Source organism: Xiphias gladius, chromosome 4 (genome assembly GCF_016859285.1).
Source record: "Xiphias gladius isolate SHS-SW01 ecotype Sanya breed wild chromosome 4, ASM1685928v1, whole genome shotgun sequence".
In the NCBI taxonomy this organism is placed as follows: Eukaryota; Metazoa; Chordata; class Actinopteri; order Istiophoriformes; family Xiphiidae; genus Xiphias; species Xiphias gladius.
The window spans coordinates 9,016,228-9,082,842 of record NC_053403.1 but is presented as its reverse complement, the minus strand read 5'-3'; the positions used below and the strand labels follow the sequence as shown (position 1 = coordinate 9,082,842).

At 39.9% G+C, this 66,615-nt stretch overlaps 1 protein-coding gene across 1 annotated transcript; it reads left to right on the top strand.

Annotated features, from left to right (window-relative positions):
• Positions 1-14,328: 14,328 nt before the first annotated feature.
• On the top strand, positions 14,329-45,290 carry kcnk3a (potassium channel, subfamily K, member 3a). Its single transcript, XM_040124612.1, has 2 exons — positions 14,329-14,676; positions 42,711-45,290. The coding sequence occupies exons 1-2, from the start codon at positions 14,394-14,396 to the stop codon at positions 43,628-43,630; spliced, it is 1,203 nt and encodes a 400-aa protein (XP_039980546.1). The 5' UTR covers positions 14,329-14,393; the 3' UTR covers positions 43,631-45,290.
• The last annotated feature ends 21,325 nt before the right edge of the window (positions 45,291-66,615 follow it).

Here is a 66,615-nt window from a genome sequence, read left to right as displayed (position 1 = left end):
ATGTGTCTAAACTTGATTTTGTGTTGTCATTTTTAACTACGAGGCTGTCGTCCAAGTCTGTGTGTGTGGTTTCTTTTTCGCGTCTAATTGTCGAGGGTACAGTGTGAGAGAGAGGGAGCGAGAGAGTGTGTTTGTGTGTATGTGTCTGTGTGCGTGTGCGTGTGCGTGTGTGTGTGTGTGTGTGTGTGTGTGTGTGTGTGTGTGTGTGTGCGCGTGTGTGTGTCCTGCACAGCGGACTGCATGTCTCTCAGGAGAGTGTCTGCCTACAGCTGTCCCCGACCCAGCTGCACATTACTATAAATGACCATTAATGTTGACCTACACATGTAGCACTTGCTGTCCTCGCGTTCCGGCCTGTTTTCCTTTGCTCATTTCAAGGCAACATTTTACACGATGCTCCTGACGCTCAGACTGGCAAAAATCATCCCAATGCACCTGTTTCTGTGGCTTGTGGTTACAACAAAAGCATATTGAGGCTCGACTTTCACAAAAATATTTCATTCCAATCTTCGTAGATTTGAGTATTTAACCCATTATACAGTAAATAAGAATATGCTATGTTTGCGACTTTGTCATGCAGTGTAGAGGGAAAAAAAATGTTTCATCAAAGTTTAAAGCTCCTGAATTTAAAATAGTAACCCATTGATCTCCGTATGCCCCGATTCAGTTTCCTCCAAGAAAAAAAAACAAATTATTTTTTCCCCCACAGTATTATGACAGCGCCACATTTACTGGATATTCTGCTCCTGTTTGTTCCAACACTTCACTGACAATAGTATATCATGCTAATATCCAGGGGAAATATTGAAATATGCAGTTATTATGGTTGTACGTCTGCATTAAATGGAGACGTGTTAATGGTGGTTCCAAACAATAAATCCCTTGGTGAATCTGTGGGGGTTGAAAAGTTAAAGGAGACATTTGCTGGAATAATTGAGAACATTGAAGGTTAAGAAGTTAAATTGTGTAAAAGCATGTTTTAACAGAATGGCCTTTGCATGTGTTTGTTACTGTGTTCCCATAATGTAGTGCATGTTTAATTTAGTGGCTCTTTTATTATTCCTGAGACATCTGCATTTTTTGCATTTGCATTATTTATTTACTGAAAGGACCAGAATGCGTCCACTGTTGATAATATGACCCGTAACAAACATAAACGGTTAGGTTTTTCATTTCATCTGCAACAAGTGACAGCAACTAGTGATGCAGTTACCCTCAGATTCTGCCGTCTGAATCCGGTGCTCTAAAATCAATTGGACATTACTGTTGGTAAAAAAAAATTCAAAGCCCCCCCCCCTGCAACACTTGAAGCGAAATGGAGTGGCCTGGACCCGGGCCGAGCCGTGACTTATGTATAATACATCGAGGAAGAGCAGCAGTAGGTGTGCTTAAAGAATTCATCAGCTGACAGTAATGGGCACATCTTCACCATGAGATTTACTGCAGGCACTTGTAAATCCGCCATGAATTATTCATTCGACATGACACAATCCTCGGCACATTATACTGAAAGCCTCTGTCTTCCTAGACATATCTGTCACCGACTACCTGTCAGCCCGGATTTAACAGCAGAGCTGAATGTCTTTGGTCTGCTGTTTGCTTTGTTGTTGTCCTGAAATAATGAGCACCTTTCAAAACCTTTTGATACCCCCCCACAACTGGAACATAAAATAGTACTGCAAAGCCACTGAATTTGTGTAAATATAGCACATATGTTGAAATTTTACATCAGCCTGCACAAGAACATAATGGGGGAGTGAATGCTGGCGCTCACAGGTTACAGCCCTGCGTTGACGCTACCGCGAGCTTCATCCCTCCTAACGACGCCGTGAATATGCTGAGACGGCACGACGCTTAGTGAAAGACAAAGCCGTGGAGATGCTGTCAAAGCTGCACTTTTTCTTGACCACGAGAGCTTACCCCAGGCTTGCTCGCTTTGATGTTTCCTCAGAATAAGACCGAGTGATGTCATGCCAAAATAGCCGTAGTTAATCTTACCATGCTAGCAGCCTGGCTCCATGGCAGTGTCGGCCCACTTTATTTTTAACATCTTATTTGTGTTTGTATTTAGAATTTGGAGCTGACTTTATTTTAGATAAAAGAGTGGTGAAAGCACAGCTCGAAACTAACAGTGATGAAACAGAAAGCAAGTGCTCCAGATATACGGGTAGGCTCAATTAGAGAATAGTTCCCTCACTAAAATTCAAGGCACAAAAACACATCATCTGCACACTGCTCCTCCCTACGGATAAACAATCATGCAATCATGCGATATGTTTTTGCAGTGAGTAACGTGCGTGTTTTTGCAGGTATGTTACGTATATACTGTTTTATGACAGGAGAAAATCAAACTAAACCATCCTCCACTCAGTAAAATCTTTCGATGTGAAGGTGGCCAGAGTTCCGCTTGTCAGCGCACAAGATATATTCTTGGAAATGTTCCCCAGTGCAGAGGGAACAGCTGGACACCGCATCCGCACAGTGCAAAGCGACAGTGTGGGACACCTCGCCTGCTAACAGGCAGAGGTGTGCCAACATTCCTCCATACATAAATGTTTCTGTGGAGGAGTTCCGGTCAGTGTCTGCAGCTGCAAACGTTTTCAGCCCAGGATTGAACTTTTTCATACGGCCTGCCAACCCTGCTCTGGAGTAACACGTTTCTTTTTATTACACTTTATACCAGTCATCCTCAGTGTTCTCTTTCTTTGCGCAGCTCCTTCAGTCCTCTGTCTCCTGAACCTCAAGGCGATTTCCTCCATCCCAACAGTGATCATCGGAGAAGTGCAGCTGCAGTATTCTTGTTGAAACACACAGGTTTTTTTTAAAATATATATATATATAAGCAATATTTCTACAATACAACCTCTGAACATTTAGTGATGCCATAGGAAAAAAGTGATGCATTGGACTTGTGCGCCACGAGGGGGAATATGACAGCAGTGCTATCAATTGCAGCCAGCAAGTGTGACTCACTTACACAGTCCCTTATGACCAGTGCATGAGCAACTTTATAAAATACAGAACATGCAATACGACTGATCCAGACAGTGGGAATGGAGGTCAGGGCAGCCTGCCACTAAACACAAAAGCAGTAAGGCAAGGAGAGATGACTGAACATCAAGATTTGTTGATTATAAATTGACTATGAATCATACTGTTGAGTTTGCTATTATGTGCATGTTCGTACATGGGGCTGACAGCTGAATGGTCACGATGATCCTGCTTATTGTCATTGGAAATGATTTAATTGATGTTTGGATAGTGGGCTAGTTAGTGAGATAACACGCGGGGCTAGTAGGGAAAAAAAACAGGCGTAAGTAGTTTAGAGAAAGTCTGCGAAGCTAAGGGTTGATTAAAAAAAAGGTTTTGGGCTGCATAAAGTATAACGTGTAACAAGAACGAGACGCAAAGGTTAGATACTGTATTTCCAAATGTTCCATTTTATGAGAGAACTCAGTGGGACTAACCTTGTGAATGGAAATATAAAAAATGACTGGATATGGAAAATGTTAATAAACCTTCAAAACCAGATGTGGGATCGCCACCTTTCTCTGGAGTTGTGTTTAACAAATGAACAAGAGCATTGCTGAACATCGGAATATGAGTCAAAATTTTCCGCCAACGGGGTTGTGCGATTTAAGTTTGATTTCACCTCAGATCTTAGGTGTTAGTGCACTTATTCTTTCTTAAATTTCCTTGGGAAGAAGTACAGAGATGTAAGTACAGAGACCGTTTTTAAGAGAAGGATGGGTCAATGACCTTATTCAAAGGTCGACAAAGTAAAATGGGGAGATCATAACTGCCAGTGACAGTTAATTCTCTAATTCAGCACAATGTTGGAAATAGTGACAAAATGAACATATGCTGTAAGACCAGCGTTCAACTATTAGATCCCTGCTTTCACTTTAACTCAGTTGATCGTGGAGGTTGTGTCCCAGTACCTGTGGAAATCAAGTCAGTTCTATTTATTTGTGAAAAATCACGAGAATCTTTTGGTGGGATTTACAATGACAATTATTGAATTACAAAATTAAATTACTAAAAGGCTAGATATTAAGTGTAATAACTTTATTATTTTCCAGGATTTTAACTGGGAAAAACTGGCCTCTATACTTTATTGGGAGTGTGGAACAACAGCTGTAAATGCTGTCATGACTTGAAACAAATAAATAAATAAATCAGGTGGCTAAAACTGTAAACGATAACTGTAACTATGATGCCCCCTCTTGAAAATATGTCACTCTGTGCTTTGCTCCGTGTACAAAATACAGACGTATTACACTTTGACATTATTCATTTAAATCAGTGTTCTCAACCTTTTCTCAATCTTGGCACCGTTGCGCAAGTTAGGATCAAACAAGTGTGTTCAATGAAGATAAAAAAAAAGTGATAAAGAGCAATTTTTATTATGGGCTCTGTTCCTGTTAAATGAACCAATAAATAAAACGATGCATAATTCAAGTGGTTTTCCTGGTCAACGTGATGTATTTGAGGCAGTTGCAGCCCTTTTCTGTTCTTGTCAGATAACCTCTTTTCTGGACCTGTAGCTAACACCGTGTGGACCATCAGTGTGTCCCAGTCACTGAGAATCACTGATCTAAATCTTTTATATGAGGGAAAAAATTACTTCTCTGGTGGAAAGTTTTGCAAACACTGACGAAAAACAGACTTGCAATTTGAGTCAGCAGCAGCTGGACAGAAGAGAAACTCTTTAAGTGAAGCCATCCATCAAGAACAATGGTTTGGTATCACCTTAATTAATCTGAAGTCCTATTCTGACATTTATATATGTAAATGTAAATTGTAAACTGAAGATTGTGGTAATAACCTCTTGACAAAAAAATGTCTGAGCAAGCTCAGCCGGATAAGTGAAGGATAATGACCTCAGAGACAGGGAGCCAGACAACAGGCAGACAGTCTCATGTTCAGTCCACGGGAAGCCCAGCTGGAAATCTAAGGAGCTGTTAAGTGTCTCATTACCATGTGTCAGATGTGTCACTCTGCGGGACGCTGAGCTGCAGCAAGAACCCCTCAATCATTCTCTCTCAATCATTAGCATCCATCAATATTACAGGATCGTACGCTGTTACCTCAGAGCACCTTCTGAGATGGTGAAAAGGTAACCGCTTGTTGGTCTGCGCTTCTATTTCTGTCTTTGATTAAATTGAGCTACATTAGCCTTGGATTGGGAATGTAGAAAATATTAAGATCCTTGTTTTGAAACTGAGATCCAGACCTCAACTGTCAAAAAGTTCCCAGTCCCCTGTTATTTTGAGTGCCGTCGAGCCACTTCGATTTTACAGTAAATCAATAACTCCGCGCCAATACGTGACCTTTCTCGCTTTGGGTTTAACGAGGGGCCATGCTGTCAGTGTTTATCGTGGATCCATGAGAAGAGAAGCTGGTGACAGGGCGGGTAATCGCGGCTGAAAGATTCATATAAAGAGACAAGTGTTATGTAATCATACAACGGACATGTGACAGAGTTCATTAGAGTGGATGGTGGTAGTGCAGGCAGCAGGGATGACTTGTTAGGAAAGACAGAGCCTGAGACAGACTGTGGGATGACAGGTCAGTGTTTACGTAAAAGTAGATGTGTTCTTATAATTCTGTGTAAAAAAAAAAAAAAAAAAGTGTATCCTTAGAGCAGCAGAGGAATTCTGGGTGTTGACAGAAAATTGATCAGCAACTATTATGATAACTGATTAATAGCCTAGGTGATTTTTTTTTAGCAAATACCTTATAGCTTTTCTAATTGTGGGGATTTAGTGCTTGTATTTGTCTGTCGTGATTCTAAATGGAATATATTGTAGGTGTGATGTAGGTTGATTGAATTATGTAGCCAAATGGATTGAATTTTTTTTTTCAGGCACTGTCATGAATAGTAAAGAAGACATACATATGGTATGGAACTGGGGCATAGTGGTACTTTGCTGTCTAGCATCCATATTTTGACGAGTCAATAAATTACCCAACTAGACAGAAAAGTACTTGTAACCTCTGAGACAATGCAATCAATTCTGAAATTTGGTCAATTCATACATGATAATAATAGGTTTGACTCAGAGTCACAGGGTCCAGAGGTACAACTCAACCATAACAAAATATGCAAAGGCAAATGAACAGACTCATGTCTAGTCGGAGGGATGTTTTTGGAATAATAATCAAATGGCAGCAGGAGCAGAGGCAGAGTCACGGACGCGGAGCATTTGATGGGAAAATGAAAGGCTTTAATTGAATGTCAGCAGGTAGCTGCGGGCCACACTGAACCTCGTGTAATGAGCTGTAGGCAGCTGACGGGCACCCCTCCCAGGATGCTTTGCTGGTAGGGAGGAAGGGTGGGGAGCAGCATTGGGGTGGTGGGGGGCATCGCCTTAATGATGTGCTCATATCATGACATTATGTAATGTGCTCTCCAGTAATGTTAGTCAGCCTTACACACTCCGAGCCCTGCCAACAAATGAAACTTAATATCGAGCTGTGCGTGTCCGTGTAAATGTACACGCAGGTTGCTAAGTTGGAGTTGGATTTTTGCCTGGATGGCCTCAAAATCAATGTGCATTATTTCTCCAGCAGGTATGGATTTTCTTTTACCTCTGAGTTTATCAGTTTGCCAATAAAATACTAAAGAAAGTGAACTGGGAATTTGTGAACGGGAAAGAACAAAAAGACTCACCACACACGCACACACACACACACACACACACACACACACACACACACACACACACACACACACACACACACACACACACACACACACACACACGCACACAAACAAACACAAAACACTGAGAATCCTCAGGAAGAGCGGCAGTCTAAGGATCCCTCATGACAGACAGAAGACAGACAGACATGCAATAGGTTTCACATAAACAACAAACAATCATCAGACCATCAGGGGCCATGAAAGCCTTCACTGCCTGTCAGTTGTTTTGTTGTAATGTGATGAACTAAAATTTTGAGAATGTGCACCACTAAATAAGAATATCAACTGAAACGGTAAGACCTGTATTTGGGCCTCACTTACACTGTGATCTAACTTTGAGGTTGCACCGTGGAATCATTTGGACACACTTGTCCTGTGTCAGAATCTAGTTTTACATATTACTACAGTTTCAGCTAATGACTGTTTTCACTATCCATTAATCTGTTAATAGAGCAGTTAACAGTTTATCTATAAATTGCTCAAGAAGAGTGAAGCCCGAGGGGACATCTTTGGATTCCTTTTTTTTTTTTTTTTGTATGACCTACAGTCCAAAATTCAAATGCATTATATTTGCAATGATATAAAACTAAAAAAAAAAAAATTAAATCTCGACATTTTCAAAGTTGAAACCGTTGTCTGTGGCATTTTAGCTCGACTTAAACGATTATCAAAGGAAACGTCAGTTAAAATGCTGTTGATCGACTGGTCAGTTAGGCAGAAAATCAGTTCAGAATCCCATATCACTACATGAATTTGTGTTAAATATGTCTACTTGCCAGGCACCTTGGTGCCCTAGGGGTTGAAGTGCTAACCATGATCCCCAGGATCCCTGCTTCTTGTACAGCAGGGACCCTTTGTTGCATGTCGGTCCTCATCCTGTCTACTCTCAGCTACATAATGAAGGAATAAAATGCATAAGTGGTCGTGGCTCACAAGGGGCCCAGAGCTCATTTTTTTGTCCTGAGGCCACAAAGCAGGTTAATCCAGCTGTGTTTTGCTCCATCGTGCAGACACTGCAACATATGCAGATTCTGTGAGTCTCTTTTAGACACACGCATTTAAAGGATCTCATCGGGTCTCTGTCAAAAAAACAAGGAGGGACGTGTCGTGTAAAGTGGAGATGAGGTTTGCTAGCTTTGCTGCAAGGTCACGCTTCCTCTTACAGCCCAGTTGGAGTCACACGCGGTGCCTGGTGACCCGCCTGTGTCTATTGTTTGCTCCCTCTAAACTTTCCGCTGAGCGCCTTGAGATGATGCGGGGTGTCTTTGCATATCACAGAGGACACATTTCAGAGAGTATGTTATCAAACCGAAGGCCTGTTCATGTGAGCGGGGATGAATCACAGCTAAATCACAGTTTAGAGATGCACAGCAAATACAATGTGACACTTCCTTCATAGTCTTAGATTAAAGTGGCAATAACTTTAGAAGAGATTAAATAAATATTGCAAAGGGTTTTATGTTTGCAATTAGTAAATGTAACTTTGCATTATCACAGCACATTGACAGTGTGCAGTCTGGAGATTCCCTCTACTGTTGAGTCATTAAAAATTGATTTTCAGTTTTCAGACACCTACTTTAAAGCACCAGAGCATAAATAAAACAACGATAAAATCAACATCTACCTTACTTATTCATTATTTTTTCTCAGTGAATCCTTGCCACCGGGAACTTTGGTTATGCAGCAGTGTACTTTTTTTTTGGAGGTTTCCATTCTGAGCACCCATGAGGTTTAAAGTGCATCAAAGCTCCGACTTCAGTGTGGACTTTGCAGCCTCTCCACAATTGCAGTAATGATGGTTCAGGCTCCATCCCCTCTACAAGCAGCCCAGGGACAGAACCTGCCACCGGAAAATTTTGTCTGATGGGTAAGTGGCCACAGGAAGTGCTCTGTCTCATGACGCTGTGTTGGTGATTACGCAGCAGAGGAGACGCAGAGACCTGACCAGCCTGCAGCTGAAACCCCGCAGGTCTCTAAGGACTCTACAGCTGAGACTGATTCTCTTATGTCAGACTGGGACCCAGGGCCAACCTGAGAAATAAATAACACACACACACACACACACGCACACGCGCACACGCACACGCACACACACACACACACACACACACACACACACACACACACACACACACACACACACACACACACAACACAGCACCATATTAAACACATTTTTTTGTTCCGGCAGATTTCGAAGTGGTTTCTCATTTCTTTTTGATCAACTTGGTGGTGCAGGAAGCATTGATTGTCCTGACATTAATACCTTTGGGTGTTACTACTGTTAAAATAATGTAATGGTAACAATTAAAAGATGAGTCTGATGATATACTAGATTTTTCTAAGAGTCATCAGATACCACGAAAAAACACGAGCCAACAATGAGTTGGTCCTACTAAAAAGTTTTGTCTGTGCAGCCAAAGCCTGATATGTCTTATTCTTCGGTGTCATAGAGCTCCATTGTAGTCCAAAAACTATTAAAGGTATATCAACATCTTTGCACTGCGGAACATTTTTGTTTATTACAATGAACATGGGCACTGTGCTTAATGTTTCAGGCAGCTGAAAGTAATCCTTAATAAATGCAATATTTACCCGTTTGTGTCACTTTTGAGAAAAAAACCCAACTTTTTTATGATATAATTGAAGCTTTTGTAAAAATAAAAGTATTCATTCATATTCATGACCTGAGAGCAACACAAAAGGTTGAAGAGTTGGAAAGTCTAGAGAGACTGACTAATGCATTGTAGGTGTTAGTCAGGGAATGTGCTGACAGAAACAAAAATATGGAATATAACTCTTTTCCTTTAACAGTGAATGTATAATTGCTACTTCGATTCATTCTTTATCAGATTTTATTATTGACCTCTATAGCTCCATTATTCAATAATACAGATACACTTTCTATATTGAGCCAATAGTTGTTTATAATTTTTGTCATATTTTCTCTCTTAAGATGTGATTTTTTTTTTTTTAAATATAGAGCATTAATGGAAAAGTCTTTGTAGATCTGAGAAGGGGTATAGATGCTTTATTTATTATTGTATTTTGTTTTATTATATTTTTGCATTATACACACAAAGTACCCAACCCTAGTGGGTTTACAAGACACCAAAAGTACAGTTGCAGTGGTCAATCATTTCATTACATTACAAAATTACAGGTTATTTGACAGCTCGGTCTTAGACAAAATATTTGGCCTTCTCTTACAAGCTTGACAAATAAAAATCCGCCGCAAAAAAGTTTCTCTCCTGAAGCACAACTCTTTCATAAAGATCCAGCCAGAAGAAAGTTACATAAACCTTATGTCCCTTATGTCCTCATAGACAGGACAGCAAAACAAAAAAAAAACCTTATTCTTAATTTCCCCAAATCTTACACAACAAAGTATGTCCTTGTCTGGAGTGGCACTAAACCTGCTGGTCCCTAGGGCTAATGGGCTCTAGGGCTTCTACACTGTAGCTATTCTTTATGAGACAACAAGTTTGTAATTTTTGTTTATGCCGTATATCAACAGACCCTTTTTCTCTATACATGAGAAACGTTTGGCTCCTAATCTCCTTAATATCACAAAGTAACCTGTTCTGGAAAGTAAATGACAAATCGTTCAGATAACATAAGGATTTTCAACTCATTAGCCTGGGAATGGCCATGTGAAGTGTCCCAATTAAATATCTTTTTAGTGGGTCTTTGATCAGACGTTTACCCAAGTATATTCAAAAGCCGCAGCATTTGACATGTATATCTGGTGTTTGGAGGTTCCCATCCCATATCTCCACTAATGGCCAGAACTTAAGTAAATTTATGACCTCCCAGAAAAGATCAAATAGCTCTATGATGTACAGTGTTACAACTTGTATGATCACGGAAACCCAAAATGCCAGAAGCAGAGTCAGACACAGGACACACTCATGAATTAAAGGAGCTGTGTGTAACCAGTCTCCATTTCCAGCACTATTCCACAACAATGTTCAGCATAATCTGCAGATCTTTTTCATGTTCAGCGAGTAAAACTACATCATCTGCATATAATAATATGCCTGCAATCTGATCATCTCCCAAAGATAGAAGCCATAATTTGAAGAGCTAAGTCATTAATATAAATGGAAAATATTGTTGGAGACAAAACGTCTCCTTGCCTCACACCAAATTGTTGTGAAAACCATCCGGCTGTGTATTCATAAACCTAAACACAGGGATCAGGTGCTTGATGAAGATACTCAAACGCCTTCTTAAAATGTAGGCGTAATCTCCTTAATTCTTGCACGTATAATTGAAATAACTGCATATTTACGATCACTACATGCTCTGGGTTTTCTAAATCCATTTGGCTCATCCACTAAGCAAACCTGTCCTCTCAAAGTGGTCTACAAGCCTTCAATTTAAAAGTGAGGAACACAGTTTATACACACAACTTACAACCCTGTAGCTGAGTGGTAGACTGAAACAGTTCATATAACATATTAAACAACCTTGGCGGCTTCAAGACTTTAGTTTATGTTTTACATTTTTAACTTACCTATACAAATATTTACATTCAAAAACATACAGATTCCATTACCTCTTTTAAAGTAGTTATTTCCTTCAAAAAGACAAAATGAATTTTTGCTCCATTAAAAAAAATCTGCAAAGTCCTCTTCCCCACTTCTGTAATACAACCTCTACAACAGAGCTACATTCACCATTCTCTAGTTTGACCTCCATGGGTATTTCCCTGGACTTTCTGGGACCCAATCTATTAATTTGATTCCAAAGATGATGGGGATTATGAGTCTATAAGTACTCAATATGCAGGGAAAGACTTATATTAAAATTGCATTTCACAGTGTGTAATCTCTTGTCAAATTTGATTTTCCTTTTCTTAAATTCTATCTTCAGCCCTTCTCTCAGGTTTTTGTTCTTACATCTTAGACAGTTTTTCGCTGCTGTCTCTGCCATAAAGTCTGCAAATCCCGATTCCAGTAGTGTTTGTTAGATTTTCTAAAACCTTAATGGCTATTAAATTTCCACTTACCACGTTTATTCAGTCCTGTATAGACACAACCACATGATCTATCATTCCAATTACCCAAATCCCTTTGTCTATTTTCTGTCTTTTTCTCTTCCAAGGAGCAATTTTTGAAAAGGCCACGTTTTTGATGAAAGTATCGTGGATTAATTGACCTATTGATTGGGCCGAGGCCTGCAGCACTTCAGTTTGTGGAGGCAGGATTTATGCGGGCTCAGTCACGGTTGACTTGACTGACCTGGTTATTGAAGCCAGAGCTATTTTTGGCATGGCTCACAGTGTGGATCTTAAGACTGGCCAGGATCTATCAGTCAATGATAGAGCCAGTGAGGTGCAGTACAGACGTCATCGCCTCTCACAGGCTGGCAGAAGTACGGTCACAGATACATTTTAGGTAGCGAGTGATGCTGTGGATGCTGCGTGTAATAACTAAGCTCCTCCTTTTCATTGCTCAAAATTAGAAAAATAAAATAATTTTATTAGCAATGAAAAAGAGCTACTGAGCAACAAAAAAACTTAAAAAGAAAGCATGTGTTTATGAAAATATAGCAATACTGACGATATTAAGAGCAATGAAACCTTATCGGGATTGCCTTGACCTCGCACAGTATCCTCCCCAGACAGTGTCTCCATCTCCCACTGACGTACAACATTTCAGGGAACCACTGAATGGAAACCACTGACACTGGAGGTCATCAAATTTGGCCCCAGTTAGACTTTCACTTGACATTTTGTTTCTTTGAGTCACATCATCATCATCATCATGTGTTTCTTGTTCAGCTTAAACACACTTCAGATTCTCCCTCACACGGGTCTTGCTGCTAAACTGCAAGAGTCAGTGCAAAAAAGAAATATTTTAACAAGGTTGGAAACCTTCATATGAGGTTTGTTTATTCTCAAGTTTGAAACATTGCTGCTGGTATTGCTTAGCTGTACTAAGGTCAAAGAGTGGACCCTGGAGTTTTTCTTGGAGCCAAAGTAACAGCTGGATTCTTTTAAATTTTGTGGTGATTCATGTTAATTCAGTCATAGATGGAGATGGTTTCTTTCAGTTGAAAAAAAAAAAAACTTCCATAGCAGTGAATGAGAATGAATAATGGCACTTTTTTTTACCCCCATCTGCTCTGCTGAAGTAGCTCAGTGGTCACCAAGACAAGGCTGTTGTAATCCACATAGTCACATAGGAATTTATATAATTTTTATAATTTATATCCACTGTAAAGTGATCACCCTACTATATGATATATATTTTTTTTCGGTTTTCAGGATTTACAGTTTGTTAAAAGTCAGCTTAGTCAGTGGTTTTAGTCAGAAAATAGTAACCACCACAAATCCCTAAAGTGGCTGCTTTTGGTAGACAGATATTCAGTTTACAATTATAGAAAAAAAAAAAGAAACAGAGGAAAGGAACCAATTCTCACAAAGAAACTGGGACAGGAAAATGTTGGGCATGAAAAATGGCTTTAATGATTAATTTATGATCAAAATAATTGCCTATAGTTGCCCACGAAAATAAGATGGTTGTCAAGCGCTGTTAAAAATGAGTTTGTGTTCTTTTATTCAAAACTGCAAGTGGAGCTCCAAATGTACAGAAAAGTGTTAAACATGTTGTAAAAACACAACGTAGACCTCATATATGTGTAAAAATTGTTGAGTAAAATTTAATTGATTAATAATTTCCAGCATGATAAACTATCTTTAAATTATTATCTAAATGACATATGATACTTAATAATAGTTTACATTAATTTCCAACCAAACCCGCCTCTGAGATTAAGAATGAATTTAGAAAGAACTAAATAAACAAAAATAAGTTAAAAAAAAACTGCTCTATACTCCTCTCCTCCCTCCTCTGAACCCAGTTCGTGCTTCTGTCCTGCACCTGCAGCTCCAGCTCACCTCAGCTCATATTAGCCTCCGCATCTCGCGTTTTCTTGAACCTCACCTGTCCACTAGTTGCCACTGCTGAGTTGCACTGTTGCTGCCTGGTTTTGCCCAGCAAGAAAACTCGTCAGGTCCCTCTGCACTCGTGGATATATAATCAAAATTTAACAGCCAAAAAAACAAAAAAACAAAAACAAACTGAGATTCAGTATGATGGGCTGCTTTTTAAGTTTAAAGTTGTTATGATGTGATTTTTACATCATGGTGAAATGGGGATACCAGTTTTAGCCTGGCAGATGGTGAAAAGTACAGCGTTGAATAACGATCAGTTATCAAACACACATGTGGTTTGTAGTCGAAGGGATAAAAGATGCAAAAATCTGGCCTGTATGATTCTTTACTGTATGTAAAATGTTGTATGCGTGACTTACTGCTACCTTTGTGCATAATGTCCCCACTGCCGCAGCTAAAACGTAGGGTTCACACGGAGTCCACACAGTATTTTGCAAAGAGGGTGAAACTGGGACACGCACACACACACACAATACGGTTCCTCCGCAGACACCTTAAATTGCCAGAAAAGAGAGGGAGACATGGGGAGGGATGGGTGGATGGAGGGGGAGGGAGGGAGGGAGGGAGGGGTGGTGCTGAATGAACAGCTCCTCTGCTCATAAAGTAATCAGAGAGCTCCTCTGCACCGTCAGAGCAGCACAGCCATGAGCCAGCCGAGCTCCCCGTCCTCCAGACCCGCGCCGACACTCCGCCAGTCCCCCTGACACACGCCACGCCACCATGAAGCGGCAAAACGTGAGGACCCTCACCCTCATCATCTCCACCTTCACCTACCTGATCGTCGGCGCCGCACTCTTCGACGTGCTGGAATCCCAGGAGGAGACGACCCAGCGGCGGGACCTGGACCTGAAGAAAGCGGAGCTGCTCCAGACGTTCAACTTGTCCGCGGAGGACTTTGACAAGCTGGAGCAGGTGGTGCTGCAGCTGAAGCCGCATAAAGCCGGGGTGCAGTGGAAATTCGCCGGCTCGTTTTACTTCGCCATCACTGTGATCACGACCATAGGTAAGAGAGCATCACTGGCAGCATCTGTGGGAACTTTGTCTTTTACTCCGGCAAAAAAAAAAAAAAAGTTGATGTGATGGGTTGTACGTCAGTTTTCCTGTTCCACGTGTCCCTGTAAACCTCTGTGAAATTCACCGGTAAAGCTAAGAATGCATTACAGCAAAAAAAAAAAAACATCAACCCTAGAGGCAGTATTGACACAGGCAAGAGCCGGACTCCATAAAGCCCAAATTTGAAAAAACAAATACAATGTTGCGTATAGGAACATTATATGAGACCTACAGTGGTAACACAGGTGGAGGAAATACCATAAAACGCCATAAAAGATCATTCAGGTGTACCATAAATCCCCAGCAAATATTAAGAATGTGCAGCGGTGAAGGAAGTGTTCAGATCCTGCTATATACTTCATTATGAAGTATTTAACACCTTCCTCAACTTCATACATAGACTACTTCAACACTATTATATCACTATTATGATACTAAAAAGGTGTTAAAAAATACTACTATAAACGATATAAGCTTACATAAGATCAATATTGAACACTGCAGACATACAGTCCCTATAGCAACATGTTTTTTACATGGCAGCATGAGGTGTTGGTGGCAGGTTGATTCTCCATCGCTGCAGCGCAAGCACGGCGGGTTGCTTCGAACAGACTGATCAGAGAGCATGGATAACGAAATAACTCATAACTAGGGGTTGGTCAGCAGGGAAGGGGTTCCAGGAAAGTTAGATTGTGAGACGGCCCCTTTGCCTCTTGTCCTGTGCTCCTCATTATTCATGGTTCCCGCTCCAAAAGGCCCTAGAAGCACCACATGGCCCCTAGTCCTTTACCCGTTTCAGTACACAACCTTCAGAATCAACCTGTTCGGTTTAGCGGCCCCAGCTTCACTCGGCTCTTTGCACGACCCTCCGCTTGCAACTCCAAATCCAAGAGTAACTTTGTCTGATGTTTTATAAATTGAAAAAAAGAAAAGACCGCATTGTTTACCTTTGTCTCATGATGGGTCACTTTTACGGCTGTTGTTTTCTGGTTCAAACAAATGAATCTTCACCCTGTTTTCTTGGCCAGGTATAAAAGAGTCAGAAAGTCGGTGAATGTACTCATGGATGTCATGTTACTCAGCATCTATCTACGGTTTGCTAGCATTAGCCGCCATGAGCGACTGGTCATACCAGACCGAGTAACTCCTGAAATGGTGCGTTTTATCATTTACGAATGTAACTTTTCATTTTGCAAGAGGGAGATTGTGTCATTTCTTCTCGCGGAAATGACATGGTCTCGCTTTAACATTTTCTTTTCGTCTCTTTAGAAGCAGTCTTTATCACCATCTCCTATCTGAGCCCTCCTCCTGCATTTAGTGACCGGGGCCGTTGTCAGTAGTGACCTGTGACCTGTAACCCTATCAGATGCAGACCACTAATTGCACACTAACCCAGCCCCGGGTGCCTGTAACCGCATTCTGTAATTGTGAGCCCCGAGGCTGCTACAAACACACTGATTGGTGTTTCAGCCTGCCATTAAGTATTAATGACAACACCAGACCCTCGCTGTTCCTTGGCCTTCTGGCACACAACATTAATACTGTAGATACTGTACTGTATACTCAATATCACGCTGCCATGACTCATAGCATCATCCACATACTGAGCCACAACGATGGGGCAAAACCTCTAATTTATTAAGTTCTTACATGGAGCAGAATCTGAGATTATAGCTGTGATTTTTTGTCATAAAACAGAGGCGAAAACTATTTCTGTCACCAACCGAAGTATAAAAATAGTCATCAGCCTCTTATTTCCTGTCATATTCTTTGAAATTATAATTAAAGTCATTTTAGAAATGAGGCCTCAGGACATTCTGATCCAACACAGGATGCCCCCAAGGACCAGAGTGCTCGAGTTGATGTGAAAACAGTGTTCTTCCTATGAGTTTTGTATCATGGGTAAAAGGGGAAATTGGTCAATCTCAACATGCCTATTTTGAAATTCATATTGTATATAAGACATAGGCTGTCAATTCAATGAAACAAATAATATTCCTGGAAAGCTATGAATAAATATACACTTCAATTCACATTTCTAAACTACACAACCAACAGTGAAAAACCGCTAACACATGAGAAGATCTGGACCCCGGCATGCTCTACTAATAATTTAACATAAGTGTGGAAGGGAGGAGAAGCCGCAATCAGTAATCATTCATCACTTTCTGCAGAAAAAAGGAAAGGGGGAGGCGGAGGGTAGGGTGTCCATTTACCCATCAACTGCTTTGGGAAAGACTAATGCGATGTGAGGAAGACCACGAGGGCGGAAAAAAGATCAGCTTTGAGCAAGAAAGTGCTGTCAAGATGGCAGGATATTGGGGGATCTCCTCAGCACGGTCGGGAAGCGGGTGTGATAAAAGTCTGGGGCTCCTGTTGGGTGCAAACAAAAGTCATCCCCTCTCCGCCCTCACCCACTTCCAGGGGCGAACATCTTGTCATTGCCACGTCAGTGTCTGCGACCACCGAACTCACTGTACACGCTGCAGTTCAAGGTCATCCGGAACCATGTCGAGGATAGACACACGACATGAAAACGCCGTCTCTCAAATAAGACACGTCTCATGTCCTCTGTGTGTTTGCTGATGTGCTGTATGATGTCTGATAAGGGCTGGAACATGTTATTCCGGGACATGCGAAGCAGTGGTGCCTTGCAACAGATGGCTTGTCTTCTTTAAGGCATGTTGACATACAGTACGGTAGTCTTTGTGTAACATGCCATATCATATCACAGAATGTTTACACAAGCTAAATTAAAGGACTAGCTCACCCAAATACACGCACACACACACACACACACACACACACGCACACACACACACAAACGCACACACACACACACACACACACACACACAAACCCTCCTTTTGTCACTTACTTCTGGTGATATTGAGCCACCCAGAAAGATTTGCTTTGATTTGACCAAGTTTTGAGACTTTGTTCTCCCACATTTCTTGTCCCAATTCAGCGGAGGTGAATCGAATTTCATTCGTGGTGCTCACAACATTGAAAAATCACATTTAAAATTTCGACATTTAACATCTCTTTCCAGAAACAATGTCTCTGTTTCTGTAGATTAACCCCAAACCTTGTTATCAACAGTTTTGACTGGAACTACCTCCTAGCAAAGAAAGAGTCCCTGTAGAAACTGCTGCAGCCCAGTAATTCAAAGAATTATTTCCATATTGGACAATTAAACACCTCACAATCTGAGTTAAGTGCCAGTGCAGGAGGTGGTGTGGCCTTTATGTAGCAAGGGAGAAAGCAAGGTTGTAGAGCTGATTGAACCGAACCTTTAATTAAATTAATCTTCCAAAAAAATGCATTTTGACTTCTAACCTTTTGTCTAATATCTAATCTCTGAAGTCATTAACCTTCCTCTTAGGCTCATAAACGAAACTTTTCTTTTGAATAGGACCCTTTAAAGTCACCATATGGTTGTACTTAGAAAAACATTCCTTCAAAATCACATGCTTTGCTTGGATTTTTATTATTGTGAATCACCTCTTGTTAAATAGTTTTTCTTCAAAGATCATTTGGCTGTTTGCCTCCTGTTGATTCAGCAGACGTGAGCTCAGTGTTTCGATAGAGGAGATCATCATCTGTAGTCTATAAACCTATAATCTATTGTAGAGACGAAATTAATATAAATGTGTCTGTATGAGTCACTATAATCCCAAAAGATAGCATCCACTCGGGATTAAAGCCTTGGACTGGTGAGGAAAACCTGCTGGTTGGTTTGCAACACCCGCATCACATTGAAAGTGGCTTAGATCAGAGAGTTGAAGCCCTTCCAGCTCTGCCTTAGTTGTTCTGTCATCACCAGTACATCAGTTGTTGATGTACTGGGCAGCTACCAAGTGTGGAAGCACATTAGTTTTTTAATGCGAAGCAGGCTGTTGCTGAAAAAGAGCAGACGTACTCAGTAAATCCTCCCTGGGTTGGTGAATCTAATGTTTCTTTATGTGGTCTGATAATGAATAAAATATAAGATAATTTTTCTATTTTCATCGCTGACACAGACTTTGATTTGGCACCAGACGTGAATCCATTTCCAGCAGTTACATGATTAGAGGGCACATCCTGAATTATTAATGGTAATTACTTACATTAATATCATCATTATCATCATCATCATGATTATTATTCAGCTTAAGAGGTTAGTGCAGTAAGTGATTGAGTGCACAAAGAACATTACTCTCACCAGATATTTCACATGGGCACCTACATCATCATCAGACAGAGGGAGATGGATACTTCACCGCTCCTCGGGGGAGAGGCTCGGGGAGTGGCGGCACTAAAAAAGATGAAAAGGTGTGACAACTCAAATAAATACACAGCTACAATAAGACCAATTAGGCTATGGAAAGACCACTGGCTGTGACATATTCACACCAACAGGAAGTGGACAGAGATGCTTTTATTGGGTTTTTTCTGTATGGTGGAAGTGCTTTTGGTTGCAGGGTCATTGCTTACTGTTGAAGGAAGGAATAGTAAATGGTAAAATAAGTTTTTTGGGCAAGTAGCTTTTATTCCAACATATACATAATGTAGACATTAACCTCAGCCTTAGAAATTATAGCTATCTACCACCACGTCGCTTTGCCACTAAAGTTTTGTAAGGAAACGTAATTGCCAACTAGTTATGTTCACAGGGAGTATTTGTTTTCTGGTGTAGGAAGTTCATTTACAGTATATATCACAGTATATTCCACATGTGGTTAGGTTCAGACAACAAAAACACCTGGTTAAAGTTGGGGAAATATTGTGGTCCTGGTTAAATATTGAAGAAGTCAAAAGCGAATAGAACTATGAGACAGGAAGTTGAAGTTTTCCTGACGTGTTCAGAACACATACAACGTTTTGTCGTCATATTTTCTGTTGCAAATTAGGTGCATATAAATGTTTTTTTTTTTTTTTCATCAGAAATGAGCATGAGGGGATTTCTCAAAAAGAATATAAGATTGTCGGGATACTCCCTGATGAATGTCTGCCTTTCCACTGGAGCCTTTCTGGTCATTTGAAGTTCTGTAGCTAAGAAAGGCTTTTGATTTTTTTTTTTTTTTTTTTTTGGTGAAACTTCTGTTTTTAATGTCGGTCTTGCTCTTACAGTGGCACTTCTCGAAACTCAGTTTGCAAAAATTGTCTCAAATTGGAGAAATGTTTCATAGAGCCTATCCACAGTGGATGGACTGAGAATGAATGGTTTATAATCAGCCAGAGCAGTTTCAGTTTACAGTTTAATTGAATTGGGGGTGAACTGATCCAGGCCCAGCTGAGGAGCTGCTGCTGTGTTTCAAGTGATCTGGGGGTAACTCTAACTCTCCCTGGTGCTTGCATAGAAAGGGCCCCAAAACAGAGTAAATTACCTTGCGTAACCCAGTGCTGTGCTCTGCAGCGAGGCACGGATCATGGAGACACACTGAGATGTAATGTGACATAGAGCTGTTTTCAGACAGAAGAAAGATGGATTTTTTGGGGGGGAAATTACACAACAGACTTTAAACAGTTTTCAAGGTCCTAAAGGACCTGCGGGACAAACTGTGTATGACATATATATTCATGTTAACACTACATTAATTAAGAAAGAGTGCTGGACTCAGCGTCTTTGAGTCAGTCCTGCCACAGGGCTGTCACTGAAAACTGAAAGTGCTGAAGGGGTAGCTGGGCCCACTTTGTCCGATTGTCCAGCTCTGTGTCACTAAGGTTACAAGAAGATCACAAACTTCAAAACACAGACAGCTCTTAAGTTTGAGGCTGAGTAAGAAACCGGCTAAGGCAGTGGAAGGGGGTCTATCACGCTGTGGTCAGTGCTAATTGTCTGTGATTGCCTAAGATTCTACTGTACCTGCTGAAGCACCTATTACCTCGTGCAACGAGTGACATAAAGAGAAATCTGACGCCTGTCCCGTCATCGCGTAGAGATTAAGCTTACGAACTGGGTTAAATCCCAGAAGTTGGGTGTAGTTCTCTAAATTTACACCTGAAATCGGCCATTATTTGGACAAAAGGCTTTTAAAACCCCTCTGGTTCAGGCTGGCATTTGTACAACTCCTTACTCCAGTGGTTTATGTTCTTATTTTGTTTTATTTTTCTATGACTGAACATTCCCTGAAATTCTTGTGGCATTGTATTTTATGTGCACCTGAGAAGCAACTTGTAAATCTGCTTTTGAAACGTGCTCCAAAAATAAAGTTTACTTATTAGCTTACAAATGGAGACAAACAATAAGGTCTCAATTAGAGGAGAAGCTCTTATCTGCTGTCACATGGTGTTATAAAGAGCACAATTATAAAGGAAATTCTTGGCGAATTCTCGGCGATAAAAGGCAAAAGCGAGACTGTGAGACTGAGCTCCTCTGTCCTAATGAAGGCAACTTTGTTGATTTGTTTGTTGAAAGTTCACTAAAGTTCCTGAGTTTACAAAGTGGACCGGAATGAGCAACAAACTTTAATGAACACAGCAGCGCTCCACTAAAGTGAAATTTAATAGGTTCTTTGTTTTCTAATCATGGTTATTGTATTGTAGTTATTGAATAGGGGTAAATATTACAGAGCCTCGAAGGAAATCAAACCAATCCGACACCTCCATAACTCAACAGTTGTATAAATAATTAGACACAAAGCAAACAATTCCTTGTGTTTCAAGGTGTTTAATGGATTTCGTCATTTCCAGCACTTGCAACATCCAGTCGCTTTAATAAAAAACACCTTCCTTTAAAACGACGCTTGCACTTTAGCATTAATGGCACAGAATCAGACCTCTTACACTGAGCTGTAGTACAAACCGAGTCTACGGGGAGAAACGCTGAAACGTCCGCAGCTATTATTGGCTGAGGGAGCTTGTTGCTGTTCTGGATCTGAACGAGTAACGTCTGAGAAAGTTGATAGAAGTGACTCTCATTGCTGCTGCTGCTCCGTTCACATGACCAGCGAATGTTTACCTATTGTACGTCTGCTTTATGCTCCGCTGCCTCAATGGAAAGTTGACTGTTTGCCTGACTCACTAAACAAAACATGACTTTGTATTTATTAGACTTAATAATCCATCGGGGGCTGACTGGACCTTAACCAAATAAAATAGTACACAGTAGTGAGATCTGAGTCCTTGCGCTTGAAGTTTCCTACTGTGAGTATAAATATACAAAGCATGACCTGTAAAGCCTCAGCTATACTGTGGTGAAACTAACTCCTGTTCGGTTTGATCAGAATCGTGGACTCTTCTCTCTATTTTTCTCTCTGATGGAAGAATGCCTATAATCTTATCTCATGTGGTATATTGAATTACGTGCCTCTTTCACAACCCGGAGCTTTTAGAGAGGGCTGGACACAGTCGCTCGATTAATGTTGTAATCCTTCCAGTGGAAATTTGAGATTAAGTGAGATGTGTCCCAGCGTTCCAGACAATAAATATGTGTTACTCCATCAGCGCTGTAAATGTGAAAAGGAAATGTACTGTACTGCCTCGGTTTATTGGAGACAGAATTTGTGGAATTGCGCTTTTAAACAATAAGTCCGGTGTTGTTCTATATTTTTCTCACCGTCATCAAATTCTAAGAAAGGACTTCCTTGCCCTGTATGTGGTACTCAATTACAAGGCCATAATGTGGGATTGAATTTAAATAAATTACAGTGCACATGCTCATCATAATGAAGGAAAATGTCACCCAGAGCAAAGATGTGTTTTTGGTAGTTTTTCAACAGCAATGGAGCTCTATAGCACTGAAGAATAAGAAATATCAGGCTTTTGCTATATAAGATAATACTTTTTAGTTGGATACATCAATCGGTTTCAGTTTTTTCATGGGATGTGTTGACAATAGTTAAAATATTGAATATTACCAGAACTCTGCTTTAATATTAAAATATTGTGTGTTGGAATTATTTTGAATATTTTCATGGTCTATATTTGTCTATATTTAACAGTGAGCTCAAGCCAAACTTTCATCAAGACCTCTACCCTTGATCAGTAACCAAGATCATGAGTAACAAACGATTGAGACAAAAAGGAAAATAGATATGTAGCATGAGCCTCTGTGCAGGGTAAACTGACTGGCTGTAAAACTGCCATGGGAGTTTCTCTTGTATAAGGCTGTGTCACTGCATTTCTCCTCTCGTGATCTGAAAAAGAAAGGTATTGGGAGCTTGTGCTCACGGTGCAGACATTGGGGATGTGATTCCAGGAACGTTGCTGGTAAAAAAGGCTGTGGCTATTCTGGCTCTTTGGTTTTGCAATGGAGTATGCCATAGAAAGAAAGGCTTTGCAGGGAAAGTTCAGGATTTATAGAAAGCTTTCTTGCAGGCAGCGTTGCCAGATTGCGCAGGTTTTCTGTCCAGCTGGGCTACTTTTTATTTGATTAGGCTGGTGGAAATGGTTTTGAGCAGCTTGTAATAAAAAGCCAAAGTCATGATGTCACGTCCGGGCTAGCTTCTGTTCCTCTAGCTTCTGTAACTCGATGCAGTCTCTCACTAAGCAATTCTTTCACCCGTCTGTCTGAAAAAATGAAGCATGTTCCGGGGTTTTACTTTCCATATTCTAAGACACATTGGCAGTCAACAATTCCTTTGTGAGCACAGAAAAAAACCACAGCTCCCATGAAAATTTAAAGCATGGCAGCGCAGGTACTTCCATCATTTTAACTTGGTTCCGTCCATGTCAATAAAACCCACCAAAGCCCTTTTCGAAAATCATTTTTCCAATTGTAATGTCTGCTGTGTAATAACTAACCCTTGACTCGCTCATGGACTTGCCTCTTCTGTTGAGAAGCAATGTTTGGGGCTCATGGGAAACGGAGTTCATTAAAGGCTGCTTAAAAAAAAACGAATACCTATTTGTTACACCTGTTCATTTTAGTGAAGACGTTTTACATTTAATGTTACTCTACCCAACAGCTGTAGTGGTGATGAATTTTACATTACAGTAACCCATGGTTTTGGGTCACTGTAAACGTACACTGATAAAACCAAAGATCATAGGTGTGTCTTAGGCCTAAGTTTTCTTGCACAGCTTAACAGGGGTTTTGAGGGGCCGATTCCTAGCACAACAGGACAAAAACAAAAAGGGCCATTAGCTGTTACACAGTGATGTTACTGAGGTCTACGTGCCGGCATATTTGCTTCCCATTATTAATCTCGTCTTCTATGTGAGCCATCTCATATGAACTGCCCGAAAGGACTTGCATCGTGCTCAGAAAATTATGCTGAAATGCGGGAGAAGGCACAAACACAAAGCTTCTAGACATTTTCCTCAATGATGCTTAAGAGATACATTATTATAGCCTACAATGAGCTGCCATTTGTCTGCGTTTATTTCTCGGAGAAATGCCTGAATGCTAAAGGGAAATTAGTACTGTGTGTACACTGGTATGTGTGTGGTGTGTATCTGTGTGTCCTTGTATGTTTTGATGTTTATACTCTCTTTACCCCCTTCAATAATTACAGCTACTGTACCGAGCCACAGTGCACCGAAGTGTTAAGAGAACTGGTATCTGAAAAACTATCAACCAAAATACATTTATCCTAAACTATTAAACAAAATCTTTCTCCAAAACACACAGTCAGCTTCTTTAAAGTACAAATTTATTAAACAGTGTACCAGTTGAAGCTCTATGTAGAGTGGATTACTGGGCCCAAAGACCAAAATTACAACAAGCCTCTGATGCTATAAAAAGCTGATACACAGCTAGTCACATGACCACACCACAGAAATTCTCCCAGAGGAACACACAATGTCATGAAATGCAGCTCTCACACACAATTCTCTCAGACGGGAGGGAGGGTTATACCAGCCGGCTGAGTGTTGATTATGTGCCCAAAGTGCTGAGCTGTCTCCCTACTGCCTAGAGATGGTGGAGCTTCAGTAGCCTTAGCTTTTCTGCCGCAGTACATGCATGTGCCAAAAAAAAAATTAAAAAAAAAATCTTTCCACATCAAGCATGGTAGGCTCCTCAGCAGTGTGGAAAGCGTCTAAACAATGGGGTGAGAGGTGAGAAGCTAATACTGTATGTTTATGGTTCACAGAAAAACCGGAGAGCTTTCATTGCCGTCCTTATCATAACAACCTGAAGTGATTTTCTCACAACTCACTGGCTCCTGACGGCCCCAACCTTGTCGGAGTCCAGAGAGTGGGTTGGTGTTGAATGCTTTGGTAACCGGGGTGCTGTACTAGATTCACACTACTCCGACCGGCTCAAAGCACTGGAACGATTTGGTCCGACAATGCCAAGCGCTTGTAGCTCGCCCGGCTTACATACTGTCTCCCAGGGGAATTTGTTTTTCCGATTTGTTTCCAGCATCTGCGTAATCTCTCAACAAGCCAACCTGGATGAAGTGGACTGTCACACTCGGGCGTAATGATAATAACAATAACAGTGATAGGTGAGTCGTGTTTACCCCCGAGGGCTGTGATCTGAGCGCAAAATTACGAGTAGACATTTAATATCCATACAAAAGAACCAAAACAAAAAACAAAGTGCCCCTGTGACAACAGCCTGCTAACCTATTTTCTCTGGAATAATCCTAATATCAATGCTTTCGGAGGTGATGTGTCTGCTCCCAATCTACATGCTGATTTCTGGGGGTGGAAAACAGTTCCAGGGTATTTATTGTTCATGGCTATTGACACAAATGGGTACAGAAGCAATCTGATAAGTCAAAGATGCATTTCAAGCAAAATGAAACTGTACTGACTATTGCAATGGCTAAGTAGTGAGATGGTTATCTTTTGCTTTCTCCTGTTATGACAATGGGAAAAATCCTTTCAGAAAGAACCAGCTCAGAATCCCGAGAAATTATGTCCATGCTAGATGATTCTGAACCTCAGGATTTAGGTTAAGGAGGTTAAAAAATGCAAAAGGCTGCATTGTTGGGGTTGTGCTGCTCCAGCTACCAGTGAGATCATGGAATACAATCCGAGAAGGTCAGTTTGAGCAATAGATCCATGAGTCTAAAGGCTTATGTTTTGTTGCATCGATTGCAAATTAAACAGTAGCAATACAGAATTCCATTTACCAAGTAATCTACTAGTTATGTGCGCTGGCATGCGCTTAATTTGTCAGTTGTTGTCACATTGTGCTGCAGTAAAAGATGAGCCAGGTTCAACTTTTATTCATTTATTTTATTTTTTGTTGCTGAAGCCATCTGCATTGGCAACCCCACTGCATCAACAGTCACAATCGCTCAAATGAGTCGGGGGCCCGAAGGTGCCCGTGTGCCTCATCTGAAATGCTTGTCCTTCAACCCTTCCCCCTCCACACCTTTCTGAGTGAGATTGGGGGGGTTGCAGTCCTTGACAATTTCTGTAAACTGACAGTCACATCCACTTCACTGACTTGGCCAGTCATGCCGAGGTGAGAAAGTAAGCAGAGTTTATTCATTACAGAACTACTTGTTTCACTTTTGATGTATAAACAAGTGCAACTCTACGAATGCCTTCCAGGAGAGACTGTCAGAAAATGTGCGCCAATTTTTCCATATTTAAACAATTATCACTATTCCCCTCTTACCATGATGATCCTGTCTTGGAGTGGTTATAAATATTTTTACTTTCCAACGTGGTCAGACAACATGTTTTATAAACGAGTTCTTTTCTAGTATAAATTGACCTTAAATGTGTGAAGGTGGGGTTGCTGGATGGACGTGTAGTGCACTCCAGTTTCATGCAGGAGACTGAAGTTCACGTTCCATCACACAGTTAACGACCTTTCCTTAACTTTAATCTGCCTAATCAAACCGTAACTATAGTTCATTTGCCATAAACACAATCTTCCCTTACTCTAACCATGCCATTGTTGTCACGGGCAGATATTATAGTAACAAGAATTTTAAAAACACTGACATTCGACATTAAAAAAAAAAAAAAAAATGCAATCTGGGGTTTTGCAGAATTGTGCGATATCAATGTTCTTGTCCGGTGATAGGTTTGGAGAGAACACAAGTATTGCATATAAGGAAATACGTCATAACAATGAGAGATCGTTCTTGTTAGTGATGTTGGGTATACTGATTTTTTTTCAATCCCAGCAATATAGCGAAGAATGTCCCCTTGGCTATAGAAAGCCGACCTCTCTCTGCCTAGCATTGCTTCACTCTCTCTTTTCCTGTAAACTGCAGTTTACTTAATGGATACAAACTAAGAATAGGGCTTCTTGCTGTGAAAAACTGTTATAGAGTTACAGGATATTTTTCTTCTGTCCAACTTTGGTCAAATAAAATTGATAAAGCCTCTGAGTAATCCTATGTGTTTGTTTTTACTACACTACACTAATGAGGCAGTGCCTCCTACTTGTGTTATCCAAATACAAAGCAGAGAGCTTTTGAACTCCTTCTTTGGTGCTGGAACAAAAAGACATCACTAAAAAGACATTTACACTAGCTTGCCAGTAAACCTACCAGCTATGATTGCAACATAAAAAAGTAATGGCTGGTGACATTTATGGTCTTTGGTTACTGTGCTATGCATCACCCATTAACAAAAGGGTATTTTTGGAAGATTCGGGGGACAATGAAACACTGATAATTTATGTGAAATGTAAATCAGTGTGAGATTTGTGTACAAGACTGTGTCCAAGCTTTACCGCTGCAAAAAACTGAAACTATGAACTACTGTTGTGGGTGCAACGGATGAGTTTCGGTGCACTCTTTTGTTTTGTTTTATTAATATAAAACACAGTCTTCCTGTGTCGTCATCTAGTGAATCGTGGGACAGTCTGGCTATTTCAGCTCCCAATGAATCTCAGTTTGGAACATAAATGAAGTGAAGTGAAATTTGAATGTCCCAATTTTTTTGTGGTTTTATCCTCTGTAGGTCCAAAACTGTCTGAGTTTGCCACATATGAAATATCAGTGATTAACAAAGTAAAGACATGTTTTAAAAGAGGCGAGTTACATGTTTTCCTGACACAACTGTATATACAAGATTCAATATAAAAAATATACTTTTTGTATAAAATGATACCTGATACTTGGTACATAAGCTTATGCAAAGTAAAATAGCACTGATGCAATAAATCACATCCATCCAGTTCTCCTAGTAGGTAAAAACAAATGCTATGGATGGATTTGCAGATACTGTGTGACCCAGGTCTGGAAAGGTGAACCTGCAGATTGAGTGGAGGTGGAACTGATGCTCTGCTTCCAGTCTGTCTGCTCCCACCATATGGGCGGCCCGAGGCGGTGGTTACCTCACCAAGGTGACAAGGAGACCTGACGCGCAGATAAAACTGGATGGTCACACAGTAATAGTTTGGACAAAGTTACAACACTCTATGATTTGGATGAGGACTTTGTCTACATGTACTGCGCACGTTTGCATGTCGTGAGGAAGGAGTAGAAGCCAGAGCTTCAAGGTCACTTCAACAGGGATCTCCGCATGTTATGGAGATTGAAAGTTTGACCTTACATGTACACAGTGAGCAACTGACAGTGTATTCACCTCTTATTATTATAAGACTTAACTGAAATAGTTTATATGAGTTTTAAAAAAATGCAGCAAATAAAATCTAATAAATATGTTGCAGTTGAAAGAGCTACAGTAATCATTGCTATCGAAGGCCCTTCTGTCTTCATTTCTTATAATGTTTAGCTATGCAGCTTTTCCAGCCATTTCAATGACAGCCTTGAATGACAGATTGAAAAATAAAATAACAAGACAATAAACAACACACACCTTAATTTTCAGTACGGAGGGGGATGACGAGCGCCAGGCACTGCAGTTAGGGGTTCATATAACACCTTAAGACGATCCATTACTTGATTTAATTGCCTCTGGTCATTAAGCCAGGTGCCAGCATTAGTCTCATGCATCACATAACAAGACATGATAGCTTTACAATGTGGCAACGGGCCCAGTCAGACGGCCCAGCCAGGACGCTGATGGGCACTCCTGTCTCCAGTAGAAAGCCACTGTCAGAGGACCACACACAGTCGTTTGCGTGAGTGATGATACGAGAGTGTTGATGCCTGTATATATGGGCTTGTGTTTGGATGAATCATAATCAAATCCCATTTTTAAAATTATGTTTCTGTGGAAAGCTGGTGGATCGTCAGATGGGCCATCATTGTACAACACAATGACACCCACAATGTTTTGACTGTTTAATTAAGAGTTTAATATTGGCCTGTGTCTCTGGAACTAAAAGTTTATGTAAAAACATTTGACTCAACTTGACACGATTTACTTAGCTTTCAAGTTAAAACAAAAGTTTAAATAGGTTGAGTTGATCCAGGACTCTGATGTGTGGAGTGGAGGGTCAAAGCTCTTCCCACAAGTTCCTTACCCACATGTGGTTGGTTTCACCAAACATCTTCTTTTAAATATTAAAAGAGTAGTAAAGTTAGGAGATCGGCTATAAACGAGTTGTAACACAAACCCTTTGTAAGAAAAAAAAAACTAAAACAGAAAAAACGAAAACAGAACTATTCACTATATTCTACTGTAAATACACCTTAAATGTATTCATATTCAACAGTTAGTAATGCCATCAATATACAAAGTCCAAAATATAAACCAGGCTTCCAACCAAATGTGGGACAAATTTTAACCACACTTCCAGAAAATCAGTGAAAGATAATGTGAAGTAATGTGCGTTTCTATCCAATACCGTTATACAAATATTAGGAGTAAGTTCATGGAGGTGAACAGTTGGTGGTGTTAATAATTCAGTCAGGTGCCATTAAACCACTGCAGAAGAAGAGGGCGCAACACAATGACGTAATTGAAAGAGCGCCAGACAAACCTCAAACACACAAACAATGATGTGGAAAATGTGATGGGAATATGGAATTTATTTTTGTTTCATGAATAAGGTGAAAAACGTCACGGTCTCCTCATCGACCCACACAGATCTGGTGTTTTCGCGTGCTACTATTTTTCCTCTCTTCAGTGGACGTTTAAGTCACACAATTCATGTATGTCATGAAGCATGGGACTTAAAGTCTGTTTCCATTGCATTTTGTCACATTTGCTCCTATCGACAGACCAACTTTTCTACCTCAGCCAAGCGTAACACGTTTTGGTGATATTTAGATCTTTTTAAATTTAGATTTTTTTTCAGGAAGTGTAAAACCAAGTAAGCAAGAGATACGCGGGGTGGTGGCTCACCATCTGCCCCGTGGAGGCCGAACGCTCAGCGTTTACCAGTCTTTGGTCGACATTTTGTTGACATGTCATTAGGATTTTGATCAAAACATGAAGATTTATTGAAGGGAAATTTAATTAATGGATCCGAGGGTTGTGACTTTTACTGTCTTTTTTTCTCCAAAGTTGAAGTTCCCTGTTTACCCACATCGTCTTTTAGGTCAGGTTCTTGCCAATAATTATATATCTTTTTGGCGTTGTACTCCAGTTTCTTGTTGCTTATTGGTTGTGCTACTTATTGGTTGGTCTCTAGTCTTAAAGCCTTTCCCCAACATTTATTTCTTAAAAACGGCACAAGGTCCTGATTTGTGAGAACTGTATAGGATTTAAAAAAAAACAACAACATAAGGATACCAAGGATATATCGTGCAATATACACATGATGTAATTTATGGTTTGCATTTTTCAGTTAAACTTCTTTGTGTAACCAGGCACGCATGTTTATCATTGTGCCCCTGTGGGTTCCTCTGTCCTCTCATTCAGTCCTGGGTTATTCCATATTTTTTTCCTTTTTGCTGTGTAAACTGATCCATGTGTGTTATGTGCCAGACTACGGTGGCTCCCATTCGCCAGCACATTTTAGTTTAGGGCAGCATCTGTTCCCCGAAAGCAGCTGATTGAGCCAAACTGGGGCCAGAACATGTACGAATATATTATTGGTGTCAGGTGACGTAGGCAGGTGACTGTGCTGCACAGGCTGCAAAGGAAGAGCAAAATGAATCTCTTTGAATTAGAGACTGAGGGGACAGAGAAATACAGAGAGAGGAGGGTAGAACGAGTCTGAACTGGTAACGAAAAAAAAATGAGAGTGAGGGAGGAGAAATAGTCAGAGGAACAAGATAGCAAGACAAGCAGCAGCTATTTTTTAAAAGAGCATTCAGCTGAATAAACCATTACCTGGCTGCAGTCCAAATTACCAGAAATCACAAGGCAAGCGTGAAATAACCATGCGAATTGTAGCAGGCCTGTCACATATGTTTTGTATTTTAATGACACCGAGCTGGACTATTTTCAAATGTCATTTCTCACATGCCGGACCAGAGAGACCCCTTCCAGTGTGCCAGATTTAACAAGCATAAAATGTTGTTTATGTTGTTTCCATTTCCATTGTACAGTATAAGCTGCCTCTTCACTGTCACATGCGACAAAAACAAAAACACTGGATCAGAAGCAGTTAATAGTGTGATTTTAGCAATCGTCTCCTGATTCACACTTGGCCCAGTTCCTAGCCTAGATGTAACTGTGTCTCCGCTCTTTATGTATTCCACAGAATATGATCCTCGTCATCCTCGCCACCATCATCAGCAGTGGCACCTGTGACTAATTATGCACACTGTAACCTGAAGGCTAGGCTTTTGCTTCTCAACATACATGTAGGTCCATAAGTATTTGGACAGTGACACAATTTTTCATGTTTTGCCTCTGTATGCCACCACAATAGTTTTAAAACAAAGCCGTCAATATGTGATTGAAGTGTAGACTTTCAGCCTTAATTCAAGGGGCTTAACAAAAACATCACATTAACCTTTTAGGAATTACAGCCATTTTCTGTACATAGTACCTAACATTCAGACCCTCAAAAGTAATTGGACATTTGACTGACAATCAGTTTCATGGTTGGTTATGGCCTGTACTCTCATTATTTCATGAAAAATTAAGAAGATAAAAGGTCTGGCGCTGATTCCAAGCGTTGAATTTGTATTCGTTAGCTGTTCATTGGAACTCTCAATATGCATCCAAAGAGGTGTTGATGCAAATGAAGGAGGCCATCATTAGGTTGAAAAAACAAACAAACCTATCAGACAGATGGCAGAAACCCTAGAGGTGGCCAAATCAACAATTTGGTTCATTCTTAAAAGAAAGAATGCACTGGCGAGCTCAGCAACACCAAAAGGCCTGGACGACCACAGAAGACAACTAAAGTGAATGATCGCTGAATTCTTTCCTTGGTGAAGAAAAACCTTTCACAACATCTTGCCAGGTCAAGAACAGTCTCGAGGAGGTAGGTGTTCATGAAGAGACACGTTCATGAATGTAAATACAGAGGGTATAACACAAGGTACAAACCACTGGGAACACTCAATGGCCAACAAGGCCAGAATAAAATTTGCCAAAAAACGTATAAAAAAGCCTGCCTAGTTCTGGAACAAGATACTTGGACAGATGAAACCAATATTTACTTGTACCAGAATGAAGAGAAGAAAAGCGTATGGATAAGGAAAGGAACGGCTCATGATCCAAAGCATACCACATCATCTGTCAAACATGGTGGAGGCAGTGTTATGGCAGGGGCATGTATGGCTGCCAATGGAACTGGGTCACTGGTGTTTGCCGATAATGTGAATGCTGATAGAAGTAGCAGGATGAATTCGAAGTACATGGACTACTATCTGCTCGGAAAATGTTGCAAAACCAATAGGATGGTGCTTCATGGTACAGATGGATAATGATCGAAAACATATTGCAAAAGCAACCCAATAGCTTCTCGAGTCAAAGAAATGGAATATTTTTCAATGGCCAAGTCAATCACCTGACCACAACCCACTTGAGCATGTTTTTCACTTTCTGAAGACAAAACTTAAGGCAGAAGTACCGACAAACAAGCAGCAACTGAAGGTGGTTGCAGTAAAGGCCAGGCAAAGCATCTCAAGGAGGGAAGCTCAGTATTTAATGATGTCCATGGGTTCCACACTTCAGGCAGTCATTTTGAGCTTTTGAAAATAAAGCACTATGAATAAAAATGGCTGTAATTCTTAAAGCTGAAAGTTTACACTTCAATCACATCTTGATGGTTGCATTTCAAATCCAATGTGGTGGCGTACAGAGGCAAAATTATGAAAAATTGTGTCACTTTCCATACTTATGGACCTACATGTATTTTTGGTCTGATGTACCCCAACAGCCCTGAGAGATGAACTCCTTCATACACCACCGTGTTCCTTATTTGTTCTTTTGAAATGATTTTAAACTGGATGACATTTAACACTATCAATTACATAAAAGTGAATATTGTTAGAGTTGCTCAAGTTTGTGTTCATACCACCAATTCGGGTGGCAGAACCTGGACATTTCAGCCATTTGACCATTATTTTACGGTTTCTATTTCAACAGTTTGTACATTACTTTTGGCTTTTTGAAAATGTTTTAGCCATTAGCTATTTCAAATCTTTATCCACTAATTTAAGCTATTTCAGCTATTACCTTAAGTGAGCTATTTAAAGTGTTTATTAAATAGTATAAACTGTTAAGGCTGTTAATCTGTTACTTTTAGGTATCTTAATCAACCATTTTTCAATTACTTTTAACTAACTAACCATTTATCTATTAATTTGAGCTATATTTACAATTCCAATAGTTTTAGGTAACTATTCCAGTGGTTTATTCATTATTTTAAAGTAGCTATTTGAACCATTTTCATTCTTTTACCCAACTATCAACTGTGTATTCATCGGTTTTACTGGCTTAGGCTCATTATGAACACAGCATTCAGATAATAAGATAAAATTGGTTGAGCAGTAATGTCATTATTCTGTATATCTCTGTTTGTTTTGAATTAATGTGTTATCATTCTTGGCAGTGATAGGCAGGTATGTTTTGCACTCCCGCCAGCTGTTTACCAAAGGGAATTTGTGTCTTTTCCCAAAAGAAACTATTTCAAATACCAGTATCATATTACACAACATTTCCTCTCTTTCTCTCCACTCTTACTCTCTTTGTGCCAACACAGGCACACTTTTAAAAGCAGATAACCCAAATGGAGCACTTGAAACAGATACGTCTGTTGACCTCTTAAAAGCCTGGAAAGAAATCCCAACTCAGAGTTCCTACATTAGCAATGACTACAAATTAAAGACTTCCTATCATCTAAATGAAGTTTTAAAGCTTTAAATGTGTCTTGGCTTTTTAAATGTACCTTTTTTATAAATTTAGCACAGTGCAGAGAGTGAGTTATGTATTCAAAGTTTTATTTCTTAACCTTTCATCTTCTTGCTTTATTCCCCTTTATATTTCATCTCTCATGTCCTCTTCTACCCTTTCCTCCTCCTCCTCCTCCTCCTCGTCCTCCCCCTACTCCTGCTCCCCCGTTGTGTACAGTGTATGTGTATGTGAACCCCACTCGTGCCCTCGTCCAGCTGTGTTGTGAGTTTTAAAACAAATTCGTATCAACTGTGTATCAGGTACATAAATCACGTGATTTATTTAATTAGCTAACCCTCCCAGAGATCTCACACTCCACATGGAATGCCTTGCTTACTGACCTCATGGAAAACTGCGGCCTGCCAAGGTTTCCTCTCAAATCCCCTAAAAAGGAACCTAAGGAGTACGTTTGGAAATAGACCCTGATAGGGATTTTTTTTTTTTTGCACAGTGAAAGCAAAACATTAGACTCGGATGGTTGGACATACACAGGCATAGATTGGTGCTTTTTTTTTTAGATGTGGATGAAGTGCTTCAACAGATAGTATTTGTATGTTTATAGTATGTGATCTAAACCCTTCTCACTTTGGTCTTCAGGCTTGTGATGCTTTAGTGTTTGGGCCTCAGCTGTGTGTGCTGGATGAGAGCACATGCTCCCAGGCCCGATTTGGAGCCCACACAGGGGTAACCGAGTTAAAGTGAACCCAGACAGACGCTTTGCCAATGTGCTGTCTCCTCTGGCGTTACGTCAGATTACTTGTGATGAATACATCCCGTATCCCCCACTTTCTCTCTCTTGTACTGGCTGTAAAGGCTCCTTGTTCACCCTCACTGCATATAGTGAAAGTTTGATTAGAGAGATTATTCCTAATATGTTACAGTCTGCTGATAGCAACAACAGTATAATGTAGAAGCTGACAATCCTGACATAATTAAAAGTGTTGGATATTAAAAAATAAATCCTTGTAAAGGATCCAATTTGAAAGGTCCATATACAGTATGTAGTGTCAAAATTACTGATCTCCAATATCATTTAACTACCAGTAAAACTTAAACACCTTAATTTGATACATGGCGAAAGGACTGTATCCACAGTACATAGTGCTTATACCCAAAGCGCTTTACACTTTGCCTCTCTTTCACCCACTCAAACACACTTTCACACACTGATGGCAGTGAGTTGCCATGTACTGTAAGTACCATTGTACCATGTAAATATCCATTTTAACTTAGCCACACTGTGAAACTTTTAACTGACTGATGCTGCTGCCTTCCTTGCTTTCCGGCTTTGATTTGGTTCACAATTATCTAAAAATACCTTGATTAAAGTCTTTGATAATCTACATTTGCTTAAAGACTGTTTTCACCAGAAAAACAAAAGCAATAGTCATTTGCACAAAAACACATAATATCACCTTTGCTTACATTTTCGCACGCTGTCTCCATTGGACATTGGTTTCTTTCAACCATGAACACAATCTTTTTCTAACTTTACCCCTGTAGTTTCAGTTTCCTAAGCCTAACTAAACCTTAAGCTTGGACGTGTCAGATCAGAGAAATGTTATATGGATCATTTGTGATTGTTTTGGAAGGCCCTGACAGTCTATTTCATCATTGATGTTGGAGGACTTGTTGATTTGACAGTCTAGTGCACTGACCACTAGTGGGAAAATCTGAATTTCCTGAAAATATTAAATAAAAGAGCTCTTCGAGTTGTATTTATAATTTCGGGGCAAATTAACTTGAATAACGTTGGCACTAGCATATACCATATCTTGGTACTCACTGTCTACCTCTGTATCAGTACAGGGCTTTCTTTCTAATCCATAACTCATTGGAAATAAATGAAGCAGCGGTGCTTCTTTTTGCTAGATTCACGATTGCGCTCATTAACTCTAAACATTGATAGTTTCCCCCCAATAAAAAGTATTCCTAGAATTCGTTGCTTTCACACTCATTACATGGACATTACACAGCAGCTGTCAGCGAGGCCTTGTGGGTCAAAAGCCGGACGGAGTAATGAAGGGAGGTGGGAGAGCCAGAGCTGTGTTTGAGTTCTTGAATAAACAACCATGGGGTCATCTGGAGTTTGAGGTGTCTGTGATTGAGAATTGATAGGGGTATGTGGGTCCACATTTTAGATAGACGTAGGACATAAGCCGTGGGAAATAATAAGTCGTAACTCTTACGCTAGCATCTTTGGGTGTCATCCATGGAAAGGCTTGATGTTTACAAGTGGACAAGAGTAACAGTTTGACGGGTCGTGCAATGACATCTTTGGCGAGACACAGCTCAAAATGAAAGCGAGCTGTGGAGAAGGCATGCCGGGAAGCAGAGTGGGCTGCTGTTCAAAGACAGCTTGTACCAAACGGATGACACGATCAGTGTTTATTTGCACATTCTTACAGAACATTCCCCAATCTGCGCAGCTTTTCGGGGATGGTGTAAACGCAGATAAGAGTGACGTCACACAGGGATAGCTGCTCAGGCCACCTGTATGTTGAAGAACTAGGCCGGCCATATACGGCTGAAGGTTGTGATTGTGTGTAACACCTCTAAGCATACTTTAGTTTCGCAAGAGGAATTTGTTTACTGGCCAATTCAGTGATACACACTGACAGTCACGTACACACAAGGGAGCTGTAAATTATTACAACTACTCGAGTTACTCTGCTTCAAATGGAGTTCTTACCTAGCTGCTGATGTGAGGACTTTAAGAAGTTTGTACTTTTATTTAAAATGTGTGTTTTTTGTAATAGCAGGTATAACTTACAATTGAAACATCATTCTACTTCTGTAGACTACTCTGTCACACTGTCATTACTCCTCCAGAATGTGTGTATTTTATATTATTTTTAAAATCTATTTGATATCAGTATTGCACACTCTGCGGATGTGGAGGACATGCCCCCTCACTTTTTTAAAATCCTACTCTTGTCCCCCTTACTTTCGCTATTTTAGTTTTAAGTACTCACTCAAATCTCTTTAAACTGTATCCTCATAGTATATAACTGCCATAATCCAGATGAAGGGAGCTCTAATGTTGAGTGGCCTTCAGTTATTACTTTGCACCCACTTTTTGTTAATGCTGCTGTTTAATGAATGGATGTATCACTGTTAGATATGAGAGATCTAACAGTGATGAGACAAATTTACTCAAGAAGATAAAAAAAAAAATCAAATATAAATAAAAATGTGCCAAAAAGTTTCACATACAACATGTTACTGAAAGTAACATGAAACGATATATCCTTTAATTATACCTTTGTAATTATGCAAAGACAACAGAATCCAGCAGGCTACTGTGTTCACCTTTGCCTCTCAGCCTTGAGTGAAACCCTGCACAACACACACAAACACACACACACACACACACACACACACACACACACACACACACACACACACACACACACACACACACACACACACACACACACACACACACACACACACACACCCTGATGAGTGTATTACTCAGCATGGCACTGGCTGGTCTCCAGGGTGTAGAGACGTCTGAGGACATTATCAGTCACCACTGAACCCCCAGAGAGAGCAGTTCTGCCACTAGCATTTCTGCTACTGAGTCTGCATGCCCTGAGGTTTCCTCCCCAGAGACTCTGTGGGGACTTTCCATCTTGTTAGACATATAATATGTGTATATAACATGCCAGGTTTCATAACAGGATTTGTAATCCCACTGGTGTGCACATCAATTATTTGTATTTTTATTTCATTTTTGTGGGGCGTCTGAAAGCATATATTTTCCCGTGACGGTCTTGTATTTTGCATATTGTGGACATTTGAGTCACACATGGGTTTCAGCAGCGTCTCCTTTTTACAAATAAACACTGATAAATGCACCACCTCTTTGAGAATCCTTCCCCTCTAGGTGCTTGATGAAGAGGTTGTGCTCCTCATCTTGTTGGCGGGAACAAATTGTTCCTGGTAATCAATGAAAATTTAATTGAGTGACAGAGAACTGGAGCCCTAACAGCCACATTATGCCATTCTTTGATGTATTTCCAAAGCCTGTTTTTTTTATCCCTGCCTAATTAATCAGTATAATGAAGAATTTAAATGCATTGGATGATGTGGGTGATGTTGTCTTTTAGAGTCAGACACCACGGGGGGAAGGAACTGTATTCACTGAGCTGTCATCTTTGCAGACAAACAAGCAATCACAGGAATCAAAGGTGAAATGACAACCAGCACCAATGATATGATTTGTATCGCTGCAGATGAGCAGCGCTGGAAGATATCAGACATTTAATTTAGAGAATCTGAGTGAGGGTTAATATGGCACAGCACTGACTAAAATGTTGGCAGTGTTTGGGAATGGTAAAGATATCATAGGGGAATATTCGTTCTCTCTGTAAAATGATTTGTTTTGAAGAATTTAAATTAGAACCAGCCTGTTGCTGGAGGCATTAGTTTAAATGATTGGCTGTAAATTATGATTCAGTAATGAGAGGCAGCAGTGAGGAGGGAATGAGTGTTTAGAGTATGGTGCACCTGTGTTCAGCTGACATTTATAAGCCTCCCCTGCTTGTTAGTTTTGCCTAATAAGTCTTTTAAAGGCTCTTATCGCCTTTCAGTGTTATGCAATTTTCATATTTTCTTTCACATGATAATTACAGAAATTAGGTTATGAGACAATCAGCCTCGGGTTGCGGCAAAGTCTTTGATAGTGCTTTTATATGTTGCACCAATCCTTACACAAATTGACAATCTGAGCTAATTTTAGAGGGAATTACTGTTTCCTTTGGAAAGACCTGATAGCCTGTAATTTCCCAGATGTCTCCTCTCTGTTTTTCCCCGTCTATCCATGAAATATGTGCAAATAGTTGCAGCCATTCCTTCATAATGACCCTACTATTTTGAAACCAAACGTGTTCAATATTAATGCCTCAGCCTCAGACAGCCGATGTAAGAGTCTAAGGTTCTTCAGATGTCGATCAAACCTCTGTGGTCCATTGTTTCCTTTCATAGCAGTGAGGCTGCACTTTTCCTCTGCCAGTGGCAATGACTATAACCCATGTAAACACAGAGAGTGGCCCTGGTGGCTTTCGTCTGCGTGCCAGGACGAGCCGTGGAGACGTCCTGTCTCATGATGGCGTTGTCACTGTTGAGGGAGCGGGAGAAGCTCGGGGAGGAGAGGGGAGGATGAGCTTGTCATGTGGGCCTCTTCCCTCGCTCACACGGCGGCGGGACTACTGGCCTTGTCGCCTCAAGCCTCTGCGTCTGCTGCTGACGAGCGCCGCTGTCACGCCGGTCGTCCCCACATCTCGATAAGCTGCTCCCTGCTGCTGACAGCTCCTGACAGGCCTGCAGCCCTGCCTCTGTGCTCACCTGGACACACCGTCCTGCTCACTCCCTAATGAATGGTTAATACGTGCAAGAGCTACTTATAACCTTTTAAATAAGAAATTAACACAATCTTCCTCTTAAAATTTAAAAGTTCAGCTAATAAGGAATAAAACACAGAATTGCTCAATATAATACACTCAGGGGTTTTATGTAAGCTAGAGTTAAGTAATGTTAGCAAAATTAGACAAGTATTGCTGGTAAACAGACATTAAGGAGTCAGTTTGCTGACTCAAAAACTCTTCTCCATTGTGATGTGTTTTAGTTTTTCCGATAAATTCTAATTTACAATGCTTCTGTCCTCAGCATTCATCAAGTAAACTTCATATGGACACGGGTTTGTTTATATGAAGTTTACCTGATTGTCTATACGAGCTTTACCTGATGAAGATGATTTTTACAGTCATAGTTTCTGATCCAACGCGCCTGTCTTATCCAAAAAGAAACTTTTTTTTCTTTTTTTTTTAAATTCGGCTGGTGAAAGTAGAACTAAAGCTTACCTAAAACAATATGGCCTGACCTTAAGCATATGGTATCCTCACATCCACCAGACTAACTTATGCTTTATTAACGCCAAAAACGTTAACTTAACATAAAATAAACCTGAGGTGATGATTATTCTGTACCTTTTAGATGAAACGGGGCTCTAACTTTCATTGCATATGATGTGAATAGGATTAGTGTTTTATAGGCTATGGATGAATGAGATTTTTATGTTGGACCAAACATATAGTACTTAGCACACTAGGGGTCAATTCTGGGAACACTTGGCTGATTCTGAACATATTTTTATGTTCCTTAGAGACTGAAGGTTTTAAGAGGCAAATGACCAAGAACAACACAAATCAAGATGCTGAAAATTTGTTTTTCATATTATAACTGTATTTCTGTTGGATTTAACCAGGCGTACAGTCAGAAGTACATTTCGGAAGAAGTGCTTGAGGGGAGTGTAATTAATGATTTAAAATGTAGCAGAAAAAACCAGAATAAATTATACCACATTCATATTCAAAGAGCTGAGCTGAATTGTGGCTGAACAGACTGACAATAGGCATTTTTAAATAAGTAGAATCCACTGGAGAAAAAGCAAGGTGGTAGTCAACCATAAAAAAGGTCAAAAGGAACTTGACGGGTTTGTGTTGTAAGAATTAGATGTATTGTCCACAGCACAGGTACATGGAAAACTATCTATCGATCTATCTAGTTTTCTATATAGTTAACAATGTATGAAAACTAGTTGAAACAGTTAGTTAATAATGGATAAGCAGTTGAAATAGGTATAAAATAGGAATAAGTAGTTGATAAACTGGTGGAATAAAGCTTAGCTATGGAAAAATAGTTGTAAGTAGATGAAAAATGGTTGTAATGGGTAACGTTAGCTAAAAGTATACAGAGTTGACAGTTAGCTAATGATTAATGGTTGAAATAAATGGCTAAATGTATTGAATAAACAGATAAACAGCTGAAATAGCTAAAAGTAACAGATAAACAGTTAAAAATTGCTAGGTAACATAATGGCTAAACGGTTAGTTGGCTAAATGTAATAGAAAAATAGATGAAATAGATAGGTAAGAGTAAAGGATACACAGTTGAAAGTAAAATAAAAGTAATGATAAATAGTTGCCATAGCTAAGTATTGAATAAACACTTGAAATAGTTAAAGTAACAGATAAATGGTTGAAATTTGCTAAAAGTAATAGATAAATCATTGAAACAGATAGAAGTAAACAGCTGAAAAAGTGGAAATAGCTATGGATAAATGGTTGAAATAAATACCTACATGTATTGAATAAACAGGTGCAATAAGTAATGTTGAGTTAATGGATAAACAGTCGAAATAGCCAAAATAAATTATTTCAGCCATTCCAACTGTTTACCCATTAAACAGTTAACGCTTCAGTGATGGGTCAGCGGTTGAAAGGTCCAGGTTCTACCCCACCAGGCCATAGTTGTGTGAATGCAAATTTGACCAAACACTGAGAGCTCAGTTGTATGAAAAATAGCTGCATTTAACCAGTTTGAAATCAGTTCAAATAAGCATTTTTGGAACACTTGACTGGTGGTGATTAAGGGTTACTTAAATTCATCTGGCAGTGATGTGGGGGTAGGCTACATTAAACAAGGAATGTTGGGAAGCACTGCATACCAAGGTCATGTTTAAGGTCACCATTTGGCCGGAGAATCAGTCTGTCTTGTGAAATGGACTGAATATCATAAATCAATCTCTATTCAGAACAGAGTACTCATCAGTCATCTCTCTGTCATAGGAAAACGGGATAGAGTTCTTTGTAAGGATGAAACAAAAATGCTACTAAGAAGCAAAATGTCTCTGTGCATGGTGGACAGGTTGTGTTTTTCCTTACACAAAGACATAGATCAGTTGTAATGGCTCTCATTTTGGCAGCACAAATGGGAAAGCTTTAAACAGATTTTGCACCAGACAGACAGATGGCTCAACCTCACGGACCAGTGTGACAATAAAACCAAAGCCCAGAGAATTAAATCAACCCCCGGAGTAATTACATTTCTAACCATCGGTCAACCTTTTCCACTTGCTGATCCCAATGTTATCAGGGACATCATCCCTCAGCTCCCGTGTGCAACAGGTCCACATGTGGGGAATTTATTTTGGGCAGAAATGATGTTGCATGCGAGGGCCTGTATCGTGTGGGACAACTGGAGTGAGAAGAGGACGTTATGAGATTTAAAAAAAAAGATTGACACTTAAACTGAAATGTCCTGGAAGGAAGATCAAATCCATCCTGCAATTCATGAGCTCTATAGTGTGAGTGCATACAGAATCAGTATGTGAGTCATGCCGTATCTGAAATTGGATGGTGGTGAGCTCTCGCTAGTATTCTCCAAGTGGCCGTTTCAGTAAATGCTCATGTCACTGACAATATGTTTATACAGTAAGTGGTTTTTCAGCCACTCTCTGTTTTATGAGGAATAAATTAATAGGAAGTGAACTTTGACATGCCATGAAGTTGCTTAATTAACTCGTGGGGTCTTGTTGGGAATTTCTAATCTTTTTCTATTCTTGTTTTTGGACTGTTCAAAAGACTCAGCGGATCACACACAAACCACATTGCTGACTTTTGCTATAATGCTGTAGGGGTCTTACAACACACTATTCAAAGGACTGCATTAATAAAAATAAGGACCAATATTTGCAATGTGCCCTATGTCCTGTTTATTTGATCTAGAAAAATGCAGAGGCCTAATTAGGTGCAAATGTACTCATTAGCTGAAGCCACTCAAAGGAGACCAATTGTCAATGAATTATTCAAGCTCTCTCTCCCTGACACGACATCAATACTTTGCCATTCCTGCCACACTGCTGTGCATTCTCATCTCCAATTGCATTTTGCTGCCGTGGAATTAAGAGTCTTTGAATTTATCATAAGTGCTGCTCAAAGCATACAAATCATTTATATCTGTCTGCTTCAGGTTGGATGATCTTCCCAGCCCGCAGCCTTCTCCTCTCAGACCCCTGTCCTCTGCACTGTAGATTTAATTAGTTCTGCCCCAGTAACCATCCTCCTTTCTCCTTCTTTCCCTCAGGATATGGCCACGCAGCCCCCAGCACACATGGAGGGAAAGTGTTCTGTATGTTCTATGCCCTTCTGGGCATCCCTCTCACCTTGGTCATGTTCCAGAGCGTGGGTGAGCGGATCAACACCTTTGTCAGGTACCTGCTCCACCGCCTGAAGAAGTGTCTTGGCATGAGGCATACTGAGGTCTCCATGGTCAACATGGTGACCATTGGTTTCATATCCTGCATGAGCACACTGTGCGTAGGGGCACTGGCATTCTCCCACTTTGAGGAATGGACCTTCTTTCATGCCTACTACTACTGCTTCATCACGCTCACCACCATCGGCTTCGGGGACTATGTGGCGCTGCAGAACAAGCACGCTCTGCAGACCAAGCCGGAGTACGTGGCCTTCAGCTTCATCTACATCCTTACGGGGCTGGCTGTTATCGGGGCCTTCCTCAACTTGGCAGTGCTGCGCTTCATGACCATGAACGCTGAGGACGAGAAGAGGGATGCAGAGCAGAGGGCTCTCCTCGCTCATAACGGCCAGGCAGGCGGACACATTAACTGCTCTGTGGACCTGCCCTCCTCCTCCTCCACGCCGTCCGGATGTGGTGGAGGAAGCGCAGTGGGAGGTAGTGGGGGGGGAGCAGCGAGCCGAGGTCTACGTAACGTTTACGCTGAGGTGCTCCACTTCCAGTCCATGTGCTCCTGCCTTTGGTACAAGAGTAGAGAGAAACTGCAATACTCCATACCCATGATCATCTCACGTGACCTCTCCACCTCGGACACCTACATGGAGCAGGGAGAGGCTTTTTCTAACCCCCTGCGCTCTAATGGCTGCGTGTGCAGCCTGCAGCGTCACTCGGGCATCAGCTCGGTTTCCACTGGTCTGCACAGCATCAACACCTACAGGAGACTAAATAAACGCAGAAGCTCCATCTAGACCAGGAGGACTTCATGTTTTAAGGTCAAGTCCCACTTGTGTCTACCATGTGGAAAGGGAGGGACCTCCTCCCTACTGTGGTAATAGATTAGCTGTGGACATCAGGGGAACACAATTCCAGTCCTAAAGAAACGCCGTACTCCTGATGTTTGCTTCTTTCTGGCACTGAAGAGCCTGGCGCTACAGTCTCCAGACTTCAGCCATGTATTTAACTTCCATTAGCTAAGCGCAAACCATTTAGGACTGACATTGTTACTGATGCCACTGAGAAATAATGCTAATGGTTGTTTAAGAAGCATTCGTTACACAAACTCTGACACTGTTTCTTTTAGAAGACAGGGGGAAAAAAATGTGCAGTTCTTTCTGCACCACTGCATTCTAATATTAAAACTCATAACGATGAATTCAGCTATTTCTTTGTTCATAAGATAGAATTTAATGTTCTGTTATGAAAAGGGACAAAATACACTGTGAGACATGTTTTTAAGAGGGATTGGGGGTGTATTAACTGTATATAAAGCCCCACCATGAAATATTTTATTGAATAATCTTAAGTCCACTTTTTTCAAAAAGACTTTCCAAAAGGAATCTTTGGTTGTATGTATTATACTCACTTCAAAATGTGTATAATTTGGACACTTCATTTGAGGGAAAGCCTATTTTTTCAGTGAAAGTTTTCAAAAATAATTTCAATGTCTTCTCCTGTGTGTCTGTAACTAGAGTTCAGGTTCAAGCCAAACTTTCTGATCTTCTTTATGTGTTTTCATTTCATTCGAAAACAAAAAAAAATCACATTACATGCATCCAGTTGACAGTTTTGATTGAAGAATAAGCAGGTAAGGCTTAAATGTCTTGCTCGAGAACACTTGTGTCTGTTGTGGGGATCAAACCCTGTGGCGGGGTTTCTAACCACTAGGCCTCCCTGCTGCTCCTTCTAGACCTTACTGTAATTTGTACAAGCCACCATGCATTCGTTTTTTTCATAGTTTCTTCCTGTGCATCGAACTATTTTATGTACTAGTTGCTTGTCATATGTTTTCATATAGCACAACTATATTCTGATCTGTTTAACTTTGAGCATGTAAGCTCACTTTGTGCATAGTAGAAAGTCATATCTTATTCACTGCTGCACCTTAGAAGACTGTTGTATATGCTTTAGGACACTGGAATTCAGTGCAGTATTTTATTTTATTTTTTTAATGGAATCACGTTATGTTTTGTTATGGAAATGATACGCCCAAATTAATTCTTTCTTCTGTTATTAGCCTGAGATATTTGAATTATTACTCTGTTTTGTGGATGATTCAGAATAATAACAGTACACCTCACTAATAAACGGCCTCAGAGTTTGCACCTCATGCACTTAGGGGGTATTTGCTCCAACCCCAATTAATACACTTGATTCAGCCAACTGAGGTCTTTATGCAGTTTTTTTTATTAATGCTTTAGTCCTCTAAAGGAGTTATGTCACATAATCATTGTTTAATTGTATTTTCTTTAGTTTTACTTTACTATGTTGCAATATGTTAGTCATATCACATTCATTTCAGTCACATTTTCATCTTTTTTTTTTCTACTGGAACTTGTCAACTGCAATATGCTTGTTAAAGTTGTTCAGCATTTATCAATAACTGATCGTGGGACTGCAGTAGGCTATTTGTGTGGCTATACATTTAACATATGTTTTTTTTTTCTTTAACAATAATAAAATACAATTTAATTTTAAACTACAGTTTTTTTATTTGAGTGTTGACTGAAGTCATAAATTTGGTCTTATTATTTTTGGATATATGTGTTTATTTTAATTTACCCTTTGTTACTTGGTATTAGTCGTAATTCGTCATCAAGGCTTAGCTGTAGGCACTATACTGTAGCTGTTGAGTAATTCTGATTGCTGGGAAACTTACCTTCATGAGAGCCAAGGCCTGCAGAAAAACACCTGAAAAATCAAGGGACACCAAAGTCACTCACGAGATTGATGAACAATTTTGCACTATGTAATTCTACTGTAATTTATGTTAAAAAAAAAAAATATTAATGGAGCATTGATTTTATAAGTGGGTCACCCCTTGTGCACATGCATGAGGACATTTTTGCACACTTGCAAGCACACGGGCGGCGCTAGTCACATCCTGCCACGTCATGCTATACCACTGATGCAGTTGGTGGTGAACAGAGCAATGGCAGAGGAAGGCAGTGGAGAAAAACATGATGAATTTAAACAATTCAGGGTTTCAAATATTTTTAAAAGTCCGTTTTGAAAATGTTCTATGAAATACACCCCAAGGATACGCCCAGTGTGTTTTGGTGAGAAACACTGTATCTAAACACAACTTTTCTTTGTTTACAAGAAAAAACCTGACAAAGGGCAGCTAAAAATTATTTCTCATTCTATCACTCTAGTCAGTTTTCCTAAATGAGACTATAACTTCATCTATGGTTGCATAATTGCTGCTTGTCTTGTTGCAGAGACATAAATACAGAACCTAGCATTTTTAAAAATCTTGAGGAAAATTTGCTTAGAACACAAAGACATCAAATTATTCTGCCATCAGGATAATTTGATGTTATAGAGATGCAATAATCCTTTAAGTTCTACACGTAGTTCATGCTGTTAATGGTATTAGACTATTAAAGAAAAAGGTGTTTCACGCTAATAAGAGTACTTAAACTGCTTCTGGCTCTCCTCTGGCTTCGGCATTAAGGACCATCTGTGGTCTGTCTGCGGACACACTTGAATACAACTGATGGAAAAACTGGAATCCTGCCAAAATTAAAACAACAAAAGATTTTCAGCAATGGCATAGTAGAGACACTGTAGCACATACTGTGTGTGGTACAGCGTCACTGGCCGCTGGTTATACTGTGTCTACAAAATGTTGTGTCGATTGAAGGTGAAGTCAGCATTCCTAGTCCCTTGTACCATCGGGGAATTAATATCAGACAAACTGAGAGGTCGTCAGCAATCACAAGCCATTCATTTGACTGAAATTTGTTGCTCTGGTGAATTTAGAACAGGAGAAAACAACAATTCTTTTACATTTTTCAAGTGCAGAGGTGCTTTATAAAAACATGCCTTTTGATCAAACTTTCCACCAAATCTGGGTGGATATGGAATGATCTGAAAAGTCAAAACTTCTGGAGACAGACATTTTTGGCCCTGTTTTGTCCAGGAAGTTATAATTTGTTGACCTAATATTTTTTTTCCCACTATTTTTGTGTTTTATTTCTTTCTGCCAGAAATGTTTCTGCTTTGGCTTCTACAGACAGTTTTGACTCAGTTTTGATTTTATGCTTCTGTAAAGCACAGGAAACTGCCTTCTAATTTATAAAACATGCTGCATAAATAAATAAACAAATGAACCTCATTATATGGAGTAAAACACACACCTACCATGTGACCTGGCCTGTTGGGACAATGTTGCAACAAATTTTTGGATTTATATTCGACTTTGTCACCACTGCTTTCATCACGGCTAACTTTTCAGCCAGGCCTCAATGCCTCGTTATGCAACCAAAGTTAGGATGAGGTGACTCTAAGTTTACTCACCCGTTTATGATACTTATTATATAACTGTCATAGTCGCACCTTTATAGCTGCAAACCATAAACTCTTCCACTCCACTTCCAAGGAGAAAGTTCCCAGACGATCAGCTCAGATCTCGAAGCCCTTCATTCCATTTCATCATTCCCCCTGCGAGGTGAATGTTAACTTCAGCAGCTACACAGCGTTTCTCTGCAGCTCATCTTTATCGTCACATCACCTGCCATTCAGATTTATATAACCACCTCATGCACACATAAACACACACATCCATGTATGGGAGGAGGTGTGACAATCTTTAGAGTTAGAGGGAATTTTCTTAAGCTTTAAGATACAAGAAATATACAGTAATGATATAATTGAGTGCTTAATTAGTTTTGTTAATGTCTTGCAGATCTAAAGGTTTTATTTGTTAGGTTGGATGTTTGTCTATTTCAGGCACGATACTGATGATGGAGTTCCTTATGGAACCAGTCTTGGCCCTTTACTGTTTTCTTTATACAGTGCATTCCCCATCTTGTCAGCAATATCATGCATTAAACATTTTCACTTACCAATGTTATGCAGATGACCAACAATTTTATATTTCAGTTTCATTTGACAAGTCTACTATACCTGAGTGCTCATAATTCTAAATGAGGAAATGATGATGAAGTCTATTCTGTTGAATTTACTGTTCCGTACATATTTCAACCGAAAGTGGGAACATATGACCAAAGAAGACACTCCTGGATGCCCTTAACCTGAATTTGATTCACATTAACAGGCTTATATTTTCATTTAAAAAAACAAAAAATGATTTATTTTTCTTCTATAACGACACAATAGACCTTAGATTATACAGTATTCTGTATATTATCAGGGCATAGATAGTACTGGTACTAGGGGATTTGGTTACCACTAAGCCATTCTAATGTACCAGCTAGTCAATACCTTGTAGCCAGCATTTTGGAAATACTGAGTTTAATAGTTCTCCCACTTTCCTCATGCAAGTTTTTAACTAGCCTCCAAAAAAGTCTTCACAATGTTCTATATCTGACTATTTCTATTTCCTCATCATTTAATTCTAGTGGAGAAGCTACCATTTTTACGTCTTTGGCGTAAAACAGTTATATTTCACAAGGTTGACACAAACGATAATAGGCTTAAATAACTCTAAATGTGTAAATTTTGTGTAATTCAATGTAAACTACTACTCCTTCCCCAAATGTCCTGAAACAATACTGAGAACAGCCTGTCTTCTGTGTCCTCGATGGCTACAGCTGTGATAATAAGCATGTTTTTGTCAGTTTATTTAATCTCTGATGCATTCAGTCCTTTAGTTCTGTGCCATTTAACTGAGTGTTGCAATATCATTCTAAAGCTTTTAAAAATGTCAGTCTCAGCCCTAGTTTAAAAAACACCGATGAGCACTTCTTTAGGACACAGAAAATGACAGCAAAAATGCAAGGTATTGTGGGTTTTGGGACATAAATGACATCTGACAGGCTGCAGTTCTTCATGCTTGAACAGCCAAGCATTACAAAATGATCTGAGGAAAAATTCAATCTGGAGAGATGTTTATATTGAACCCTTTTTGCTGTCTTCTTAGCCTGTATGACCACCAACAAAGGTTGATGGTATATTAATATAAATTACATAGACATGTATTTACTGCCTGTTTTCTTTTATAAGGCTTTTCCTCACTTCAGATGAAAATAAAGTTACTTAGAAGCTCCTGATGAGTGAAACGATAATATGCAGGTCTATGTAGACTAAATGTTTTCCAATGTAATCAGAGAGTAGCCACAGTATATGGAGCACTCACTGCCGCTATACATCAGACTCAAAAAATCATTTCTATCAACAAGAAACCAGCTGAAAAGGGCAATTTACACCTTGCCTTGTTAAAGTGGAGAATACATACGACACTGAATAATCAGCATGCTATCTAATCAAGGCATTGATTTTGAGAGAAGAATCAACATAAGTGTTTGGAAGGTAACAATAAGGCTAAAAGGGGCTGGCAGGAGAAGAAGCACTACACACCTCATAAACGGAGGCCATTTTTCAAAACATCTGAGGTATTTGTGCTTGAAAATGTGTGAATACTCAGTATTTTCTTTTACTTATTTTCTTCTTAAAGACAATGTTGAACAACCAACATTTACAAACACATAACTCCACACATTCCCTCTTTAATAACCTCTGGCTGAGTCTTCAGACATAGCAGAGCATATTCACTGGAATAAATTAAAGTGAAGAGGTTGATAGTGGTTATTTGGTGGATGATGGGTTTTGGATCTTTCCAGATCCTCCACCTCTGAATGTGTAGTGTGCAGTTCCTCTCACATCTCAGTCCCATTGCATTGCATTAAGCCAACTCGTTTCTCACAGGAAACTGAAAATACTCCTGTCTGCCAGGACCTTTATCTCACGAGCAGAGAATGCCATTAATGGCTTGCTCCACTTTCTGCTGTTAATCACATAGAGGAAATCTCTTTTTATGTGCTGAAAACCATCTCTCCTGAAGAAAGCAGCAAGATTTTGAGTGTTACTAACTGACATATCAAAATTACAAATTGCACACTTTCCTTTCTTGTTTTTTTCTTGTCAGTCAGTGTGCGTTATTTGATCTTTCAAGCATCCGGCCACTTCATTTGGTTGACAGCAAAGAAACACTTAAATGACACACTAATTGTTGCCACTCATGAAAAAGAAAAAAAAAATCAACAAGATGACAGCCATAAAAAAAACCTGCACACATCAGTCCCCATCTTTGAAATGGGAATTTCTCTGTTTCTGTGTCTTGCTGTGTTTTTTTTATTTCTGGTTGACTGGTAAGATTTTTTTTAAATGTTCTATTCTTTTTGCGTGTCCTTTTTTTCTCACATAAAAAAATTGTAACTTTAATGAGAGGTTGCATAAACCAGTTCAAAAGTAGAAGAGAGTGGCACGCCATGTCTGTAGAGCTTCTTATCTTTACATGTTTCGACCATAGGCCTTCCTCAGACTATGAACAAGGTTATGACATACATCATGCAGGACAAATAGCTATCCATTAATGCGCAGATATCTATGCTTGTTTGAGTCTGAAGATTCATTCTTGACCTTGGAAACAGGAGCTTGACATAAAAATTCCCAACACAAGTTCAATTCCATTCTTAGCTCAAGTGAGCAACACCATCCCACAGCAAGGCCGCAAGATGGGGTTGAAAGCTTTGGAAGCAACAAGTAAGTTGGACCATATGTCCAGAATATTTTTGTTAAGTTATTTATTTATTGGATTTAAAGTCTGTTTTTGTTTTCTGTTTTCTCTTATGTATTAAAGGAATACTTTGATATTTTGGGAAATACACTTACTTGCTTTCTTGTCAAGAGTCAGATGCAAAGACTGATACCACTGTCATATGTGTGCGCTAAATATGAAGCTACAGCCAACCGCTGGTCAGCTTAGTTTAGCTTGGACTGGAAACAGGGGGAAACAGCTCTGTCCAAAGGTAACAAAATCTGCCAACTAACACCTATAAAGCTCGCTAATTTACACACTATATCTCCTTTTTAAATATGTCCAAAAACCAAAACGAAAAAAAATGAGGCATTGTTTGACAGGGGTTATGTCCCAGACTATTTCCTGGCTGGGCCCACTGACTTCCTGGAGTCTTGTGGATTAAACAAATGAGATATAACGCCTTAATTTCTGAGTTTTAAATGTGATGGATAGATGGATTTTGTTACCTTTGGACAGAGCCATCCTAGCTGTTTCCTCCTGGTTCCAGTCTTTATGCTTAGCTAAGATAAACAGACGCTAGCTGTATAGCTTCATAATTATCTTACAGATATTAGAGTGGTATCAATCTTCTCATTCACCCCTCAGCAAGAAAGAAAATCTACATATTTCCCATGCTGTTGAACTATTGCTTTAACTAAAGTTGAATTGTTTATTCTGCATTGTTTAGCAATGATGGATGGGTTAGCTTTGCTGTTATAATCTAGCCTTAGGCTGTTTAGTATTACCATTTTACTGTCTGCTGACAGCAAGCTCAGCCAGTTGACTGATGTTGGCATTGCTTTAACATTTTAATGAAAAACAGATGTTGATGCAACACCAAATCTCATTAACCCTAAAACATGTATAAATAAAGCAAAATCAGAATTGAGACAATGTACACAAACAGCCATTATTGCACCCCGTATCTTGTGGAAGAATATCAGTTCAGAACAGTTTCCAAAGCTGCTCTAATGTGATTTTTTTTTGCTGGGCAATGACACCTCTCTTGGAATCCCATCACTACAGCAAAGTAGGTGCTTTCGATCACACTGAACATTTGCTTTCCCACCAGAAAGAGATGTAGCCCAAAAGTTCATTACCTTGGTCTCTTTGTTTGTTTGTCTGGCCTTGAATTTCAGCTTTTATTCAGTTCAGATTGCTTAACTGACAAGGGATGAGAAAGGATCTGCTGTATGTTATCAAGATATGATTTCAAAAATTCAAATCAAATAATTAAGTGATAATGTGTCCTAAATAAAGCTGTTAATGGACTCTCTAAACCATAACACAAAGTTAAATCATACTGCAACGTTCTCCAACTAATATCAGTATATAACAATATAGGATGCTACAAGGGATGGGGAGTTTTTACAGAAAGACAAAAATAAGAAAAAAATGTGCTAGCCTGTCTCTCAGTTGGGATAATTACCCTCTTAATTTGATGACCGAGACTGCAGGTAGATTGGCAGTGTTTTCATTTTCTCCCAATGACACCCAGAGCTTTTCTCTCTCTGTTGGCATGCTTGTCATCATTGCAGCTATGGTCAGCATAAAACTCTGACTTCTTCATTCTTGCTTCTTCGCTTTTCCTCAGCTCTGATTTCCTGCGTTTTATGTTATCGGTGAAATGTGAAAGCAATCAGGAGGAACCCTTGGTAGATGCTTTGCATGTTCTGTAAAACATGTAATGCAGTTCGTGAAAGTCAATCAAAAAATAGCTGCTATGGGGATGATAGATAGGATTTAATGGCACACTTTCAAAAACATAAAACATTTCCATCGAGGTCAGAACACACTGACCTTTTTCCATCTTCATTTTATACCTGAATCAATTGGACACACTGTTTTGGAGCAGCTGAAATGTGATTATTTTAAGTGATGTGAAGAGAAAATTGCATCCAGCATCCAGCTGGGGAGGGTCCCATCTTATGTGATGGTCTGACATTAGTGGCGTTACATAATTGTGACCTCCAGCTCTGCTGCCGTTGACTCTGGTACAGTCCCCCCCCCCCAAACACACACACACACACACACACACACACACACACACACACACACACACACAAACACACACACACACACAACCTCCCAGATCCTCTGTAATTATTCTGCATGCATGGCTTCGGACACAAGCCCAGCTTTGTGGCCAAACGAGCTGTTGGCACTTGCCGAGATGTGCTGCTGATCAGTTAATGCCTTCAGCTGAGACGAGAACAAGCAGGAACAGCAGCCAGAGCAACACTGATGTGCTGTACTGAAAATATATAAACATGGTTGAACTATGATCTCCAGTCTGTGACCAACATAAGGCTGCAGATATAATAAGGAAGTAGATTTTATTTTGTAGGAGTTGGTGTTTGGTACATAAAATTCTTGATGTCCTATTTCACTAGTGTTGTTACCAGTTGTTTTTTTTCTCTTTTCTTCAATTATAAGGAGGTTCATTTTATGTTACTATGGTTGATTTTTTATGGTTTAAAAAATCATACTCACTTTTTTGCTGAGAGGTAGATGAGAAGATTGATACCAATCTCACATCTGTAAATTAAATATGAAGCTCCGGCTGGCAACCAGATAGCTTAGGTTAGCATAAAGACTGGAAACTGAGTGAATTAGTTAGCCTGGCTCTGTTCAAAGGTAACAAGGACTGCCCAATAGCACCACTAAATCTCACAAATAAAAACATTATATTATATTATGTCAAAAACAAAAAACCGTGAAAAGCAAAAAAACAATTATGTGGTTTACAGGGGGGATTACAGGAGGAGGAGAGGAGGAATAAATTTTGAAGGTATAAAGAGATAAAAGATAAAGAGACTCTATAAAGAGACTGAAGACAAAAGGAGAGCTGTGTGGTACATCAGGTCTGTTCCAAAAGCACAGCAAATCGATGGCAAGACAGAGAAATAATGCAGGAGAACAGACTGTAAGGAAGATTGGATGGCTTCACTATAGGAATAGTGAATACCATCAAGCGAGGACCAAAAAAAGGTGGAGGAACAAGACGTGCAACAGCAGAAAAAAAAATACAACTGTTTTGGAACAAGATTGGAAGATTTTGGAAATAGGAAAGAAGCTGTTTTTTCCAGATGGGCATACAACAAAAGGCTAAACTGAAGATTTTACATTTGATTTCTGTGATTTTAAAAGAAACCAGATTCCTTTAGATGACACTGTTGGCAGACTTCGTGAACAAACTAAATTGAAGCAGCTTAGATTTTACATTTGCCCAAAAGAAGAAGCACCTTCAACAGATCGATCATCACCTGAAGTGGATGAATGTAGCAAAGATTCCTTATCTGAGGTTTTATCTGTTAGGGAGCAGATTCAGAGTTGACTACGCCTGGATCTCACATATATACAGATGATTTGATTACAGATGTAGTGCAGCACAGACCTTCTTCTAACACTTACACTAGCAAACAGGTTTGTGGCAGTAGGAGAAATATTTGTAACCAATAAAGTAATTCCAATGTAAGGGACAGAGGGAAAGAGATTGTGCTTGAAGATTAAACTTTTAAAAAAAAAAAAAATATTGCACAATTGGCCTTTTAATATTAATAGGCTTTAGTGGAGCCTCTCTCTGCCATATGTATTTTTGCCAACATTTAATATTAAATGTAGAGAGCATCTGAGTGTTTCTCAATGCCATTATTTAAAATTACTGCTAACTGACAACAACACCGAAAACAAGTGTTTTTTATCGACTGCAAAATCTGCATTTCCAGATGTAACAAAGATCCAAAAAAACAAAAGACCAATATCTGAGACTGTAAAAGTACAAGGTCCTGGAAAATCACATCGCTCTCATTCAACCCCAACAGACATTAAAAAAAAAACCTCGTCCAGGGGCAGGACACCACCTCAAGTGATCACGATGATGATAAAGTTTGGAATCATCTCCAGCCTCCCAATGATTTCCCTAACTCCTGCTTTGTGGGACAGAACAGTGCATTTGAATAAATGCACTGCTCTGTCCCACATTTTGTGGGCACATGAATGAAGTAACTTACAGTGCTGTGAAGCACTTACCGTACTTACTGTAATGTTAGTTCACCACTTGCTTCATTTTGCCTCAGCAGTAATTGATTCAAATGGCAAAAAAAAAATCATTTTAAAGGTTATTATTTTTGCCAACATTTAATATTAAATGTTCAACATTCTCCCTTTCTACATCAAATTATTTGTAGTCTATAGTGATATAGGGAAGTCACGCACAACTTGTATCAAAAACAATAGCAATAGTGTAGTTTAGGAGGCTGCAGAGCAGTGGTGGAAAAGAAACGATTCCCTTGATTGTGCAGCCCTTTTTATAAACAGTGATCTTTGACTTTATTACACTTCTCTTTCTCTGAAATTTAGGAGGTTTGTCTTTTTTCCATTTCTCAGAATCAGAGTGGATTTTTTACAGAGTATCTCAGGAGTAGTCGTATTTTAAATAGAAGATAGGCTGATGTAGAAGACTTGTTTAGAAAGACTTTTATACATTACAGTCTGCCAACACATCTAAGGCTTTGTAGGGTCAAAGTGTCTAGTGTCAGTTAATACTGTATACTTATCTGATCCTTCAGAGTGCCGAGCTGAATGGCGTGCCTATGCACCACTTACAGCTCTCATTGTCTTCAGCTAATGACCTGCCTACACAACAGGTGAAGTCCACACATGAGGAAGCAATGTAAAAACTGCACAGGTGAGATGCATCACTGCATGCAACCCTGTACACATCCTTTAAACTACCGTATGATTCTACATAACTGTAAGAATGTGATATAGTGGAGCTATTTAGCATACCATTTTGTGAAGGTGTGGCCGCTTGTGCATCTGGATGGTATTAAAAGACCCTCATGTCTAAAATTATGGAGGTAGGTTCAAATTTCTAAGGGCTATATGAGGGCAACTGGACGTGCTTGAGGTTCTTGAGGACGTTTCAGCTCTCATCCAAAAGGCTTCTTCAGTTCAAATGAACAAATTAACTGAAGAAGCCTCTCAGATGAGAGGTGAAACGTCTTCAAGAACCTCAAGCAAGGTCAGTTGCCTTCGTATAGCACTCAGAAATGCCCTGAACAGGATAACTGAGAATCTTCACAGATGGGTTCACAGTTTTTCAAATCAATTTTTAAAAGACATTCATGTGCCCATATATGAACTCACAGTTTTTGGTTACTGTAACTACCCATATTCGCCGGGAAGAGATTTGTTCCTAATGCACTGCAGATTTAAGTGACGATTTGGGGAGGAAACTTCTTTCATAGGTAATGGGTGATTATGGATGTTGTACTGGTGGAGGCTGCCAAACGTACAGTATGCCTCTCATGATATCGGACATGGACATCAGTCAAGACTGATCTTTTAGGGGGACACTCCCCCAGTTCTGCACATAAAGTCAGTCATCTGGTACTCCAGTACTCAGTGCTCCAGAGAGCCCACAGTGCGCATCTATTCGCCTGATCGAGGTCGTTGATGATCTTTTGGCTGTGTTTATAGATAGCAGCATATTGAATATGAAACGAAACATGGACTTTGTAAATGAAAAAGCCATTGATTCTGGGAGCAATTTCTTGAACAGTGCGAGGGCGAAACAGAGCGAGTTCCAAGGCTGAGGCCAGATTTCTGTGAGGCTGAATAGCACAGATGGACGGATCTGGGTGAAAGGATTACTAGAACATGGTGTCATGCCGCTGAGGCTATCACAGGCTTTCATTTTAGCCTGCATCCATGGACCTGAATCAGTTGATATAGACCTTCTGATGACACCATTTCTCAACTACCTCCCTCCTGCTGAGAGATAAGCTGTTGAAAAGGCCTTTTTACAAGGATGGGTTCCCATTTCCTACCTTCAGAGAACAACATGGAGCCTGCCGTCGAAACAAGGGCTCATGAAGCCATTCTAAAAGAGCCAAAATATAAAGTCAATTGCTTCTCATCACCCGTGGCGCCCGAAATTGTCGGACAAGGAAAGTGTGTTGTCTCCGTATGAGTCGAAAAAAGGCCACAGGCAAAAGAGTGTTGCAACTGTGTGAAACAACAAAGGGGAGGCTGTCTCAGAGAGAAGAGACAACCTTTAATCATCTCCAGCATTCTGTGAAAAATACTGGCCAAACCAAAGCTGAAAAAATCCTTCATCTCTGCACTTGTTCTTCTGTCATATCTGTTGACAAAATTATGATATGCTTTAATGCTGAGACTGGGCTCAACATAAAGCCTGTTGCCCCTACCTGTGGAGCTCCCCTTGAAGTACCGTGCACTTACAGTTCTTACCCTGTCCAGCAACTACTTTGAAATGGAAATCCTTTGAACTTGAGAGCAGTCATCGTTACCAGGCCTAATAGTGATCTGCATCATTATCGTATGTTTTTTTTATATTTTATTTAACGTTTTTGTTTGTCTGTTTTTGTTGTTTGAAACATCTAATGCACTGAACCTTGTGGCGAGCAGTCTGCGTTCCCTTTTCTGTTGGTTGAATGCGACATCATCACAGTTGTCACAAGGATGAGTTTATTTTTTGATATGCTTTGACAGTAACTTCAGCTTTTCATTTCTGTCCGTTCAAATCCAATCCAGCTTCGAGGCTGAGGTTAATATTGGGTTTATGTTATGTTATCCATCACTGGTAGAATTGTTAATTAATTGTTGATGTTAAGGTGGTAAAGAGGCATATCTTTTTGATTATTCAGGGAAAAATACTGTTTGAAAGTTAATGTTGAAGATAGCTATGTGAGAGCCCCACCCCCTCTCTGTCTCTTACCCCCCTTCTCCCTCTTTATGCCCCCTCTTCCTCTCACTGTCTCTCTTCCTCCCTTCCTTCTGTTCCCACCCCTCCTCTCTCACTCACATGCACAGGCACACACACATGAAAACACTATAATTCATTAACTCACCTGGATGAGTCTCGTGCAGCGAAACTAAAGGAGCCTTTTGTCCAGAAACCCACCATCAAAGAACCGGTCGTCTATGAGGACGGCAAACAAGAATAACCAGAACTCCAGGCAATGACTGTGAAGAAAACCCCACCAGTATTCAGTTCTTTGACTGCCGGTGCTCCAAGTAACTATCAAGGGTGTCGTCTGGGTGAATGGGTAGGAGGAAACGCTGAAAGCTACTGCCGTAGCCATTTTCAGTTCCAACGTCGCCTCTCACAACTCTAGGGCAGCCCCCTAAATGCTTCACTGCCTCTATATAATACCGTCCGATCAACTTTGGGTCAGTACCTGTTCCGTAGGCATTAAGACAGATTATCTCCCTTGAAGAACCATCAATACCTCCATTGATAGACATAGGCTCATGTTTTTGTTCTCCACATTTAGCGTACATCCACCAGTATCGGTGAAGCTGTCCAGCAGTTGCTAATTTATCCAAGTCCAGCAGGTCAGAGTACGCTTTGCGATGTGAGTGTCCCCTTGCGCTAAATATTCTCTTCAGATGTCTCACTTATTTGAAAACCCTGCCTACTGCCATTTGATTTAATGTTTTTACATTTGAAGCCAATCTCAATAAAACTCTTTGAGCCACTCCCACGGGTGTGTGTGTGTGTGTGTGTGTTCCGTTGTTGGTATTTCCGTGGTGCCTAAATGGCCCGGATGTAAATTGCGAGATGTCGCCAAAGTTTCTCAAGATCGCGCGAAATATTATTTTTGACCTTCAATTTTTTTTCCTCCATGTCCCTTGCAAATCGGATTGGGATTCAGCTCTGTAGATTATACCAATGCCAACTATTCGTTTAAATTAGTTTCACGCTCTCTACAACATGTTTTATATGATTAAATCAAATATGTTTATTTTCTGTGCCTCAGACACCTTTGTTCTACAGTAGATTAGTCAGCATCAGTCAGTTTATTCTCTAATATTCCAGTGTCGCAAGATAAATCTAAGAGGTGACGAGATGATTAGCTGGATAGAAAAGCAGACAAAAACATTTTTTATTTTTTTTTTGCAATAAATTATGTTTATTTTTTTCAGGCTTTCCTCTAATTTTTGCAATTTGTTTTGCCAATAACTGGATCATTTTACCTCTAGAAATTATTCAAATAAAACGGGGGCAAAAAATCAGTCTTTGGTTAAACTAGTCACTATCAGTAGACGTATGCAACCAACCACTTCTCTAATACATCTCATATACTCCTATACTTTCTGGATTTTAGTAATTCATTAAATGAAGAGGGTAAACTAGGAAATCTGCCATAATGTAGCCAACTAACATATAAATGTCATTTAATTTCATTCTTAAACATATTTTACTTTTGACACACAAAAATAGGTGACATGCCCCGGTCCTAATAAGCCTTATCGGGGCTTGTCAATGAAGCTAAACTTTATTTCTAGGGTTATTTGAGTATGTATAACTCCCTGAATTATTTAAATCTCTTTAAAGTGTGAAAATATGTACACACCAGAGAACAACCAAGTAAACTGTTAGAGGAGTGTGTGCGCTGCTGTTCTGTTCTCTCTTTCTCTATACCCCTTGCTCTCTTTTCTCCTTGTTCAATAATCTTTTATTTATACAAAAACTGTGTTGTTTCTCCCTCTGTAAATGTACAGCTGCCGTCTCAGCCAAGTAAGACATCCTTTGTCTCAACAGACCAAACCTAGTGGGGGAAAATGTGGAAAAATATACGTAGAGGCCTACATGCGGAGTCCCATGTGAGACTTTTGCTGATTAAAGTATCTGGTGTTAGATCATCAGTGGGTCTGTGGTCTGTGGTCTGTAGAACACATGACTAATGGGGTTGTGCCAGGTTGATTTGATAGAGCAGCACTGCAGAGGGATAATCAAAAGAGAGATTTATGGCCATCAAACATCAAAAAACATGCAGCTCCTGCGTCAACGCAGGCTCAGTAGAGTTCTATAGCAGAAGGCCTTATACTGTATTCATTTTAACCAACAACTCTAACCTAGAGCAAATCAGCTAATGTCTCCATTCAAATTTCACCTTTGAAATATTCAGTCTCAGTAATCTTATCGCCTTCTTATCTTTTCCTCCTGAGACTTCTTCTTTCTTCAGTGTCACAGTGCATTGAGTTCAAAACTGAAAAAGTTACACCCTCTTTTACAGGAGTAGACAGAGCTTCAGGGAGGCTCTGTCACATGTCAACCTTAGAACCTCAACTTTGTTATGACAGGCAAAAAATAGTTCAGTGAGGGTTTTTTTTTTTTCATTGTTTTTAACGTCCTTGTCATGTGTCTTGCTGTTATGGTGTGCATACAGATTTTAGAAGCAAAGATAGATTCTGGTAAGGAAAAGGACAAATGTACATCTTAGGGACTTAACACCTAAGATAGTAGCATGCATACGCTATCTGCAAGGACAACAAAACCTTCTGAACAATGCCAAGTAGAGCAACACATGCCAGAACAACAGGGGAGACCCTGCAAAGATACAAGCTGCTGTGTGCTGTGGCAGATTAACAGTAAAATATGTGGATGCCTATAGTCCAGTTTTTTCCTCCTTACTCCTAGCCTAAGGTGCGTGTGTAAATGACTGAAATAGGTATCAAGTCACTGCCTTCATGACACAATGTCAGTTGTGCCCTTTTCTCTAGAAAGAACCACTGAGACCCTTGGAAATGTTTCTGATTTCAACATGGATTAACATCAAATCTGCAGGGCTGCTCCTGTGTCACTTGTGATTAGGTGTCCTCCAAGAGGATCGGCAGGAAAATTTGCCAGGCCCGCCGTACCCCACACACCCCCGCCATGTTCACGAAGCTCTGCTACAGTTAGATAATCAGCCGAGATAGGCGCTGAAGTGATTGTTGTGAAATCCATACACACCTCTTGTGTAAGATCAACAACAAGGGATGGGGCATGAATTCTGATCAGGGAAGGGTAGAGGGATTAAGGATGATATTACTACTAATAATAATCATGCTGTAACTATACTCAAAATCATAATCATCAGAGCCAACGCTAGAATAAGCACTTTTTTGCAAATGTATTGAATTAATTAGTTTAATTTCACACACAGATTTTCTTGTAGTCTTCTAGTTTAAACACTCAACCCTCATAACAAGACGAGATTCAGAAATGTATTCCGTAATTAAAAGTTTTCTTCTTTTCATGTTGTTTATTTGCACCCATAGTCCCGTCACAGCTAAAAACTCATCAATCTGATAAAAAAATATTGTAGTAAAGCTGAAAAAAAGGCAATTAATAAAATCAAACAAGTATAAAACTCTAGTTTGTCTTTGAAAATGCTGAATAATTTAGGACTACATATGTGAATCAAACATTTTAGCTGGATTTTAAAATATTCTATGCACTGGATTTCCTCAGGCTGTAATTCCATATATAGAGTATTCCAGCGTTTTGCTAACCTCTCATATGAACGGCTGATTAAAACACTATAATGTCTGTATATGATTAATGCAAACTTCCCTAATACCACACTTCTCAGTTCTGTACGTTAATGTCAAGGGGGCTCGCTGGGAAAGAAAAGTGAATAATAAACAAGGAAAGTGCAGTCCCAAGGTGGTGATCAGAGGGTGGATTTTCTTTTCTGTCTCAAGAACACTTTACATTTCAGTCCTCCTCTACTGAAATCTCTCAAGGGGATGAGACGCTTGATAATTTTTTCTCTAAAGCCGCGTGGGTTTGATGGCCTCTTCAGGCCACGCGGGGACTTGAGAGAGCAGCAGCGCCTGCTACTCGCACGCTGAACACCACTGGAGAGCGATTGCATAACCAGCAACAGCCCTCAGCGGCTGATGCATGATCACGACAACGGTCCTGGTGTGTTGCTGATACAGTAAATAACAGTTAGAGAGAGGACGAGTGGACAGTGAAAACATTGGTCACAGGTCAGACGTGTCTGAGTCAGAGGTTTCGTCATATTTTAAAATGCAAAGCATAACAAAGCATTTTATTAACACGTTGCAAAGCCAACAATAACGCTACTGGTTGAACTAAAAGGTCACAGCCGGCAGTTTGTGTCACAAATTAAAAAGCAAACGACTGAGCAAGATTTTGTGACTTTCATTTTCCAGCCGCAGAAACCTATTGTAATGCCTTCCCTGCAATGCTTTTCACTTGTTGAACACACTAGTTTCCGTTCTGTGTTTGTTATCGACACAAATGAAAGAAGCTGTTATCCATCATTGCTCGTCCATAAGACAGGACTAAAATCTAAACAGTCCTGGTGTTTGGAAGCCGCAAACTTTCTGCTGAGGCAGATTTACAGTCCAGAAAATTATGGTGATTTCACCCCCACACAAAGAGAATCAGGCCTTGTGTTACTGTGGCCAAATATGGACTTGGGTTACTGACCTCAGTTGTAATGCAGCAAGCCTTGCTCTGTCATGGAACAATGTTGAATAATATCTCAGTCATTTAGGTTTCAAACATCCCAAAAGTGTGTGCGTGAGTGAGATTTCTATATTTAGTTTGGCTACAGATTTCGCAATCTAATTTGGTCCTCATTCCTGATTTGACTCAGCTCCTCTCTAAATCTGACCTTTCGCTTAAACATAAGATTTACAAAATAGAAAGAAAAACATTTAAAGGCGTAGCTCTGCCTTGAGGTTTTGCTTTGTGTCTGCGGACTTCATGGTAGCTACTGATTATTCTTTTCTCTTATTAAAAGCTTATGCAATACATTTCAGTCCAGTAAACTGATATATAAACAGTGCCAGTAACGGTGGGCCGCTTTTTCCAGCAGGGAAGGCGATGTTGCAGCAACAGGAGGACTGTAAACATCTGAAAGTGATCACAAAAACCATACAACTGACTATTTCTAATTTTTCCTTTTTACATAAATGATAACACAACTACAACTAACCACACCCAAAAAAAAAGTGCTTCCTTACAGGGGTATATCTGCAGTGGTCTGGTACGTGGAGTATTATCCACGTCCTTGTGTTAGGAGGAAAATAAACAGCCAAATAGGATTACAAACTGGTGTGATGCTGACCTTTAGTATATTTATAATAACCAATAAGCTTTCCTTAAACCTTAAAACCTTAAATGTAAGTGCTCTCTGCTGTCGAACATGGTTTCTTGCCGGTGGTGGTGGTGGTGGTGATAATGTTCGCTTGCCAATAGCGTCAGCCATCGTTGCTTATTACCCTCAGACGCAAGCTACAAGTGGCAGGTGTACCTGACTTTCGTCAGTCTTGGTAACAATAATAAACACGTGGTTAAGGTTGTAGAATGGTCATGTATAAAAGAAACGACATTGATTAATGTTGTCCTGTGTTGTGTCGGACCACCCCGGCCGCCTCTTAACATGGACTTTGTTGCTCTTCATACCACGTCACCTCACTTGCTCCTTTTCTCTCCTCATAATTACTATGTCCACTAGAGCTGGCCTGACAACAAACCGTAACTATGGGTTATAAAAAGCTGCTTGCACAGACGACCCATAGGATATTTTTTTACAGGGCAGTCTCTGAAATTGTTAGCTAAAAATGGACAAGCAGTTGTAATAGCTAGTTAAAAGTTACGCATAAATGGTTGAAAATCCCGCTTCTGCCACTCCAGGTGGTACTAATATTAATGTAAACTTTAAGCAGCCTAAACATTGACAATTTAATTGTATGAAAAAAATATTGTAACCATATCCACTTTTATATAATCAACATTGTTAAAAAAAATCCAGTTTATAATTTATTCATAAGAACATGCTTGGAACATGATAGGTAATGACGGTGAAGGAGCACTTGAACTATGCTGGAGGGATACTTCAGGGTACTACTGCTCAAGAAGACGACTGCTACAACCAACAATGCCAATAACAAAACCAATCCATAGATCAGTCTGTACTTACAGTGTTTTGCTTCATTTACATGTTTTTATCACCTAACAAGATTAAGAGGTATGACCTTTAAATAAAGTGTCAAGCCACACTTGTTTCATTACACCGCACTCTGTCCTACACTCACTTGTGTCAGCAACCACGTTAATTTGTGATGGTTTCCAACTCACGTTCTTTTCAGCTCCATGTGAACATATTATGTGCCCGGTGATAGGGCTTCCAGGAATATGCTGGTCTGTGTTGGAAATAACAGTTATTACAATGATTCATAGTGAATGTTGACATGGTTTCCAAAGGTTAAGAAGAGTTGACGATGCCAGTACACCCTGCAACTTTTCAGCCAGGCTGTAAAGACTGTACACCGAGAAGTTGTGCGGGTTCGTGTTTACAGTTCATTCTTGTAGGTGAGCTTTGTTTGAAGGCTATAAATGAATTCCAGGAGCAGCAGCATTAATCTACTGCACCCACTCCACAGCACTTGAAGGCCTGACGTTTAGTTTCATTCCCAGCCCAAAGAGAAGGTCTCTTCTTTCACATGGACAATATATATATCAGACATTGGGTTCCTAGATATTTCCATTACGTCCATGTTATTGCTTAATGGAGAATTAAACGATTGCTACCGCGCCGTTAGACAAAATGACTTGGAGATCAATACCGGATTCAACTCTTAGTTCAACAGTGGGCTAGATCTTTGGGGACTTTTATGAAGTTATGGAGACCTGTATTGCTCCTATTGTATGATATTGCACAATGGTTAATTAACTTATTTCCTCTTAATTGGGTAATCTCCCAAAAAGCAAAGGCGTGGGTATGTTCAGTAGTCAGCAATGCCATAAGGGTGAGATGAATAATTACATTACATAAGCATGTCAGATTCATGCCGACTTAATGTACAGTATCTGCATGTATGTACAGCCTTAAGGTGCTTTAAAGCCATTGTGTGGTGATAGTGTTTATCGGCAGTAAAAAGGTATATTTACATTTTTACAGAAAGCAGCTGGTCGTTCAGTCGATGTATGACAACAAATCATCAGAATGTCTCTTATGGTACATAAAAGTACCCCAAAAAGCCAGAGGGGAGTTGGCCGAAATAACTGAAAATGATGGATAAAATCATTTTTCTGCTTGCTACTACCACTTAATTTCTTCATCAAGCAGCAATCACATGTTTATCGCTGCATCCCTGACCGCACCCACCTCCTGTCAATGTGTCACAATTCCTAGTTTCCACTAAGACTCGTAAAAACCTAAGCAACATCATAGATTTTCGTGGCTTTAACCCAGCTCTACCCTGAAGCTATGAGGTCCTCACCATCACAAAACCTTCATTTCATCTGCATCTCTTATGTCTTTTGAAATTGAATTCAATAGGTTTTTGTTGGGTTTTGCTGTCATGTTCAGGTGAGCAGTTTTTACGAATAGAATAGACCTCAAAGTAAATATAAAGCAGAACACAATTACACTGATTGTGGAGGCTAGAAGAGTCATCAAACAGGTCTGGTAAAACATAGAGTATCTTAGCAAAAGAGGTAATTAGGTTAAAGCCACTATTTCTTAATTGCCATCTGCCTTAACCCTTATCTTACCAGACACATTTAATATAATTTATCAATGCTGTGTACAACACTTACAGCCAGGGACAACTGCGACAGACCATTTTGAAGGACTTGTTAAGATGCTGATGTCTGAATGCTTTCACTCCTATAGTAAACTCTTTACAAGCCAACCGGGCCTCTGTTTAACTGCTGAGCCACTACAGCTTCATTTACAGACACTGTGAAATCGGTAATAAGTTTCGGGATGTAGCACTAAAATCTAAAAGAAAAAAGATCTAAGCACTGTAAACTTCAAAGAAGTCACAAGTAATGAAAGAATATCAGATTATGGCGGATATTCAAAGCCTCCCATTGAATTGCATCACTGATTACATTTGTCAGCAGGTGATCTTTGATCTGAAGAGCCCTGCATTTGCTCTGCACGGTGCAGATTTACACGTTATATAACAGCTCGGAATCGCGGGGTCACCAATGATATCTATATAAAGTATGCACAGGTGAGCATTGCTGAGCAGTGCTCGTGAATAATTCTGCAGCCAGTTCAGTTTGGGACTGTGGACAGTTCTCGCATGAAGCTTTTTAACAAGCTGTCACCCACCTCAGTCTGCCCAGCTGACACTGCCATGTGACATTTCATGTGGCCTCAGATGAGCTGCGTGTACATAAAGTGCTCCCCCCGTCACCTTTTCCTCCCCGCAGGTCCAACCTCACACCACTGGAGGTTGGCTGTCAATCAGATGTTTCCAGTCCAGTTGGCATGAAATGATAATGCTCCTGAGGACTCATATTTTTTTCATGACTGCCACAGATGTTGTGACTCTTCAAGGGCACATTCAAAGAAAAACAGGTTCACTGTGGATAATGTTTTCCGAATATCCCACAATACATGCATTAAATGATTGGTTGGTAGCTGATCCGTAGCAGGCTTCTGTCTCAATTGCTGCAGGGCCCAGGGATGCCAAAGTTGGTGGGTTTGAATGTCTGCTCATCAGTTCATCCAACATTTCGGTCCAAGATATCTTGACACCTACTGGCCAGATTGCCATGAAATTTGTCGTCAATGTTTATTAACAAAGCTATTTATTCAGGGCTATTAACTCTGTCCGTTTTTGACACACCATTTTAGAGTCTATCATGTTTTGCACACACGGTAAGTCACATGTGAATCTAATTAGCATACCTATGATTGTCCATATTCTTGCTCCCAAGAGGATAAACTACTTAAACCTTTTTTCTAGGGACGACAATGCCGGTCTGTTGGCCAGTTAATCCACCACTTGGGTCCAGACCAAAAAAGCTGAACAATATTGGATGGATTGCCATGACATTTTGTGCTGACATTCATGGTCCCCAGAGGATGAATCCTAATGACTTAGGTGAACCCCTGACTTTTCACTTTAACACTTTTATGTTGTGGTTTTAATATCAGGGGCTTTAGACTTAATATTATGTTGTTATAAGTTTCATTTTATAATTTTGCATCCCTTGTAGTATACATATAAATGTCTGGCCTTTTGTTGCAAATATAAGTTCCACCACTGTCCCACTGCAGTAAAATTATCCAGCACTAACACCAGCCTAATTCCCATGTATATTCATTGCAGGTTTGTCCTAATTTTACGAGGCAGATACATAGAAATACTAGTCACAAGAGCAAATCCAGTTTGTTGCATTCATGACAGCATTTGAGCAGAGTTATGATAGATAAATGCTAAGTGGTGGGAGCCAAGAGGTTTTACTGCTTTCCGCAGTGAGAAGAGACATGAGACACTTTACAAAGAGTCACTGAGCGGACGATGCCTTGTTCTCATCAGCTGTCTGGGAAGTCACCAAAAATCCTGTTTCACACACTGTAATACCAGAGGGGGGAAACAAGGAGAATAGCT

Bases quoted from the DNA above. Each gene is read 5' to 3' on its own strand.
- kcnk3a (XM_040124612.1), top strand. From the start codon at position 14,394: ATGAAGCGGCAAAACGTGAGGACCCTCACCCTCATCATCTCCACCTTC. The intron at 14,677-42,710 runs GTAAGAGAGCAT...TCTTTCCCTCAG, and splicing joins CACTGTGATCACGACCATAG to GATATGGCCACGCAGCCCCC.